We start from the raw sequence: 72,089 nt of genomic DNA, 5'->3' as shown, positions 1-72,089 counted from the left end.
ATCGATGCTAAGAAGGAGAAAAAGGAGATGCAGAGCATTCCTATCGTGTGTGATTATCCGGAAGTATTTCCCGAAGATCTTCCTGGATTGCCGCCTGATCGACAAGTGGAGTTCAGAATAGACTTGTTACCCGGAACGACGCCAATAGCGAAATCACCTTATCGACTAGCACCGACGAAGATGAAAGAGCTGATGATGCAACTTCAGTAGTTATTGGACAAAGGTTTCATAAGACCTAGTTCATCACCCTAGGGAGCTCCAGTGTTATTCGCGAAGAAGAAAGATGGAAGTATGAGAATGTGCATCGATTATAGAGAGCTAAAAAAGGCAAAAATAAAGAATAGATATCCGTTTCCGAGAATTGAGGACCTGTTCGATCAACTACAAGGTTCAAGTTATTTTTCAAAGATCGACCTAAGGTCAGGATATCATCAACTAAAGGTGAAAGAGCAGGATATCGAGAAGACTGCATTCAGAACGCATTATGGACACTACGAGTTCTTGGTTATGTCATTTGGACTAACCAATGCTCTAGAAGCATTCATGGATTTAATGAACATAGTTTGTAACCCGTTCCTTGATAAATCTGTGATAGTGTTCATAGATGACATTCTGATTTATTCAAAAAGCCAAGAAGAGCATGACAGACACTTGCAAGAAGTGTTAGAAGTCGTGAAGAACGAGAAACTATATGCTAAGTTCTCCAAATGTGATTTTTGGATTAGAGAAGTCCAATTATTGGGTCACGTGGTCAACCAAGAAGGTATAATGGTTGATCCGGTAAAGATTGAAGCTATGACAAAGTGGGAGCAACCAAAGAATCCCACAGAGATCCGAAGCTTTTTAGGATTAGCCGGATATTACCGAAGGTTTATCCAAGGCTTTTCTTCGATCGCTAGTCCATTAACAACTTTGACACACAAAGGAGCCGTTTATGCTTGGAATGATAAGCACAGAGAAGCTTTCGAGTTGCTAAAGAAGAAGCTATGTGAGGCACCGATTCTATCTCTACCCGATGGAGTTGAAGACTTTGCTATTTCTAGTGATGTGTCTCGGGTTGGATTGGGTTGTGTTTTGACCCAAAGAGATAAGATGATCGTGTATGCATCTCGACAGCTGAAAGAGCATGAAAAGAACTACCCGAACATTGATTTGGAGTTGGCAGCGGTAGTTTTCGCTCTGAAAATATGGAGGCATTACCTCTATGGCACGAAGTGCAAACTCTTCACTGATCATAAGAGTCTCCAATATCTCTTTAGTCAGAAGGAATTGAATATGAGTCAACGATGCTGTCTAGAATTACTTAAAGACTATGATTGTGAGATACTTTACCATCCCAGTAAAGCTAAAGTTGATGCTGATGCTCTCAGTTGGAAAGTCAATCTTGAAAGAAAAAGGTCAAGAGCGTTGAGAATAGAAGTTGTCTCGACCATTGTGGAAAGTATAAAAAAGCTCAAGAGGAAGTTTCTGAGAAGAATGGCCGAAAGGAGGAACGTTTGGGCAAAACGTTGGTGTTCGGTATAAACAGTCATGGACTGAAGGTGTTCCAAGATCGGATTTGGATACCTAAGACAGGAGGAGTCAGAGAAATTGTGATGGAAGAAGCTCACAAAACTATGTACTCAATGATGGGTTTTGAGCATTCTAACACTTCCTAAGTGTACATGCAACCCTAATAACCTTGGATCTATGTTTGTCTAATTGTCATGCAAAGTAGAATTCCAAGGTTATATTCCTATCTAGCATACATGGGGAACAATTTTAACATAAAGTATAGATAGAATAACTTACCTTGTTGTTGTTTGTGTTCCTTGAAACCTTGTGAGCCTAGCACCCCAAGTGTGATGCCTCAAATGCTTCACACAACACCAAATGCTCTTGGAAGAACTTATGAGAGAACCCACACTTCTTCAAAATCGGCCAAGCCCTCTTATTTCTTAGTGTAGCCGATTTTGGGTGGAGAACATGTTACTTATATAGTGTTGACACATCTAGGGTTAAACCCTAATGTGTCATGACTCTTCATTTCCATGACCCATGGGTTTGTAACTCCCATGGAGCATCCATGGAGCATCCTATGGGTGGAACCCAACTTGATAGTCCATGGAGCCTTTTAGCCCACTATACAAGATATGGATGATTTACATAATCAACCCATATATTTAATTAGTTATCTTTTTGATCACTTAATTAATTCTAAATTAATTCTTGATCAAACTAATCAAATAATATTATTAATATATTAGAACTTATAATATATTAATAATCTCCAAGTGTTATTTCTCTCATTTAGTCTATCCAATTGCATGGTGCCATGCAACCCAAATGGACCATGCCGGGTCGGGTCAAGTAGATACCAGAAATAGTTATGGACTTAGACACCTTATCCAACAGTCTCCTACTTGGATAAGTCTAATAACTATTACTGCAAGTATGACTTCAGGAACCGATCGGCAATCGTAGCTCTTTTCAAGGTTTCTCGAAACTGAGAAGATGATGGTACGCCATTTAAGATAAGTGATCATATAATCCTCTGTTCTAGATATCAGTCGGACAAATACATGGAACAATGTCTTACTTATTGTCCAACAATTTGTTTCCCGATTTCCGATTTGTTTGACAAAGAACTTCATTGAACACATCAATTTAGTTCTGACCGGGCCCGGTACATAGGTCAAAACAAAATCATCGAGGGGCCCATATATCAGCTTCTAATCCAAGAAGGAACAGATAAACTTCGACTCATATGTTTGTTCTACTACTCATTGAATTACACACAAGAGCGCGATTTATAACATCGAGTTACCAATGCGTTTTTCGTACAATCAATGCATAACCAACTTGTAAGTAACAAATCATATCTCTAGGTTTAAAGACTTATATGATATTACCGTCTCAGGATCACTCGAGATAGAATTCCATGAAGTGATTCCAGTGAGCGTGGGTTGAGTCCAATGCTCAGAACTTATGAGCACTCATGATTGTTGTAGCCTTGTCCCAGACCTCTACAACCAAACATGACAGTCTTGATTCATACCTACTTCCGACATATGACCGACTGTGGAGGTTTGAATAATATGTTATACCAAACAAAATTATTCTGGAAGTCAAAACATGCAAAAGAAATATAGTAAACGATCGACAAGAGATAGTAACACTTTACTCATAAATAAAACACTTTTATTCATCATCAAATGTCAATTACACTTTACAAATTTCGAGATTATCTAACTACTAAATCTAATATCATCCTTCAGCCCTATGCTCCGAGCATGCTGGAGATGCTTAACCCGAGTCAGTCCCTTCGTGAGGGGATCTGCCGGATTCTCATCTGATGATACCCTCTTTGCCACGAGGAGTCCTTCTTCGATCCGATGTCTGATGAAATGGTATTTTCTGTCGATGTGTCTGGATCTCCCGTGATCCCTTGGTTCCTTAGCTAAGGCAACAACACTTTCACTATCACAGAAAATTTCCATTGGCTCTTTAATAGCTGGTACAACTCCAAGGTCTCCAATGAAGTTCCTCAGCCATAACGCCTCCTTTGCCGCTTCGCTAGCTGCAATATACTCTGATTCACAAGTAGAATCTGCCACTGTCTCTTGCTTGGAACTCTTCCAAGAAATTGCTCCTCCATTTAGGGTAAAGACCCAGCCCGACTGAGAGCGGAAGTTATCCCTATCAGTCTGGAAGCTAGCATCACTATACCCTACAACTCTCAAGTCATCACTCCCACCGAGGGTAAGGACCCAGTCCTTAGTCCTTCGTAGGTACTTGAGAATATTCTTTACCGCAGTCCAGTGTGCCTTGCCAGGGTTCCCCTGAAACCTGCTAACCATGCTCAAGGCAAAAGCTACATCAGGTCGAGTACACGTCATATCATACATGATCGATCCTACAGCCGAAGCATAAGGTACTCGACTCATTTCTGCTATCTCAGCCTCAGTGCTAGGGCTTTGTGTCTTACTCAATTTGGCATTACTCTGGATGGGTAACTCTCCTTTCTTGGAGTCTTGCATTCTGAATCTCTTCAGAACCTTCTCCAAGTAGGTACTTTGACTAAGTCCAATTAGTCTTTTACTCCGATCTCTCAAGATCCTTATCCCCAAAATATAGGCAGCTTCACCAAGGTCCTTCATAGCGAAACACTTTCCAAGCCAGGACTTTACTTCCTACAGGGTTGGAATGTCATTTCCTATGAGTAGTATGTCATCCACATACAATACCAAAAAGCTAACTATACTCCCACTAGCCTTGACATATACACAAGATTCATCTTCACTCCTAGAAAAGCCAAATTCCTTGACCTTTTCATCAAAGCAAAGATTCCATCTGCGAGGTGCTTGCTTTAATCCATAAATGGATTTCTCAAGCTTACACACTCTATTAGGGTACTTGTTGCTGACAAAACCCTCTGGCTGACTCATGTAAACATCTTCAGCCAACTTCCCATTAAGGAAAGCGGTTTTGACATCCATTTGCCAAATTTCATAGTCATGAAATGCGGCTATGGCTAACAGAACCCGAATAGACTTAATCTTGGCTACCGGAGAAAAGGTCTCATCATAATCCACTCCAGGAATTTGAGAGAAGCCCTTTGCAACCAGTCTAGCCTTATAAGTGTGTACTTTACTATCCATGTCGGTCTTCTTCTTGAAGACCCATTTGCACCCTACAGTCTTTCGACCTGGTACATTCTCAACCAAGTTCCAAACTTGATTGTCATACATGGATTGTATCTCGCTATCCATAGCCTCTTTCCATTTAGCAGACTCGGGGCCTACCATGGCTTCCTCGTAGCTGTTAGGGTCATCGTGACTTACTAGTGTCTCATCACTAATAAGTGTCTCACCTTCTGCAGTAATATGGAATCCATAGTAATGCTCAGGTGCACTCCTAACTCTCGTGGAACGCCTCAGAGGTACAGATTCGTCAATTGGCTCAACAGGAGTTTCCTCCTCAAGTTGAGGGCTAGAGTTTGAAGTTCCTTCACCACTTGACTCTTGAATTTCTTCAAGATCAACTTGCCTCCCACTGTCTCCTTGGCTTATAAACTCTCTTTCTCGAAAGACTCCTCTTCTTGCTACAAAGACCACATTGTCACTAGGTCTGTAGAAGAGGTAACCAAAGGATTGTTGTGGGTAGCCGATGAAAATACACCTCTCGCTTCGGGGTTCGAGCTTATCATGAGTCTCGTGTCTCACGAAAGCCTCGCAACCCCAAATCTTGATGTGGTCTAGTTTAGGTACTTTACCAGTCCACATCTCGTGAGGAGTTTTGGCAACTTTCTTTGTAGGGACTAGATTAAGGATATGGGCGGCAGTCTCTAAGGCATACCCCCAGAATGAGATTGGTAGCGAAGCTCGACTCATCATGGAACGAACCATGTCCAAAAAGGTTCGATTACGCCTCTCAGCCACACCATTCAACTGCGGTGTCCTGGGAGGTGTCAATTGTGAGACAATCCCACATTCCTTTAGATAGTCGAGGAACTCTAAACTAAGATACTCACCACCTCGATCGGATCGAAGCATCTTAATGTTCCTGCCCAATTGATTCTCGACTTCCTGTTTAAATTCCTTAAACTTCTCGAAAGTCTCTGACTTATGCTTGATTAAGTAGACATATCCATATCTACTGTAATCATCAGTAAAAGTCAAATAATAACGATTAGCATCCCTTGTGGCATGTTTGAATGGTCCACACACATCCGTGTGTATAAGGTCCAACAAACCTTCACCCCTTTCACACGAGCCTGTGAAGGGTGACTTTGTCATTTTTCCAAGTAAGCATGATTCGCAACTATCATTAATCGAACCAACTTCATTATCAAACGAAAAGGTGAAACCTTGTTTGTACAATGCATGAAAGGAAATAATATTTCTTGCCATTTCTGGCGAATAACAACATTTATTCAAATCTAAATTTAACCCACTACTTAGCGATAAAGTATAAACTCCAATCTTGGTGACAGGTGTAACTTTCCTATTCCCCATGATTAAGTTTATTCTTCCTTGCTCCACATTCTCACTTCTTCCTAGTCCCTGCAAGTCACAACAAATATGAATACCGCAACCGGTATCAAGGACCCAAGATTTCGAATGGGGTGAGTTATTAGATATGATAGTGTAAATACCTGCATGGTTGGGTTTGACTTTCCCATCCTTCACATCCTGCTGGTACTTTGGGCAGTTCCGCTTCCAATGAGCTTTTTCATGGCAATAGAAGCATTCAGCCTCTTTTGGGTCAGAAGAAGGAGTAATGAAACCTTTCTTGGTTCCACTTGAAGAAGAGCCATCAAGGGTCCGAGCCTTGGTACCCTTCGAAGATCTCTTTCTCTTCCTCCCTCGACTTTGCCCGATTGCCAAGACCGGAGTTGAGTCTGGAGTAGGAGTGATAGCAACCGACTTCCCCTTAAGACCTGTTTCTGTGGTCTTGAGAAGTCCCTGAAGTTTGCTGAGGGTGACCTCTTCCTTGTTCATGTGATATGTCATGCGGAATTGATCATAGCACGATGGTAAGGAGTGCAAAATGATATCTATTGCAAGCTCCTCAGGGAAGTTCACATTGAGCTTCAGCAAACGATCCACATACCTTTGCATTTTCTGCATGTGGCTCGTGACGGACTCTCCGTCCTTCATCATGGTTGTTATCATGGAGCAGATGACTTCGTACCTCTCTTGTTGTGCACTTTGATGGTATCTTTCCATCAAATCTTGGTGCATTTCATAAGGGTAGAAATCTTCATAAGACTTTTGGAGTTCAGCTGTCATGGTGGCCAACATGATGCAAGCCACCTTGGTTGCATCTCTTTCATGAGTATGAAAGTCAGCGATCTCCTGTGGAGTTGCAGTGGACTCGTCAATTTCCTTAAGCTCCTTGTCAAGGACATATTCTTTGTCCTCGTAGCGGGTAATCATCCTGATGTTTCTGATCCATTTATTGAAGTTGGATCCATCAAAGGTGACTTTCCCACACAAACTCATAAGAATAAAGGAGCCATTAGGATTCGAGCCAGAAGCATTATTTGAAGACATCTGAAAGAGAAGAACAAGTTTAGTTTAGATTTAAGAGAGTCCTTAATAAAACACCCAAATGTAATATTAAGGCTAGGATCCAATCACAATATAATATAACTTAGAAGAGGTATGCCGTAATCTAAGCTATACCATATTTGAAAGGTAGGTGAATGACGATTCACCAATTTCCACCACGAAAACCGAAATATTAGATATTTAGTTTTTATTGGTTTTAGAAATTCCTAGATTCTTTGAGATCCAATGAACTTTTCAAAGGCATGTTTCAATCTCGGGAGTGCCCTCCAGGTTTTGTGACTGGGATGCCGAGGATCACAAAACGAGGTGTGAAGTAACCATGCAAATCACTTGGTACCCTTAAAGTTTATCACTCAATCGATGTGCCGGTAAACCACACACGCTCCACCGATACTATAATAGACCTTAAGTCACCCTTTACCTACCTTGTTAAGTCCAAGTTAGTGTGCCGGTTAACCACACACGCTCCACCAACGACTTAGACAAAGTGTAAAGTGTAATTTCATGGATTAGCACCTTATTCACATTTTTCCTAAAGTAACTAAGATTTGGAATTTAATAAACATTTAGTTACTTTATTATATTCATCATACTTTGAATGAGAATTTATAAGTCCTTGTCTTACCCGTTCGGCTAACGACCCTCCACCAGTCAAGCAAGCGGTGGGTGAGAATATACACCCATTAAGTCACCATTTTATAGGCAACAACCTTATACCCACCTTATAGACCGGCTTCGTGAATGAGTCGTACTAGCGGTAAGACGACTTTATTCTTATACATATATATAATTATTAAATCATCATAATATAAGTATAAGGGTTGAATTTTAACTTTTAAAATTCTAGGGGTTGGAACTTAAAGTTTTAACTTAACTTTACTTGTTCCAAAACTTGAGGGCAAGTTTTGTAACTTTCAAAACTTTTCATTTCTTGTAACTTATGAGTTTAATAGAGTAATAAAATGAAGACTCTTCATTTTTCTAACTCTTGTGTTTTCTTAATGGTTTTAACTCAAGTGTGACTCTTGGTTTTCCATAACTTAAGGATAAGTTATGGACTCCATTAAAACACATTATGATCAAGAATTAATCTACCACATAGGTTACAAATAATTCCTATGATCATCTAAAACATCATAAGAACAAGAACATGAATATGAACACAATCAAAAAATTACATTTAAAACTTTGTAATTTTGATAACTAGTTGTTGTAAATGAATTAGCAAAGACATTACACCACCAAAAAAAAAAGTTTTCAATTACCAAAACAGTTTAGGGTAATGTTTCTAATTCATTTCCAGCAACTGAATCGAAATTCTGCACTCAGTCGACCCTACTCGCCGAGTGCATGAACTGACTCGCCGAGTTGGTTGAAGATACTCATGGACTCGACGAGTCCCCCCTATAGACTCGACGAGTCCATTCGCAGACAGCAAGATTTCCGATTCTGTTTTCAACTTTTAAGCACAAATAAGAACAAACAAGCCTAGGCTCTGATACCACTGATGGGTTTTGAGCATTCTAACACTTCCTAAGTGTACATGCAACCCTAATAACCTTGGATCTATGTTTGTCTAATTGTCATGCAAAGTAGAATTCCAAGGTTATATTCCTATCTAGCATACATGGGGAACAATTTTAACATAAAGTATAGATAGAATAACTTACCTTGTTGTTGTTTGTGTTCCTTGAAACCTTGTGAGCCTAGCACCCCAAGTGTGATGCCTCAAATGCTTCACACAACACCAAATGCTCTTGGAAGAACTTATGAGAGAACCCACGCTTCTTCAAAATCGGCCAAGCCCTCTTATTTCTTAGTGTAGCCGATTTTGAGTGGAGAACATGTTACTTATATAGTGTTGACACATCTAGGGTTAAACCCTAATGTGTCATGACTCTTCATTTCCATGACCCATGTGTTTGTAACTCCCACGGAGCATCCATGGAGCATCCTATGGGTGGAACCCAACTTGATAGTCCATGGAGCCTTTTAGCCCACTATACAAGATATGGATGATTTACATAATCAACCCATATATTTAATTAATTATCTTTTTGATCACTTAATTAATTCTAAATTAATTCTTGATCAAACTAATCAAATAATATTATTAATATATTAGAACTTATAATATATTAATAATCTCCAAGTGTTATTTCTCTCATTTAGTCTATCCAATTGCATGGTGCCATGCAACCCAAATGGACCATGCCGGGTCGGGTCAAGTACATACCAGAAATAGTTATGGACTTAGACACCTTATCCAACACTCAATTCATCCTGGAAACACTAAAATGTATAGGGATATGAAACCCTACTACTGGTGGTCGACGATGAAGCTTGATGTTGCGAAGTATGTGGCGGAGTGTGTGACATGTGCGAGAGTCAAGGCACAACATCAGAAACTATACGGGAGTTTAGAACCTTTGGCTGTGCCTATGAACAATTGGGAGGACATCACAATGGATTTCGTCACTAAACTTCCCAGGAGAAAGAATGGTCACGACATGATTTGGGTGGTCGTTGATCGATTCACTAAGAGTGCGCATTTCATAGCAGCCAACGAGAAATGGTCTATGGAGAAGCTTGCGAATTCTTACGTGAAGGAAATTGTGAGGCTTCACGGTGTCCCGCTAACAATTGTGTCGGATCGAGATAGCCGTTTCACCTCAAGGTTTTGGAAAAGTTTACAAGAGGAAATGGGTACCAAGTTGTGTTTAAGTACAACTTACCATCCACAGACTGATGGTCAGAGCAAACGAACGATACAAACACTTGAAGATATGCTAAGAGCATGTACCTTAGAATTCCAAGGTAACTGGGATGAACATTTATCATTGGTAGAATTTTCCTACAATAATAGTTTCCACTCGAGCATTAAGATGACACCATATCAAGCTTTATACGGGCAGAAGTGGCGTACGCCGTCTTGTTGTCTTGAGGCTGGGGAAAAGCAGTTTATGGGACCATAGATAGTCCACCAAACTGCTAAAAAGTTGAAAATAATTAGGGAGAGAATGTTAGCAGCTCAGGATTGTCAAAAGAGCTATGCTGACAAAAAGCGAAGACCGATGATTTTTGAAGTTGGAGATTCGGTTTTGCTTAAAGTCTCACCGTGGAATGGACTTATAAGATTTGGTAAAAGGGGAAAATTAAGTCCAAGGTTTATTGGACCGTTTAAAGTTCTTCATAGAATTGGGAACCAAGCTTATAAGCTCGAATTACCCAAATAACTGAATGGTATTCATAACACTTTTCATGTGTGTTATTTAAGGAAGTTCACGGGACAAGTTCCCAACATTATTCCACTTTCGAAGTTAAGAATTGCTAAAAACAAGAGATTGATCGAAGAACCAGAAGCAATCGTTGACCGAAAGACTAAGAAATTGCATCGTAAGATGGTTGAGTTAGTGCTTGTCCATTGGAAACATGCAAATGGGCCAAATCTCACATGGGAGACGGAGAGTGACATGATGAGTCGCTATTCGCATTTGTTTGTTGATGTGTGATTCCGGGGACAGAATCATCCTAAGGTGGGGAGAATTGTAACGCCCGTGTTTCTGGGCTTGCCATATTTAGCAATGTAATAGTCTAGGTTAACCTTTGTAACCCAATTTGAAATAATAAGAATGTATTATTTGCGAATTACGTGTTTTATACTTATCTGCTTAATTATGTGATTTGATTTAATCAAGAATAAAAATAAGCGTAAAAATGAAATGTTATATAAACCCGATATTGATGCACGGAGATGTAGTGGTTGAGACGAGGTTTCTGAAAATATAAAGAATGCTGAAATCCGAGTTATAACGAAGAAGTTATGACCTGTCGAAGTTGCGCGATAAAACCGGTGTGGCACAGCCTGACGTAAATAGTGAATTTACGAAGGAGTGATATTTAGCCTTAGTGATCAACACGAAAGACGTAGATAATGTTGAACCGAGAGCATGCATAAAAAGAACGCCTAAATCTGACTTCGTACGAGGAAGTTATGATTTTTCGAAGGTTCAGCTTAGCAGTAGACAACCCAAAAGTCGAATTGAGATCGAGCGAGTTTTAGCCAAAAATTTCTAAATGAGAATCGAAGATCTCGTCGATGGTAGTGCAACGACAGAAAGAGGGATGAAAACGGACGTTAGACGAAGAAGTTATGAATTTCTAACGAAGTTTTTCTGTCCAGACCTACTAAAAGTAAATAATAAAAATAAATTCAAAATTAGCCGACGGAATCTAAATGAAAGTTGTAGAGTATGGTTTGACCTACGCGTGGATACAAAGAACATCGGAAACGGTGCTCGTATGCGCAAGTTACGCAATTTAGAAGTTTGACGAGTCATATTACACCGAGCATAATTTGAGTACGCCCAGCGTACTCAGAGGGGGTGCAAGTTTCCTGACCAATACTCGAGTGCCACTAAGTGATGCATGCAGTGACGTTTAGTACGCCCAGTGTAAGGCCTGGTATTCCCAGGGTACTTAAGGTTACGCCCAATGTAATCTCAGACCCAACAACATATAAATAGAACCCGAGATCGGCCATTTTCCTTGCCATTTTTCTTCCTTTCTCTCTAAGTTTTGCATCGTTTTGCGTGCCATTTATATCCCGAAGCTCTGGTATCATTCCCGAGTCCCGAATCAAGTTTCGAAGTCCCGAAGATCCCGAGAAGTAAGATTCCCGAGCCGAAGCTCTGCCCGCGAGGAGCCCGGTTTTTGTGAAGATCTTCCAAATCAACCGAAGAATACTACTTCTACAAGTTGTAGTGCTGCCCGATCATCTTCTTATCAAGTGAGTGTATAGTCCCTTTCAAATACACAGTATTATACAAGGAATCGTTGAATGTATTTAAGAATACAGGTTGTGTGAGGGTATTATTATTACCTTCTAACACATAGATTTATATGACTCTCCTAAAAATTTCTTGTTATGTGTTTACGTATTACTTGCTATTAGGATGGAGTATTGAAAGAGCATGCTATACAGTTTTTTTTTTAATTATGTATAAAACATGTATATTTTTGTCTAATAATATGTTGGGTAGAACATGGGTAGACAGTTGGTGTGAAATGAAATAAATTGATGAGAGGCCTCGTTGTTGGTGTTATTCTAGTCATTCAGCAGAGTATGGATGACGACCACAGACTATTCTAGACAGTCCTGTAGAACGCTAGGAGACTCATAACCTGTAGGTGTTGTGAATGATGTGTTCACCAGTGTACTCTATCCCCCACATGGTTTCCTTTAGGACACTTATTGTTGAGGAAGCCCCTCTACAGTAATGTCCGTCCCAATGAAAATCTTAGATTAGATCCCTAGAGATGAATGTTATTTTAGGGACGTAAAGTGAGGATTACAGGAATGGTTAATCGGGTTATTGTTGATTGTTGAATTAAATATAATCATTTATTGTGGGTTGAAAACCCTATATGCTCACCAGGCCCCAAGCCTGACCCACTCAGTTTATTTGTATTACAGGAAGTGGCGCAAGGGCATAAGATGGATGAATCATCAAGTTGTTTTGTTTACAAGTCTGTATATGTATATATTTGTTGAATGACTTGTAATGTTATCGTTTATGCTTTATGGTCTATATCGGAACATGACATCCCGATTTTTTATTATGAAATGAAATTATATTTCTTTATGAAATGTTTTGATAAAAATGTATTTTATCATGTTTTGTTTTTGAGAACAAATTCCGCATCTCTTTTAAAAGCAAAAGGATTTACTCTAAAAATGTTTAAAAAGCATAAATGAAGCTGCTTTTTTCTGGCCGAGATTTTGGGGATGTCACACATTGTCTAAAGGTTTGTTCGGGAGGTGGATTTGGAGGACCTTGATTCCCTCCATGATTGTCTCCTATGGTAGGAGTAGGGATGAAAGTTTCAGACTCGGGTAAAGGTGAAGATGGTGGTGTGGAATTTTTGAATGTTGGTGAAGCTGCGGTTGAAGGATTTGATGAAGAAGCTCTAGATTGTTGTTGTTTCTTTAAAAGTCTATCTTGCTTCCTTCTTTGCATCGCAGATTTCTCAATCTTCAAATCTACTGGTAAAGGTGTACCTGTGCGAAAAGATCTTGGCATAAACAATTATTACTACCATATCCCCGACAACGATGCCAATTTGTTTGATGGTCAGACCAACAAATAAAGGGATGGAATAATAACAATTTAAACAAGTAATTGCTACTAGGTATACTAAACATAGTATAGAGTAAGCAGGGTCGATCCACAGAGATACGAGATTTAATGCTTGACCATGTTTTAACATACCATGATTACCATTTGTTAAATAGGGGGAAGTTTGTTGACATCTAGTTAGATTTCATAAAATGATAAGTTAAAGACTAAAATTCAGGAGCTAAAAGACATTTCCGATTCCAAATCTGATTTTCATACCGTGTTGTAAGATATACTTTAATTTCAATTTATGTTAAATCTAGGTTGGTACTTAAGATATTAACATGCTCTAACATCTTCAAAGTAACAAAAATGTTTTACACAAAATAAGATCTTTAAGTAAAACTTCAATTAGTTGATAAAATCCAAACATGCTCTTAGATTAAATCACTAATAGACTTTAAGTTCAAACAATTAATACCAACAATGTCCAAATTCTCTCATAAGCTCGAGAATATGAACATCCACTATTTGATTACACTAATTTTGATTCCACTAAAACAAATTAAGTTCTTGTTACCAACAATAAATCATAAAACTGTAACTCCCCGACTCTCAGGTAATAATTTTATGGCTTTAATTTTCATAAATTGTAGGGTCTAGTCAACGAGTTGGATGCACTGACTCATCAAGTAGAAGCAGGTTCGGCCACATGTTTAAGTGACCTACTCGCCGAGTCCAAGATAGGACTCGACGAGTAGGAGCTGGAGGATGAAACCCTAATTTATGGCATTTTGCACCATATTTAAAGGATCCTTAGCCTCCTTTAGCCCCTTACAGCCTCTAGAGAGTCCAACAAACCCTAATTCGTGTGTGTGCTCCATTCTTGTGTGATTTAAGCTTTGGAAGGTGGATCTTAGTGAGAAGATCTTGGAGAGCAAGTGGCTAGAAGCAAGGAACGTGTGGGATCTGAAATATACCTCAATAATCAATTAGCATCTTTTGAAGGTATCAAGATGTTACCTTGACCTCATTTCCTTCTAGATCTCATTTGGCTAAAGATTAGGGCTTTTCTAGCATATTAAGAAGTTATCCTTGGTTATGAGCTAAGATCCGAAGTTGCAACTTCAAATCTGAACTCTCTTTGGTCTCTAAGTCCATAAAGCTTCCAGATTTAGCAAGTATAAACCTCTCCTTAGGTGAAAAACTCCATTACAAGCTTGGTTTTGACATTATAAGTCCTTAGAGCCTTGGATGCACGTAAAGTTTGCAACTTTACGTGATAAACATGCCTTGTGAAGTTGGATATGCAATATGAAATCTTAAAATGGATTAAAAAGCATCTGAATGGAGAATGGACTGAAGGGACTCGGCGAGTTACATGGCCAACTCGACGAGTCCGATGAAGATTGTCATGCAAGGACTTCTGCATGGACTCGATGAGTCAGTGGGGTGACTCGGCGAGTCAACAAGGGTTTTCCCGAAATTTGGACACACATGAACTCGACGAGTTGTAGGGAAACTCGATGAGTTAGTGGGGGGATTTCACGACTACTCGAGTTCTGGAAGGACTCGACGAGTCGGGTCAACATGGACTGTTGACCTTGATCGCTGACTTTAAATTTGACCAAGGGTTGACTAATTGACTTCCGGGGCATTTTGGGAAATTGAAAATTTATGAGTATGGTTCTATGGTAAATATAGGTGATGGAGTTTGTGACAGTGATTCAAGAGTTTGAGCTTAACTTTCGAGTCGATAGTTGCGAGGTGAGTTTTCCTCACTATACTCAAGGGTCTGAGGCACCTAGCCGGCCCTTTTGGATTGTTATCCTGATATGTTATGCTAGTATGATCTGTTAGATCGGTATCTTGGTAGATAAGATGGTACATGTTGTTATGATACGTTAGATCAGTATTCTGGTAGATGGGATGTTATATGCCGCTATGATCCGTTAGATTAGTATCCTGGTAGATGGGATGTTATATGCTGTTATGATATGTTAGATCAGCATCCTGGTAGATGGGAGGTTATATGCTGTCATGATCCGTTAGATCAGTATCCTGGTAGATAGGATGTTATATGTTGCTATGATCCGTTAGATCAGTATCCTGGTAGATAGGATGTTGCTATCTTGTTATGACCTGTTAGATTGGTTTGTTTGCCTATAGACTGTTATGTAATTATCTGTTATATGTGCACCTGTTTGTTTGGCGGTTGAGGCTTATCTGCTTTGTGCGAAAGCCAATATACCTGGGTATTCCAACCTGTTGGTTATGGGCCGTGAGTATTCCATCTTGATGATGATTGGACTCATAGTATGTGGTCATTCCAACCTGTTGGTTGTAGGGATGGGGTATTCCATCCCGAGGATGATTGGACCCGTAGTATGTCGGCATTCCAACTGGATGGTTGAGGGCCTGGGGTATTCCAACCCGATGGTTGACTGGACTGATAGTATGTTGTTTACGATTGTATGTGTATTATTGTGTGTATGCTTTATAAAAATCAGAGTACTTCATTTTATAAAAAGGTTGCGGAATTTGTTCCCAGAAAAACACGATAAATACGTTATTAAAATATTTTCGAAGAAACGTATTTTTATTAATCTTAAAACGTTTGGGATGTCATCGTTAATACAGAAACATAAGCATAAACAGAACTTACAATTATTTACACTAGTGATCTACATCTCTTTAAATCTCTCAGTGTAATGTCACTTCATATTGCCACCTGTGATGTAAATAAACTGAGTGGGTCAGGTTGGGAAACCTGGTGAGTACATAGGGTTTTCAACCCACAATAATATAATTGTTATGTTCAATCATCAAACAATTAACCCAATTATCCATCCCCGTTATCTTCTTTACTCCTAAGAGTCATCTATTCTGCATTCGTTATTCCAAAGTCCCTTACTTCCAGGGTTATAGGACTGGCACTAAATCCATAGCTGCCGATATTCATTCGTAAAGCACTAATTCCATAGCTGCTATATCTTACTTATCGGGTACTAAATTCATAGCTACCAGTGCTCAACAGGTACTAAGTCCATAGCTACCAATTCTACAGGTACTAAATCCATAGCTACCAGTGTCTAACTAATAGGTACTAAGTCCATAGCTACCAATTCCCAACAGGTACTAAATCCATAGCTACCAACGTCTAACAGGTACTAAGTCCATAGCTACCGGTGTTTGTCCCATAGGCACTAAGTCTATAGCTGCCAATGTATACTCACGTCATCTTCTATCTCTCATCATTCATCTACCCATCATCATACCCAACATATTCGTGTATATAAAATACGTATACAGTTTAAATCCTTTAAAACATGTATAAAACGTTCATCCAGCATAGACAACAAGTATTCAGATAATATGCACACATAGCACGTAGTTTATATAAAATACTTCATATCTATGTGTAAGATGAAAGGGACTATGCACTCACCTGATTAGGTGGTGATTCCGAACTCAGACAGCACTTCGTTATCTCAAAACAATTTTCCTCGACAAAACCTAGTATCAATACCACTAGGGTTTAGTTTTTAACGTTAACTACGACTAATTAATAGTCTAGCTATTATTACTATTATATAAGCGTTAAATAACACTCAATATAACTCATAATAATAGCCCAAATAATTATTTTAAGGTCCTAATAATGTTACTATAATTAAATAAAATCTATATTAAATATAGTATAGGCGTAGCTCACTTACAGCGAGTTTTTATTAAAAACCGGGTTTCGCTGGAGCAGCGTTTCCAAGCCGAAAGCTTTTCTTCTCGGAGCCGTCGGGCGCTCCGGGGCTTTCTTCTCGTGCTAGGGAGGTTCTGTAGACTTGGGAGGGGTTTAGGGAGGCTAGAGAGAAGTTAGAGAGAGAAAGAGAGGCTTATGGTGTGAAGAAAATATGAGTTCACCCTTGTATTTATAGGAAGTGTATAGTAAAGTAGTCTCCAAGCTTCGTCCGTAACTTTTGCATACGAGTTCCGTTTTTGTCTGTCATTTTACCGTTGAGCTCCTATTAATGAGATCTTCAACTTTCATTTGGACCTCGTTGGCTAATTCTCATTCTATCTCGGATTTACAAAACTGTATCGAATTCGCCGCGCTCGAAAAGTAGGGACTAAGCTTCGTCCATAACTTTCGCATACGAGCCCCATTTTTGTCTGTCTTTTTACCATTGAGTTCCTATTAATGAGATCTTCAACTCTCATTTAGACCTCGTTGGCTAATTCTCATTCTATCTCGGATTTACAAAACTGTATCGAATTCGCCGCGCTCGAAAAGTAGGGACTAAGCTTCGTCCATATCTTTCGCATACGAGCTCTATTATCGACGTTCTTTATATCCACGCGTTGGTATTTACGAGTACTACAACTTTCATTTAGATCCCGTCGGCTAAAAATCGACCGATCTAAAATTCAGATTTCGGGCTGTGCACTACTATGCTAAATCTTAGAAAAATCATAACTTCCTCATATGAAGTCAAATTTGGGCGTTCTTTTTATCGATGTTCTTAGTTTAACATATTCTACGACTTTCGTTTAGATCGCTAAGGCTAAATCTCGCTCTATCGTAAATTCACTATTTACGCTTCCGAGTATCGTGCCGGTTCCGTCGCGAAACTTCAACGGGTCATAACTTCTTCGTTATAACTCGGATTTCGGTGTTCTTTATATGTACGAAAACCTTGTAACATACTCTACAACTTGGTTAAGATTATTTATTCTAAATAATCTTTTGTCGAAAAGTCGTTTTCGACCCCTATTGCCTCTAATTTGACTAGCCCGGATTTGCGGGCATTACATAATGTTTCCAAAGCACTAAAGGATGACAAAGTATGTGAAAACCGCCCCTTAAAAGTTCTTGTTCGAAGTTTTTTCTGAAATGCCCAATAAACTCATTAAAAATAAAAGTTGGAAAAATCAAGTAAACTGTCGGCAACGTTGCACGCCCTCGAAATGATTCCACAGCCTCATTCCATGACCGTGGAATGGTAAGGCATGGCATTCCACGGTCGTGGAATGCTCAGAATAGGCTTTCACTTCCATTTTTCTCGTTTTCTTCAATCTTGCTCTGATTCTTCTGAAATTTTGCATAGAGCTTCCCTCGAACATCCTAAGCATGCCTAAATCCTGAAATGCCCCTAATACATCTAAAAAATCGGTGAAAAGTATATTGATCCTAAAAAATGTCCTAAAAATGCAAAATGCATACAAAGTTATACTAAAATGCAATGTGATGCTATGAATAAACAAGAAATAGACATATGAAAAGGGTGCAATTTATGCACCTGATAGGTTGTAGTTATGTATACATTTTATTTTTCCTAAAGGAATCATAATAATATTTTTCTTTTTCTTCTTTTACATTGTATCTCGTTGCATGTAAGTTGCAGTTTTGTAAATATTGCATTTTTCCTAAAAAAATCATAAAGTATTTTTCGTTTTCTTCTTTTACATTTTCTTTTGCATCTTAATAAAGAATATATATATATATATATATATATATATATATATATATATATATATATATATATATATATATATATTCTTCTACTTTTTAAATTTTGCATTTATCATCAATTTTGAAAACCTGAAATATATTTTATTTTTCCATTTTGTTTTCGATACAATTTAAGACAATCTAACATTTGAAAAACAGCCGAGTCAGTATGTAAGTCTTAAACCTTAAGATTAGATTTGCTTTTTTTTTTTCATTAAAAATATTAAAGCAATCTAATCAAACATGAACACGACTCCCAAAGCTACTCTTGCAAAACGAAAAATGAAAAGGTTTTCTACATAGAGTAATAATAGTTATAGGTTGGCCTTTCGTACCAGCAATCAGTCTTATGATTTGTAATTGTTCAGTTACAACCAAATACCAAATTCTAGAAAGAGCACGCAAGGAATATAAAATTCCATTGTCTTGAACCTTCCAACACTCTAAAAGGTCTCTTCTACCTATTCCATTCTAAGTACCATGATTGGGGAAATAAGTTTCTAAAAGGTCTCTTCTACCTATTCCATTCTAAGTACCATGATTGGGGAAATAAGTTTCTAACTATACCTATGGATCCTTGAGTGTTAACATTAGTCCCCCGAAAAATGCCTTAGAAGCCTCTCATGGTAAATAGGCCATGAGATGTCCCAATGAAAGGAAAAGTCAAAGACAAAAATATAAAGAAATAATCCTAGCAAGTAACTTAAAAAAATATTATTAAGTTAATTTGTGGCCTTAGGAACTTAAATAAGTAAATCTCGAAGAGTATTCTATACCTAATCCCCTAAAGCCGACTTGTTTAGGATTGATTGGGTTGAAATTTCGTTACATGGGTTCCATCAAAATTCAAGAACTTAATAATAACAAAAAAAAATTATGGATATGTATAGATATTTACAAAAACCTACTATGCGGCCTTTGAAGTCTGGAAAAGTAAAATCGAGGGATTTCTTTAAATCTAACACAATAAGATCGTATGGTCTGGATGTGTTAGTTGGAAGCGGACTTCATAGAAAGTCATGAGCTTTATTTATTGGAAAATATATTTAGATGGTATCTATATATTTATATTTATATTATTCATAGTCTAATTGAATTATGTTCATCGTTATATGTACCCAAGTTACAAAAAAAATGTTTAGTTGCAAAAAGATTCCCTTGGATTTGGACTTAAACTTATGACAATAGGGCTGGTTGTTAACTACTTGGATTGGTGTAAGTGGTGTGAAACACGTAACCAATCTGGGTAAATCTTGGGGAATTTTTAGAAAAAGATTCGTGTTGGTCAACAAGATTCGGTCATTGTTATGATTTGCAAAATGAAAGTGATTGAGCATATTGTTCATCACATACATTTTTCACAAAAGTAAAACCATAATTTGTTTCGATAAGAGTAAACAAGTGTTGTAACTTTTGATTTTGTTAAGTTGTGTTAGGGAGTGACTAAAAGTTCAATTTTCAATGTTATATATTTATGTGAAGCTAATCCAAGTTAACTCAAGGCACAACAATGTATATTCTCGACTATGTGGTATAATAAGGCTGTTTGTGTCGGATCTCGTTGTTTTTTGCATAATGAATTATTTTTCAAAGGTAAGGATTTAAACTTTTGCTCACTTCATTTCTTATCTTTGGTTTGTACTTTTATTTTATTCTTTCTTGGAGACAAAAAAAGGTCTAAGCTTGGGGAGATTAATTTGTTATCTGTGTCAAACCCAACAAATGATAGAGGTACAATATGACTCCAAAAATACTACTAAATTGTACTAAAAGGTAATACAATGCAAGCATGGTTGATCCATAGAGACACGAGACAAATGCTTATACTTGTTTGCGTAAGGTACAAAGTAGTCACAAAAAAGGGTTTTGAATGCAGTGGTTTGAACAAATGATTAAAGAAACAAGTAAATGGCTAATTAACTAAAGTAATCTTTCAAAAAAAAAAAAAACTAAAGTAAATTTAGATCTTATAAGGACACTAACTGTATGATATTTTCTCAATTCTATCTAAGTTGGTACTCCAAAGTGTTAGCAAGCTCTAACACTTCCCATTCACCAAATTGTTAAATTCAAAACAAGCTCTTTAACAGTAACCTAACCTTCTAATTTATGTTTAAACAAGCTCTTAGATAGAAATCAAAAGATTGCGTTGAGTTTGATGTGAATGTTCCCAACAACACTCAATATTCCTCACAAACTCGAGAGCATAAGAGTGTGAATATGATTTACACTAAATTCATTTGATGGAAATGAGTTTAGTGCTTGTTAGTTGGTCTAATTCACAAAACAATTACGGATTTTGCAATTTTGATAACTTGAATGATCTAACCCTAATTCAAATGACCGATAAGAACTATAATTAGAATCAAACATTTGATTGAAACAAAATCAAATTCACCATATATAACTTAAAAACTAATATCAAGTCATATGATTGAAATCACAACCAAGAAGTCAAGACATAAAGTTGGAGAAACTAGAGTTCAAGCCACACATGACTAGAACAAAACCACAAGTCTAGAAATAAAATTAAAGTGCTTACAAAGAGGAAATAAATTGCTCCCAACTGTTAATCAAACTTAGATTGCTCCAAAAAATCATCTCCCTTCCTCCAAAACTCGATAGATGCAATAATGAAGTCCGTAGCCTAATTTTAGAAAAGATCAAAAACTACGACTAAACTAACGACCACGTTTCCACGGCCAATGAAAATTTACACTGTAGAAAATACAACCTGTAGAAACTCACAAAATATGATGCTCAAATTGGTCGAGGCTTCAAAGTACATTGTTGGAGTAGGTCCAAATCCACGGCCTGTGGAAATTCCAGGTTTCCAAAATCCACGGTCGTGGATATCTCTGTGTGAATGCCTTCTTTAATTTTCTACAACTTCCTCATCTATGCTTTGAAAGTCGTGAAATCTTGTCTACATCTTATAGTCACCTCACTTAGCGAGATCCCACCTTTAAAAGTCTCTGAAATATTATAGAACTGTACAAGTAAAATAATAGCGTGAAATGTCCCGAAAGCATATAATATGCATGAGTTTAAACGTAAGTGTAATGCAATGATATGGAATAAAAGTTCAAAATATTTGCATAAAATGCACCTAACACCCATGTTAGTCCCATTTTTTATATCATATTACATCTCTTATAATTTTGTATTTATATCTGATTATTGAGAAGATATAGGTTATGGGGGAAACATAATTCTGCAAGATTAAAAAAAAAAAGTCACCGCTTCATATGTGTTGACAAATGAATGAAAATTTTAACAAAAACCAAACATCGAGAAAAGAAAAAAAAAACGTTGGATTTAGAGTCCTCAATGAATGTTTTTGGAACCTACAGTTGGTCAAATCTCCAAGGTGGTTTGTCATAACAATCAACCCTTTGAGACTTTTACATGTGTTGCATGACTCCTCACAGATGGACACTTATCGTAAAACTGAGCATCTTTCCAGTATATTTGATATACTCTCACTTTAACATGAACGAGAATATATAACTGTTCAACCTACTATATATGCATGTCAAGAACTTAAATATAATATGCACTTCAAGATTTGTTCTTTAATCAATGTTATTCATAATGGTTTCAATACATGAGTAGGTAAGTGTAAACCTTTGAATATAAGAATCAAATATAATGTGGTTCAGTCAACCAAATATACAGTAACTAATTTAGAAAATAAGATTTAAAAACAAAAAAACGGATAGATTTCATAGGAATAAAACAATAAACTGATACATAATTGAACAATATAATCCAACCAACACATTTTTTTTCAATAATTTTATACAAATTTATTCAAACAATCTTAGTTGCAATCTAATTACTATTTAATAAGCATGTTCCTACAAGCAGATGTAGAGTTAAAGATATTCGAAATGTTGTAGTTAAACGAGTCATTAATTATAATTAATAGAAAACATTCATTTCGTAGTCATACACAATGTAAATGTAGGCATGTAGCATGTTTGAAATTAATGACTCAAATACAAATATCACTTTGCTTAAGAACTAACAATAAAAGCTACTATTTCATCTGTTCAACAACTTTTTTGAAATACTTAACGTCAACATTTCAATCATAATAAATACTATAATATTATTATTATTATTGTTATTATTATTATTATTATTATTATTATTATTATTATTTGGAATTTATGTATTTAGTTTAAAAGGGAAACGAAGACAAAGGGTGACAGTTAATCCGTTAAAAAGAAAAATTGTGGTGTCCTACGTATGTCCTACCTTTTCAACTCCAACGAAAACGCGGCTGCTTGTTTGCCAATCCCATGCCTAAAATTAGAAACTCATGGAAACAACGAAATTTCACAACCCCACGCTCGTAAACCCTAATTTTTTTTTTTTTTTCTTTTCTTTCATACACCTCATAACCCTCTTTCACCCTAAATTCGTCGAATATACTCTCACTTCTTGAAATTCTTGACAACAAAGAAGAAAGGGGAAAAGATTTCTCAATCTTTTCAAGAGAAAGCAGTTAGTTTTTTTGTTATTTTTGTTAATGCTAATCTGTCGACCTATCTTTGGTGATCAAGTTACCTAAAGACCTACAGCATTTGGGAATGGATTCGGTTTTGAAGAACGCGAATGAGAAAAAGAGGAGTCTAATCAGTTCCGAGAGTTGGGTCATGAACGATGAGAGAAAAAGAAGGAAGCAAGAACATGAGGTGCTTGAACAGAGCAAGTATGGCGATGGAATGGCATGGTTTAGAGGTTGTTTGATTGGTAAAGGGTGTTTTGGGTCTGTATTCCTTGCGAATTTGAAGAAACCCAAATCGAGATACAGCTCTTACCCACCAATTATGGCTGTGAAATCGGCTGAGGTCTCTGTTTCTTCTTCAATTCAAAACGAGAGAGAGGTTTTGAATAATCTCCGAGGGTGTCGTAATGTGATCAGATGTTTTGGGGAAGAGATTACAACCGGAGAGAATGGACAAATGGTGTACAATTTGCTGCTGGAGTATGGCTCCGGAGGAACCCTAGCTGATCTCATCAAAAAATCCGGTCCAAATGGGTTGCTGGAATCGGATGTCAAACGTCATACTAGGTCAATTCTTCATGGATTACGTCATATACATCATAACGGGTATGTCCACTGCGATTTAAAACCTGAAAATATTCTACTCGTCGGTAGTTCTTCTAATGGTGGTTTCACGGCTAAAATTGGCGATCTGGGGTTAGCAAAAAGGGCAAAACAGAGCAAGAAAAGCAAAGTCGTCTGTTATCAGAGAGGCACCCCGATATATTTTTCACCGGAACTTCAAACCGACGGCGTGCAAGAAGCTCCGTCTGATATCTGGGCATTTGGGTGCATCGTGCTTGAGATGTTCACCGGAAAACCTCCATCGAACTCGAAAATGGGAAACAACAACGAGGAATCACCTTCAATCCCGATCAGTATATCAAGAGAAGGGAGGAGTTTCTTAAAGAGTTGTTTCTCGAGGAAAGCTTGTTTTAGATGGACGGCTGAGATGCTTTTAGCTCATAGTTTTCTGGAAGGAATCGGTGATGATGATGATGAAGACGATGATACAGTTGAAGAGTTGGGTGAGGTTTTGGACATAAATGCCATTTGTTCATCTGTCATTTCTGAAAACGATGATGATGATGATGATGAGATGAGTATGTTGTCGTTTTCTGATGGGTTGAGTTATTTTTCTGAAGATGAACTCCATTGTTGGTCTGAAGAAGATGTTTCTTGTTTTTCTGTAGAAGAAAATGGTACCACTGTACCATTGAATGAAGTACATCAATACCCTATTACTTTCACCATTTCTTCAGGAGTTTAGCTTAGTACGTATATGTTCATGAGATGTTAAGTTATATCATACTTTTTTTCCATAGCCATATTTGAAATACATATTACATTGATTTTTAATTCTAGTTGGTATTATTTGTAGAAATCAGATTCATTCTTTGTGTTAATTTCTACCCTATATAAGTCAGAAATCAGAATTGGAATGTTTTCTTTGTTTCCTTTTTGATAGCTGGTTTTTGTACAATAATGAATCGTCCTTATTAAGCATAGTTCTTTTTAGGTAAAATATGTATCTTATTAGATGATTTGTTGCATGTTTTTGGAGTTTTGGTGTGTAAAACTGGATATGGTTTGTTGATCTGTTATCATATGAACATGTGAAGACAAACTGCATACAGAATCTTTCTAACTTTTTTGGTCATTTGAGACACCAAATATAGCTTTGTTGACATGAGGAACTATATACTCGTTTGGACTCATTTCCATGGTGGTCAAGCATGAGTTCATGGTATCAAGCTTTCCAGGAATTCATTGAGAGTGATAATGACATGCATATTATTTGTATTTCATTATGAATTATTGATTCAAGATGAAAATTTCTGCAATGGTTATGCATCAATGGGATTTATGATCATATCTTTTACAAAAGGTTTGAAGTGAATTTATTTTCGCACTTCTGTTTTTAGATTCTTTTTGGATATGTATCCTTGTTGCAATGAAAATATTACTTTCAAAGTTTGACCGAATAGAATATATTAAATTTTTATAAAAGAAAACATTAGAGCATGGTGACATACATCGTAATTATGATGACATACTTCGGATGCTTGAGTATTTTATCATTAAAAGGGTACGTCAACATGTTTCCTATTTTTGATCGTTTCATCTAAAAAAAACATTTTTATTATTATTATACGAATTTTAATCCTTTAAATCCGTATAAAAGGACAACTTTATCTTCTTTTATAAATTTTATTATAAATTTATTTATTATCACTAATATTAACTTGAGATTTATTTTAAAAACTAGTAAAAATCTTCCACACCATTGGCACGGGTTCTAATAAGTTTTGAAATTTGTGGCTTGGTTTTTATATAAAGGACTTGTGCTTACCTAATGAACTTTTTTTTTATGTTAGTGAAATTTGATATAACTATGATATTTTTATTTTATATTTATATATGAATTTGATGTTTTGTTTGCTACAAAAATGAAATATGCAATTTGTTCAAATCTCCGTCAAATTGACAAATAGAGCCTACAAAATAGAAAGGAAACTTTCTAAAAGATTATTGTTGGTAGTGGGTGCTTTTTTGGCAACTATAACAGTAAACAAAATTTAAACTAAATTATTATAACTGGATATATTTTCTAAAATACGATGTGTGAAAAAGAAAAAAAAAATCATTATTGTAATAGAATGAATTGAAAGTAGAATGTTATAATACCTATGAAAGGATTGTAGCTTCCTTGTTCCGAGAGATGTAATATCTGTACAACATGCAATTAAGGTCGAATTTTCATAGAACCTTGTTTCTGAAACCAACAATATTTGTGATCCGCTTCCGGGACCACACTTCTTTCTGAGGAAGTGTGTTAATGGAATAGAATGTCCTCAACCTCTCTCGCTTAGTCCTGATGATAGTCCGTGGATCATCATTTGGATGAAGATTAGCGAATTTGATGTAGTATTTTCCGAATGGAGAGATTGGAAGATCGATTTGGCTGGAGTCTTGAGAGGGAAGATCGAAGTACATGAATGGCACTATATCTTGATCATGGATGACCCCTTCTCGGAAGAGGGGGGATATGCCCAACATCAAAATTGGATTATCTTTCAAGGCTTGAATCCGGATGCTTTCTTTAAGTGCTTGATCTATCTGCTCTTGGGACCAGCCTTTGTACTTTCTGAAGGTCCTTTCAGGGCTGCTTGGTTCGGAGGCAAAATTATTCCCTCTATCTTGTGGAGGTTTGTTATGTCAGCAATGACTTGTTGTACAGTTTCTGAAATAATAAACTCTAGAGGAGTGATCAGGGGATCTTTTGGGATATCATCCTATTTCCAAGTAAGGAACCTTCATCGATTGGAACAATTCTTGGAGATGGGATTGGAGGCAACATTGATTGGGTAGCTTGGAAGGCATCAATGGTGAGCTTCGTCATTATTTTAGCCATTTCACGGCTTCTTTGGAGTACATTTTCCAAGGATGATGGCCAAGAAACATTTCTTCTTTTGTAAGAACATTTGCTAGATATTGCCTAGGAGCTTGAAGTCCTACAACAGCGTTCATGATTTGATCATCATCATCATCATCATCATCATCATCTTCTTCTTCTTCTTCTTCTTCTTCTTTATTTTTAGGAGGAGGGTCCATGGATTCAACCTAGATCAAATCTTCATCATCGAATTCATCTTGGAGAATAAATTCTGAGGCAGGTTTCCATTGGATTGTTCGACCCCTATGACTAGGTCCTTCTCCCCCTTTTGCTTTGGAAGGCCCAACGTCTGAGGCAAGTATGGCAGTTGCTTAAACTTCTATTAATCTTTTGAATATTATCTGAAAACTCATGTTAATTTGTTTAGAGAGAGCATCATATGCTTCAGTGTTGGGGGCTTAGGCTTTGAGATGATCGAATAGAGATCTCAAGATGGAGAGCATTTCATCGAACTTATTGTTCGGAACATCGAAACTGTTCCAACAAGCTCGGAGCAGTTTGATCAGGACCTATTGCATTATTAAGTTTAGTTCATCCTTCTTCTTGATCCCATTCTACAACTGTTGGATCTGTTTCTCATGTCGCACATGAGTTTGTTTGATCAACTCATTGGTTGTGTTGATCATGTCATTGTGGATCTTCATCATGGTAGTGGTGGTGGAGATATGGTAATCAAGACTGTCATTCTACTTTTGTTCAACTTCCTCCAACGTGTGCTTGAATCTGAGAAAGATGAGTTGATCTGCTCTTTCAAATTCTGAGGGGCTAGCTTGTTTAATCTCGGAAAGAGATTTAAGAATGACATCTAGTTTGGAGTCAAGGCTGGAGACTTTCTGATCAAGCTTTGAGTCTAGTTGAGCCACGACTTTATCAAGAGAGTCAACCTTGGAGATAGCAGTTGCCACATTGTCTCGAAGTTCTAGGAGGGCAAACAGATCAGCAATGTTCTCATCCGAGGAGCCGGTGTCCATGGTGGAACTCTCAAACTTATCATCATTATCATCACCACTTTTATCTTCATGTGGTTCGGAAGGAGAGGGATTTATCTCAGATTGATTGCCCTGAGGGTGGTTTGTTTATGTTTCATCCCGTTGAGTGTCTTTAAGGATCTCTTCGTCTTCATGTTCTAAGGAGGATGACAAAAGGCTGAAGTTGTAAACCGACTTTGAAGAGGATGGTTTCTACAGAGATTTAAAAGCTGAAGAGATGGGAAGGGAACCAGCTAAAGCATTATCGTCATCAAATATAAATTATGTTGAATGTTCTTCATCGGAAGGTGGCTAAAAGGCTTCTACATGTGGAGACTTCGGAAGGGAATCCTCCAAAATGATGGTTGAATCGTGAGCTTCTCATGTGGCAGCGATCTAGGCTGGATCTGAAGAGGTAAACTCTTAGTCTTTTTCTTCATCAGTTGGAGATATGAATGGCAGGTTGCTCTGAATGTCCCTTATATGCATGGAGATGAGAGTGGACCCCACTTGAGCTCTTATCAGCTCCAGGTGACTAGTATCTGCCCTGTCAACAAAATCAATCCATTGATCATCAACACTACCTGGTCTTCCTTTACGTGCACCAGGTATCAGACCAGTTGTGGATCTGGAAGTCGGAGGGACAAATCTAGCTTCCAAAAGCTTGGAATCCAAGGCAAGGGCCCCAGATTATGCATGTCTAAAAGAAAAAGGGATATTCGAAGATACATGTGGGTTTGTTCCAGGGGCTTCAATGAACTTTGTTCAACACCCGCACCATCTTTTTGGAAAGATGGGGGTGGATTATGTGTAGACACCTTGTGAGTGTATGCCTTTTATTTTGAAACTGCAAAGGGTACTTCGGAAGAGTGGCCAGGTGGGGTTATCGGATATCTAGAGTCAGACGGAATATCAATGTGTGATTCCTTTCAAGTGGAACCACTGAATTTGGTTCTCTTTTTAGCCGAAGCTTTGGAAGGGCGTGTTTTTTTGCCATATTTTTCTTTTTACCACCAGTGAAGATTGGTTTGTTTACATCCGAGGGCTGTTGTTCATCCGAGACCGGGGCAGACTGTGTTGGGTTATACACAATCGAGGTCTCTAAATGATGTTTAAGAAAAAGAGAATCGGATGGAAGTGTTGCCAACATATGTTGTGGCAAACAACGAATATGCCCGAAAGAAGTCTGGTTAGGAAACCTATAGGTCCTAATGGACTTGAATGAAAGAAATACCTCTTTTGGTTTGGTGTTGATGGGAATTGGCTCTCTTCTTTCCTTGTAGAGTTGTTGGAGTGTCAGAGCTTAGAATCTCAAACTCATTATCTCATTCGACTTTTTTTTACAACAAACTTCTGAAAGTCTTGCCATAGAACTTCGGTGAAGTCAACAACGTTGCTTCTCCCTGAATAGATGTTATACACCACATACAGCCAGTCCTTGCTTATGGTGTCTGTTCCACCATTTTTACTTGTTAAACCTCGAAGGATGAGGTGCATCAACACAGTTTAAATTTCGGGAACCGCCGATTTCTTGAATTTCTTCACCTTGAACTCACCATTTTGCCCAATTTCATTGAGAAATGTCTAAAACTCTTCAGAAGTAGGTTCTTTCACTTGAAAACCCTTTGGGTTTTCTGGGATGTCAACAACATTTGAGAAACGTTTGCTTAGTTATAAGGACGATCCTATCCCCTGTGATTTTGGTCTTAAGAACACCGTCATGGATTTTGATTCTTTCAAAAGTTGTGTGAAGGATACATAATGGAATTTAAGGGTTTGGGGTTTGGTAAGTGGAACAACGACAAGTTTATGGGAGATGAATTCGATCATCACTCGAATGGATTCATCGTAATCCATAGGATCGAGTGAGAACTGTTTGGTAGTTTCTCTTAGGATTGGTTCAACGGATGAAGCGGAGGCTGAACCCTTTGATGATTTCTTCTTTGTGGCGGGTTTTAAGATTTTAGGAAAATTTTGAGTGGAAGCCATTGTTGAAGGTTTGAATGCTCGAAGAACTGTTGCAGAGAGGAATTTAGAGAAGATGATGAATAAAGCGTAAAAGATGAACAGTTGGCATTTGAAAACGTTTTATAGGTTGGATTTTCGAGTTAGGCTAGAGAAAAGGTAATGATGACACCCGATGAAAATATGGGTCGTATTTAACGTGTTGCCAAAATTGGTATTCTTAAAAACTGCAAGAGCGAAAAATGGGACGTTCGTTCGTTCCAAAAAAGAAAACCGCCGTTTTAGTTTAAGTTGATATGCACTTTATCGAGACATGTGCAAAAGCACACTTTTGAGGATTAAATAATAATCACCAAGAAAAATTACCGTTAATGCAATTGAGACAAGCATTTCTGAATTAAGAAACTTTAATGAAAACCTTTGAACTCCTTTTTACAACTCATGATCTCGAAATAAGGAAATTCCAAGATGATATGTCATAAGATACTTCGAAAAGAATATGAACACATCATTAGTACATGATATAGAGGTCAAGATGGAACAATCTTAGACTAAATCTTAGAGGTAAAATGCGTGAAGATCTTAGAGGGCAATTTCAAACAGATTGAGGTTCGGAGACATGAAGGATCAGAGCTCGGACAAGGGTAAGAGATGAACGCACATTACTATTTCGGATTTGAATTCCGAGGTGAGCTTCATAACACTTCATTTGACCTAAATTTCAAAGAGAGATCAACACAAACACATCAATGTAACTATATTGGCCAGGATCTCCGAGAGATAAAGAGAGTTGTACAACTAAAAAATAGAAGATGTTAGACAAAAATACATGTAAAATGATCCTATATTTTCCAAGAGGAAATGATTCCGAGATGAAAAGATTTTGACTTTGGAATTATTTCACTTTTGGATGTTTCCATCAGAGAGTACAAACCTCTTTGAAGAATTGAGGATCAGGCATCATTATACCCATTTTGTTCAGAAACCCATTAAATTTGGTTTCGTCAATGCCTTATTAAAGACATCAACAATTTCATCGTCAGATGGAACAAAAATAAGTTCAATGGTTCCTTTTAAAACACAATCTTTAATGAAATGGTACCGAATATCGATGTGCTTCGTCATGGAGTACTGAATTGGATTGTGAGAAATCACAATGACACTTTGAAAATCAAAATATATTGGATTTTGTTGAAATTGATAACCATAATCCAAAAGTTGACATTTCATCTAAAGAACTTGCGAAGTGCAACTAGCAGCAACAATGTATTCTGCTGTAACTATTGAGAGAGCAATGCATTTTTTCTTCTTAGATGACTAGCTAACCAATCTTCCACACAAAAATTAACAACCTCTTGAGGTGATTTTTTTAATCCAGTTGAAGACCTCCATAGTTTGAATCAAAGTATGCCTGAATAAGGAAACTTTCATTTGACGGATACTAAATTCCGAGCTCTTTGTTCCTTTGAGATATCAGAATATTTGCTTGACCGCCAAAAGATGAGACATCTTCGGATTGACGTAAAATCTGGCACATAGGCATGTTGAGAACATGATGTTCGTACGACTTGTTGTAAGGTAGAGTATCGATCCAATCATTTCCCTGTACGTCTTTTGATCAACAACAACACCTGATGGGTCCGAGAAGATCTTGTGTCCAAAACCCATAGGAACCTCTGCAAAGGCATAGGTGTCCATTAAATATTTTTTCAGAAGCTAAGAAATGTATTTATCTTGGTGAATAAAGTTTCCTCTGTTTGTTTTCTTGATTTGGAGTCCGGAGAAGAAACTTAATTCATCATTCATGCTTATTTGGAATCGAATAATCATTTACTTGGCAAAATCAACAACCATTGTTGAATTTGTGGATCCAAAAATGATGTCGTCAACATAAATTTGGACTAACATAAGATTGTTTCCATCTGATCTCTGGAAAGGGGAGGATCGAGAATTCTTCTTTGAAAACTAGAACACTTAAATGGACACATATGCCTCTGCAAAGGTTCCTATGGACATAAACAACTAGCATTAGAAGCCAGATTTCCTTCGTTGTCTATTTGTTGCGGAATCCTGCAGATGGCACCACTAGATGTGCCACCGGGTCCGCCTTCCATTGATTAGGCTAGTAGTGTCTGCTCTATTCCTTTATTGGAAAAACAAACAACTAGTAATCCAATGTCTGGAAGAAATCCCAGGCCAACTCTTCGATGATAAAGTCATTAGATACTTCGAAAGATTAGTAATTGATACTTATTAGATAGATTAGAGTGAGTTTGTGTAAATTGTGTACCATGAGGAGGAATCCGATTACCTATTTATAGTTGGTAGGAAAAGGAGTCGATCTCTTCCGCTCTCGAGCAAGTTTTCCAACTTGTCGCATATATGATTATATGCCCAAAGATACTCATCGATGTACTTCATCTTAAATACAAGGATCTATCAGTCACTTATCACCACACAACCTGTCTTTTTGAGTTCCCATGTTCTTTAGAGATTTATGGTGACATCATGTCGTACCTGAATCGTTACTCCTCAAGGTTTGGTACCTGAGCATGGTTCTATTCTAAACATGGTTCGGTACTAAACATGGTTTGGAAATAAATATGGTGCGACACTTCTTAGGGTATAGACGTGGTGATTAAACCTATACCCTATTACGACGCAAAACCGATTTTAGTTTTTTTTTTCATTTTTACATACATTTTCTGCTCTTACCTCTACACATTTGGGTGGACGGAGTTGAAACATTTTTATGGTGGGGTTATGGATCCAAAAAGAGGCGGTACTGCCAAATGGGAGAGTTCGTAGGGTGCCTAAACCATCAAAGATACTCTCTTTGTGTGTGTGTGTATGTGTATGTAAATGTTTGTGTGTACGTGTGTATAGCCATTTGATGAAATGTCAAATTTCATTTTCTTTAACCATTTTTACCTATTATAAATATAGCCATCTACCACTTCAAAAATCTTACATTATCTTCAATTTCATTCCATAATCCTTCCATTCTATTCCAGTTCTCTTCAAGTTTATTCCCACCATATCCAACTACATTTTAAATGGATTCTCGTGGCATCCAAAAAACCGGTTCAAGCCAAAGACGCAACGATACAAGTTCTCAAAATTTTTTGTATTCCATTCAGGAATCCCAAATCCCAAACTACCGCCAAAATCAATAAAACCTACCCCTGATGAAACAAACATACAACCAGTATTGTCTTCATCAAGAATACATCAGTTAATATAATTCGGATCCTCGGGTTTCAAAAGCTATTCTGAAAACTGAATTCCAATATCCCCTCTCGAAGTATCGAAATTGTGTGATGCTCAATACCTAGAATCCTAAGTATCTAGCAATAAACTTGCTAACAAACTTGAAACCATTGTCGAGACCTCACAAGATTATACCAAACAAGATAAGGAATACAACAATAAACAATGGTGGGAGGCTTTTTGGGAGCGAGTTCTAGATCATTTTAAATTGCATCTTGGAGGTTTGGATCGTACAAGGCACCATATGAACTCAAAATGAAAGGATCTTCAAAAAAAATTAACGAATTCAATTTCATCTTCAATCGAAAGATGAATAGTCTGGCTAGTGGAAAATTGGAGGTCGGTATTTTAAAGCCGACACAAAGCGAGTACTGATTGCATTATATAATGAAAGATTTTATGCATGTTGCTACTTGGGATATTTTAACATTCCACGAGAAATGATTGCATATAAAAGGGCAATGACGATACCCCTCCTCCTTCATCCAAAAGGAATATATATATATATATATATATAATTCCAATGCCTACACAACCTCTTTTGATACACAATTTCCACTCAGATTCAACAACAACCTGGGTTAATTCACCGCCATGGAGGCAACGTAAAGGGAAGAAATTGGCATCCACATCCTCACAGACTCCTAAAGTAGTAGATCTCATCCACACAATCATCAACATCCACATTATAACCAAAGAATAGGCAGATGATAGAAAACGATATTGAGAAGAAAACTTGTGCATCATGCCAGATACCTAGGAAATGAAAGTTACACTATTAGATGAGGAAATACGTTCAAAAAAGGTAAAAAAAAAAAAAAAAGGAAAATGATATGTAGTACTTTCTTAATCCACATGAACATTTAACCAGAGGTTTGTTGGTAACCTAATTAGTCTCAAATACTCTTAATCATGCTTTTACAGGTCTTAGGGACCCCATTGGTCAGAACCATAAAATTCATTCAAAAATATAATAGAGCATCTCACAAACCAGTAAATGACCATGTAAGGATATGCATGGCTATTTACGTGACTGCCTAAAAAGAGAACTTACACAATTGACCACTTTTCTCATGTGTTACGTATCTAACACATGGGAAGTGAGTTTTTATGATTTAGGATAATATAATGTGTTAAAAAGATTCCAATCACAATATACATTTCCTAATAACTATCGAATTTGAACATACCTCAGAGGTTTTCCTTGATGGAATTAATGAAGAATACCAACCGATTTAAACCCATTGAGTCATTGAAAGTAATATTGTAATTTTGATTATTTATGCATCAAATAATCCAAGGCATTTTTCTAGTCGCCCAACCCAACATCATAAGTGCAATTGATGTATTGTTTTATTTTGGGTACAAATTCCTTAACTTTTGTAAGTAACTTTGGCTTACAAAATATTAACCCTTGTTTATATGTTACAATGTAATAAAAATAGTTTTAATGAAATAAACATATAAACAAACTACATAATTTTATTTTATTGTCTTTATGCCAAAAAAAATCATTTATATAAAACATTTTCTTACACTATTTGATAGCATATTAAGAAAACATTGGTTTTCATTTTCCTTTTGATGGGCCTGGAAGGGGAGGGGTCATGTCAAGTATCAGCTTGGGATAATGTCTTTTCAAGATTATTCTGGATGTACAACTCAATTCCAATAGTTATATTTCATTTCAGTTGGAAAATGTGGTTATATGTATGGGGAATTATAAGAAATTAAGGAGTAATAACTCATAGCATGGGAGGAAACTTTACGCAAAGTTCTATTACCATTAATGGATTACTCCGTGATTTCTTATGGGTATAAGCATCCCAAGTAATTCAATTTTATGGTTCTTCATTATCTGCATATGGTATTTTTTTTCCTAGGTACTCAATATTTTAATGTTTTTATTAATTGGACATGGTGTTTGGCAAGAACTTATTGAATCCATCATCATAAAAATTAAAAATTGCTTTTGCTACCCAGCTAAGAGCCTTAAGCATTGTACAAGGATGTGTTGTAGGAGCAACCCATTACCTTAAAAAATCCCTTTCTTCTTTGGGATCTTTTGCTTGAATTAACCTTCTTCACCACACTTAAAGCAAACTTCCTTCTTGGTCGTGTATTCATTAGCATAGTGGTCAGTCTTCCCACACTTGAAGTAGGTCACTTCTTCAATGCAACCCAAAAGTGTTTCCTTCTGCACTTGTCACACCACTTTGTCTCGTTACCCCCAAAGTTGTTGTCTTTAGACTTCAAGAATCAACTCTTATTATTGTATTTTGAGAATCCTTCACTCTTCACCTTGTGGCCAACTTTAGTTATGCAGACATTTCTTCCCTTGATCATGTCTTCAACATATTTGGCAACCCAGATGGCTGCCTCAAGAATAGGTACCTGATGTACTGGCACTGAGTACTCCCATGGTAGTATCTTCACATACTTATCGATTTTTGTTAGATCGTCGAGCACAAGGTGTAAGGTGATCTCGTTCTTATCTGTGAAGGGATTGGAATACTCATCAATGTACATGTTTCCCTTCTTCAGTGTCAGAAACTTGTTCTCCGGTTCTAGCATGTTTTGGGCCGAGCAGAACTTATGCTTGAAATGTACCATGAACTCTGTCCATGTCATTTGTAGTTCCCAAATGTGTTCCACTAACAAACAGCCCCGCCCCTAAATTATCGCACAGTATAAGTAGTCTACAACTTTCCTTTGCAACCACATGTTATGAAGGCTAGCTCCATCTCATAAATCCAATACATAACTCCAATCGAATCTTATTTCCTATTAAAAATCAACGATTTTCAAGTTGGAAAGTCCTTGTACTTGTGTTCGTTCCTATCGATTCCTCCCTATGGGTGGTTCCTCCTAGCTACTGGTTGTTCAGCTTGATCTTCATTCCTATTATAGCTTCTATCTTCAGATTGACCTTCATTCAACAATCGGTGCAATAACTTCTCTCTTATTCCCTTGGAGAAATTGTCCAGTCTCCTTTATTTGCTCAACTAGAATTGTTTGAATCATAGCTTAAGCTCCTGCCATTGTGATTGGTTTAGCTGTTGGTACGACTTCTGGTGCACGCTCAATCACACGTCAAGGTTCAGGTTGTTGATTTCCGTTATCATTTCCCAGTCCGCTACATGTTGTCACCATGATGTCCTGCACTTTAGAACAATCGTTCAGTGTATCAAAATATTGAGTATATTATGATAAGGAAGGTTTTAGTCTATTTAGACGTATAATCCTCCTTATCAATCCGAAAAGTTATATGCCGATTCTAATACATTAATTATACGTTTAGAATCCTAAACACATAAAATTTCCAAATCAAGGTCAACAATAGACTTTAGATCCATTCAAGTAATACCACTCTAGGTTGGAAACCTAAAGCATGCTATAATACAAATCATTTAACAAATAACAACAAATTATGCATTTATCCTAAAGTAAGCTAGTGTTTGCGTCAATTCAGGTATACTATCTAAAGTATTTTAGACATACACTTCACGATCATCACTTAGCATTGTAAGTTTAAGTCTATAATTTTCCAAAAAATTCCTAGTTTACTTCAACTAAAGCTCTGATACCAACCGTGACATCCCCAATTTTAAGGCTAGGTAAAAACTTTTTTATGTTAATTTAAAATAGGGTATTCTTTTATTAGTGCATAATTTGTCCTGAAATTTTATTAATGTGAGATAATATCAATATCAAATCATTTTCAAAGAAACGGTTTCATTAATATTTAAAAGCTTGGGATGTCATAATCGATATAGAAACATAAGCATAAACTGGTCTTTATAGGTCTTACAACAATATATTTCGTAGCCTAAATCTCTCGAAAGATTCAAATATCAATATCCTTGAACCTTCATATTATTACTTGTGATATGAAGAAATTGAATAGGCCAAGCTTGGGACCTTGGTGAGTACATAGGTTTTTCAACTCACAATAATTTAATTAAAGTCTCTTATATATATCTTGTAAAAAACCAAACAAATAACATGATTACCAATTCCCATTATTCTCGTTCTTTGATCCTAAATTGATGATCTCAAGGGACCTATCCTAAAGGATCACTAGAAGTAACAGTAGACAATACAACTTTGGGGATTCCGTAACAATATATGTCCATAAGGAAACTATATGGGGGATAGAGTACTCAAATGAACACACGCACCATACTCTATATTGTATGATTAATTAACACCTACAGATTGTGAGACTGCTAGTGCTCTACTGAACTATCTAGAAGAGTCTGTGGTCATCATCAATACTTTGATAGATGAATGCTCTCAATAGTACAATAGTACAATGTTGGGCATGGTCTTTCACCATTATTTTATCTCTGATATGGTCTCTCGCCATTATTTTATCTCTGACATGGTCTCTCACCACCATTTTATCTCTTTCTCAGGCCTTTTCTACCCAATATTTTATAACTACGGTAAAATAAATATGAGTAAACCACGTCATTTATTTAATCGAACACAAATATCAGGAATACAGATAATAAACACATATAGCAGTTAATTATCTAATACTTTGTATTTATGTGTAAGATGAAAATAACTATGCACTCACTTGTTAGAAGTGGATGACTTGCGATTAGGGCAGCGCTTCGCCTAATACTTTAGTTTTTCCTTTCAAAAGACCTAGATATGCATATCACTAAATCTTAGTTTTATATCTCTCGCGAATATAATAACGATACTCTAGATTCCTCATTAATCCAAATGTCTCCATCAAGATCTATCAAATAAGGAACAAACCAAGTAAGATCATATCGTAGGTATGGTCCATTTGGTATAAAGAGTATACTGTTTGAAAATCCCAATTTAAACACCTTACTAGATCTAGCATCGACATCACTCTTCTAAGTAGATCAATTAGTATTATGATTCAGAATGACTAACAAATCATGTTTATAGATTCATAACAACGATAATGAACTTAAACATAAGTTACACTTATAACGTAAGAAATGTAGCTTAACTTACAAAGTTTCTAGAAAAAAAAAACAGAAAGTTGCGGGCAAAACTCTGACCAGAAAGCTTCTATTTGTTGAACTCCCCGACGAATCAGAGCCCTGCTAAAATAATTCTAAAATTTAGTGAAAATCAGACTCGAGAAGGATTGAAATTTTAAGAGAGAAAGGAGTTGAATGTGTGATAAAAATGGTTGAAATTTGAATCTATATATAGGGGTTTTTGCTAGGTGCACCACTCCGATATAAGGGCGCATCACGCCCTCTTGCTACGTCGATCCTCCAGGTTTGTGTCACGTGTCTAAGAATCATATATTTCTCATACTAGCTCCATTTTCGACGTTTTTTTTATATCCACACATAGCTATCGACGATTACTACAACTTTCATTTAAACTTCGTCAGCTAATTCTCACTTTAGTTTTAAAGTTATATTATTATAGATTTAGACTGTTAAAGTCCGTACGAAAATCATAACTCTTTCATACGAACTTCATTCTCGACTGTCTTTATATGGACAAATTCGTACTTTCGAGATTTTCAACTCTTGTTTAGATTGTTTTGGTTAACAACCAACGGATTTTAATTTTGATTTCTGTGTCCACACTATTACGCTGAAATTTTAAAAAATCATAATTTCCTCATATGAAATTAGAGTCGGTCGTTCTTTATATGCATGTTTTTCACTTTTACAACCACGGTTTTCGTTTAAATTACTTAGGCTAATAACTAGCCTTTAAAATTCACATTTTACGACGCACTACGCCGTACAAGGTTGAATGTGAAACTTCGACGAATCATAACTTTTTTATACGAAGTCAGATTTAAGCGTTCCTTATATCCCCAAATCGTCATCACAGGTACTACAACTTTTAACAAGATTATTTATCCTAAATAATCTTTTATTTGTAAACGTTATTTAACGCAATTTGTTAAATTTTATAATAATGTTATTTATTGCTCGTAACACATTCGAGGATAATGATCATATTCAAGGATCTTAATTATAAATAATTATCACATATTATATTTTAATATCTAACCAAAAAGGAGGTGGCAAAAACTCATAGGTAAGTTTGAAAATGTAGTACATCAAGTCATTTTCCCTTCATATTCGGTAAGATTTCAATGGGGTCAAGCTTTGGGGTTGTCCGGTAAGTCAGGCGAAGCTTTTATGCGGCCTTCTGCGCAAGGTTTTTGGCAACAAGCTTATTGATCTATCAAGAACCTTCATTTCATTACAATCTCAATCTTTCTTTTGGATATCTTACAGAATAAAAACGGTAGTTGATTAAATTAGACGAATTGGTGTCCTCTTCATAATTTTTTATTTTATTTTCTTCTTGTCATTTAATAGCTTGTTGCTATTTCTCTCCTTTTTTTGTTAATAATATTTACCGCCGTTCAAAAAAAAAAAAAAAAAAAAAAAAAAATCCTTCAGGCTTCAACCTACAATTGCTTACATGTTTCCCGTTAAAAACAATATTAATCTACAGTTCAGTATGCATAATACAATTTTAAAATTATCACATTATGCATCATAGATCTTTCTTTAAACTATAGTTGCAATAATAAATGCCATATGCTCATATCGTGATCTCTATATTAAAAAATATATATATTATAACTAATAATTTTGATTCATGATTGCAAAACGTATGCTTTAGATACCTGAGTTTAACAAATTATACACAAAATCATTGAAATCATCTCTAGTTTTTTCACATCAAAACTCCAAGAACATGCAAAGTAGTCATCTAATCTAATAAGATACATATTTAACGTGTAACAGAGGATGCTTTATAAGGACGAATCTTTATCATAAACTCATAAAGTAACAAGCTTTGTTTAAATGACAAAAGGAAACAAACACAAGATCCCGATTCCCACATCTTGATGCAGTTATCAAACAACACAAAGAATAAATCAATTTTCCACCAAATATACGATCCAAAAGGAAATTAAGCTTAGTGTAATCTATATCTCAATTATGGCTATGGAACAAAAGTATGATATAACTTAACATCTGATCATGAACATTACATACTAAGCTACACCCCTGAAGAAATGGTGAAAGTAATAGGGTATTGATGTACTTCATTCAATGGTACAGTGGTACCATTTTCTTCTACAGAAAAACAAGAAACATCTTCTTCAGACCAACAATGGAGTTCATCTTCAGAAAAATAACTCAACCCATCAGAAAACGACAACATACTCATCTCATCATCATCATCATCAACATCATCATTTTCAGAAATGATAGATGAACAAATGGCATTTATGTCCAAAACCTCACCCAACTCTTCAACTTTATCATCATCTTCTTCTTCATCATCACCGACTCCTTCCAGAAAAGGATGAGCTAAAAGCATCTCAGCCGTCCATCTAAAACAAGCTTTCCTCGAGAGACAACTCTTCAAAAAACTTCTCCCTTCTCTTGATATACTGATCGGAATTGAAGGTGATTCCTCGTTGTTGTTTTCCGTTTTCGAGTTCCATGGAGGTTTTCCGGTGAACATCTCCAGCACGATGCACCCAAATGCCCAGATATCAGACGGAGCTTCTTGGACGCCGTCGGTTTGAAGTTCCGGTGAAAAATATATCGGGGTGCCTCTCTGATAACGGACAAGTTTGCTTTTCTTGCTCTGTTTAGCCTTTTTTGCTAAACCCAGATCGCCAATTTTAGCCATGAAACCACCATTAGAAGAACTACCGACGAGTAGAATATTTTCAGGTTTTAAATCGCAGTGGACATACCCGTTATGATGTATATGACGTAATCCATGAAGAATTGACCTAGTATGACGTTTGACATCCGATTCCAGCAACCCATTTGGACCGGATTTTTTGATGAGATCAGCTAGGGTTCCTCCGGAGCCATACTCCAGCAGCAAATTGTACACCATTTGTCCATTCTCTCCGGTTGTAATCTCTTCCCCAAAACATCTGATCACATTACGACACCCTCGGAGATTATTCACAACCTCTCTCTCGTTTTGAATTGAAGAAGAAACAGAGACCTCAGCCGATTTCACAGCCATAATTGGTGGGTAAGAGCTGTATCTCGATTTGGGTTTCTTCAAATTCGCAAGGAATACAGAACCAAAACACCCTTTACCAATCAAACAACCTCTAAACCATGCCATTCCATCGCCATACTTGCTCTGTTCAAGCACCTCATGTTCTTGCTTCCTTCTCTTTCCCTCATCGTTCACGACCCAACTCTCGGAACTGATTAAACTCCTCTTTTTCTCATTCCCTTTCTTCAAAACCGAATCCATTCCCAAATGCTGTAGGTAACTTGATTACGAAAGATAGGTCGACAGATTAGAATTAACAAAAAGAAAAAAGAAAAAATTGACTACTTTCTCCTGAAAAGATCGATCAATCTTTTCCCCTTTCTTCTTGGTTTTCAAGAATTTCAAGAAGTGAGAGTATATTCGATGAATTTAGGGTAAAAGAGGGTTATAAGGTGAATGAAAGAAAAACAAATTTAGGGTTTACGAGCGTGGGGTTGTGAAATTCCGTTGTTTCCATGGAGTTTCTAATTTTAGGCATGTGGGGGGGATTGGCAAAGAAGCAGCCGCGTTTTCGTTGGAGTTGAAAAGGTAGGACATACATAACACAGGACACCAGTATTCCCTTTTCTTTTTAACGGAATAACTGTCGCCCTTTGTCTTCGTTTTCTTTTCAAGTACATATAGAATCGTTACTATTTTTGTTACATCATCCATAAATGGTTTTCATATAATATCTAACTTGTGACATGTCGAAGCTCGTATTCTCAAGATACGTCACATGTTTTTAACATTAAATAATTATACATATATAATGTATCGGTCCAATAATGAGTTTTGCATGCATTTCTTTTATGGTTAGTTCTTAATCGAATTGATATATGTACTTGAAGCATTAATGTCACACAAGCCACATTTGCAACATGTATGCCTACGAAATGAATGTTTATGAATGAATCATTAACTACATTACTCCGGATTTATGCCAACTTACAATCCATGTGCTTGTGAGAACATGCTACTTAAAGAGTAAGATTGCAACAAGTTGCAAATGTTAGAATACATTTTTTTTAAAGCTAAATTATTATTAAGGTATCTTTAATGTATAAGTCTTTGTAAAGACTTATTGTATTTGCCCACTAGATTTTTCACTAACAATTTTATATAAAAGATTTATAAAACCTTTTACCCAAATACACATAAATTTGTATAAAACTTTTTTATCTCCTGAGAATGACTTATAAAATAAAAAACTTTTGTTTAAAAAGCTTTTTGATAGGAGGCCATAACTCTTTAAATGATTTATTCAAAAGGTAAAAAAAAATTCAAAGAGCTTTCATTGAAGATATTCTTAGAAGCTCTAGCAATGTGCAAGAGGAAAGACTAAGAAATTACAATGGGATACTCATAATCGGGTTTTCCAACCAAGAGCTCCGATCAATACTAAATTTATGGTTCATGGTAGCAAATCCCTTTAGGGCCAGGGGCCATGGCCACCCTCATTTTCGGTGTTATATTTGTCATATGCTTAGATAATATATGAGTTTAAGTGTGTAGCCAATATGAATCTTGATAGAAAAAAGTAAAAAGACATTAAATAATAAATATATCAAGATTTGAAGTTTAAACAACTTTATATGAGAAAAAACACTATTAATAATCTTCATTTAAAACAAATTCCTAACAAATCTAATCACCATAAGACTTCATCATATCATTATGATATTTAGACTCTTTTAATTTAAAGAAAATATGTAAATGATAATCATATTTAGTATCTATCAAAGCTTTCATAATAGCCAAAAAAAATTGAAAATACAAATATCAAATTTCAAAAGTTGAGAAACCATAAATGCTCATAGAAATAATGCTGGTAATAGGCATAATACGCCCCTCTCTATCGATTTTCGCATCATAAACTGCCGCTCTCCATTGTCTTAGATTACATGCCAATAGTTGCTAACCATTACATTCGGGACCTGTCTTAGCTTTATCCTCTTATTTAATATTTTTTTTATTCTCACTAAACTTGTTTATACTTTCTCTTTCTCTCTCGACATAATTTTTTTTTATTGTGATTATTATAGTGTAGCATGTTGGGGTTAAAGATTTGATCAAAATGGCGGAGAGAGACTTCCTCTAGGTGAGAGAATGGCCATAGTGAGAGTGTGTTCTCATGGTGAGAGAATAGCAGGAGAGAGAATATTCAATTGACAAAATAACTTTAAGTTTGTAATGTGATCCGACATTTGGCAAAGGGACCAAGCATTTCACTAATATGCTCCAGACATCAACCAAATGCACTCAAACTGTGCTAAATGTGATCCGACATTTGGCAAAGTGACCAAGCATTTAAAGAATACGTCGGAGCATTTCACTAATGTGCTCCAGACATCAACCAAATGCACTCAAACTGTGCCAAATGTGCTCCTCACCTTGTAAATGTGTTGTTTGGTTCTAAATGCGCTCCAAGTACTGTAGAATGCACTTTAGGCTTGGTGAATGCGCTCTACCTTAAAGGATGCGTCCAAGTTACTAACGAATTGTAACGTCCCAAATTTTCAACCAATTTTTTTAAATAATGAGTTTAAGCAATCTAAAACTGTAACACCCAGTTCATGTATTATTTACATTTTGGTACCTTATGTATTGAATTACTGCTTTTGGACCTTGTAATTAGTGGGTTTGGAGGAAGGAGGGACCATTTCTGCTAATTTTGGATTTTGGAGGCAGATCCCGAACGCAGGGAGTACCCCTGAGGAACGTGTTTCATTCCCGAGTTGAATGTGAACCCTAATTTTTAGGGTGTGGGACCTATATAAAAAAGCATTATGACTCAAGCCCTAGTCTCCTTACCAGCCTCTCAACCTTAGAAACCTTATATAGCCTCTCATTCCTATTCTTATGTGTTTTTCTCCTTGTGAAGTTCATTGTGGTGTTTAGAAGCTTAGAGGGAGAAAGAAGAAGCTAGTGAAGAAGAACTTGAGTATTTTGAGCTTAAGGATCCAAGATAGCATCACCTTTTGGCACTCATTTGAGGTAAAAAGATTTCAACATGCCTCATGAATGTTTAGATCTATGTTAATGCAGTTTTGGACCTTTTAGGTCCCAAGAAAGGATATTTATGAGTCCAATCCGTTTCCGAACTTAGGTTTACCACCCTTGATGCTATTTGTGTCCCAATAACAGTAAAGATTTAGATCTTTGAGGTCTTAATGGGTTCATGCAAGAATTATGGCCATCTTTATGGAAGTGGATTGCTATTTCTTGGGATTGGGACTTTTGGGGACATGCAAAGTCACAAAGTCCGTGACTCTATGATTCTAGAAGTCCTAAATAGCTTGCATATGTGTTTGGTTAGCATGGCTTAAGCATTAAGTCCTTAATGGCCGGCTTTTTGGAAACTGTACGTTAACACCCTACGTAAGGCTTGGGAACGCGCTACATTCCCACTAGGACTCGCGATTTGAACCAAGGAGGAACGCCCAACATTCGTCATAGGAGTGGGTGTTGACACCAGTCCTGCTTCAGCCAAACTCGGACAATGGGCCTTCTTGTGGCCCATCTTATTGTAATAAAAACAAATCAGATCTGATCCCTGGGTGGTGGTAGAAGTACAATCCCTGCTATAATGACCTGTCTGACTGCACTTGAAGCAACCAGAACCACCATCCATGCACGGTCCCTCGTGCGCGTTTCCGCATTTACGACATCATCTAAGGACCTGATGGCCTCTCGATCTAGATATCGATACCATGGGCCTCTTGTCCGAACACTCTGATATATGAATCTCATCCGACTTCTACTTTCTCTCTATCTCCATGTCAATCTCCCTCTCCCTAGCTCAAGCTATCATATCCTCCAGCGTTCGCAGCTGGATCGGCTAAAAACTGTCGAATGTTGCTCCTCAGCATCTCATGGTATCATGATTTCTTCATTCCCAATCCACCAAATATTACAGAACCGTAAGTGCGATCTCCCTAAACACTATTGTGATCTCAGCCACCATCTTCGTAGTCTGGCTGAGATCCTGAAACTCTCGTGTCAACTGTTTCACCTAAATTATCGGTGCAAACTCAGCTTGGAACCTGGTCGAGAAATCATCCCATGACATCACATCAACAACATCATCCCCTAATGCACGTCTTACCTCCTCCTACCAGTCTTGTGCCATGTCCTTCAAAAGGCAAGACACTAGTCTGACCTTGTCCCCCTCGGGACAACGAGTGGTGTGGAAGGCATTAGCAACATCTGCTAACCACCGTTGACTCTTTATGGGGTCCTTCTCCCCATGATAGTCTAGTGCTCCACATGCCCGGAACTCCCTAAATGCCAAAGAGCATGCTCCCACTAGTACCATTATCTCAGAACGAAACGAGCTTAATCGTTCATCCAAAACCTCCCGAATACCCTCCTTGACCATGCCAAAGATCACAAGAATATGATCAAGAATGCATCGAGTAATCTCAGACGAGATTAACTCCCTAATCAGCTAATCGACCTGTCCAACTCCATATCCTAAGCCTGAACCCTCACCAGCACTGAAACTGCCAATAGGTCTGCCCCTCAGTGTCACCATACTGAAAATAGACCATATAAACCATCAGAATACACATCAAAGTTTATATATATATATATATATATATATATATATATATATATATCGAGGAATCACAAACTCCTCAAACTTCCTGATCTCATCGCATCTCTCCTTGAATCGAGTACGGATCCTCTGCTTCTAGTGGTACGGGCCCGTACTACCTTCCACATCTATTCATACTTTCATCAAGAATTGCTTTGACTCAACCAAGTTACTCTATATCCATATAACCTTCTCTCACAAATAAGGATCCTAGCATTAGATCTCATCCTAGGTTTTCCTAGGGCAAACTCCATACCACTCTCCACCATCAGTTGCAAAAGGAACTCCCGCTAACTCCCTCTAAAATGATCACAAATACAATTACATATCACTAAAACTATATAAGTCTTCGAATAGGTCTCACACTACAATGGTTGGACTCAAACAAGAGTTGTGCGATAGAGTTAAAATCTAACCTTCTAAAATTATTTAGTTCCCATAATATGTAACTTAGCATATTCGCTTACTAGTTAGCTGAAGCTATTTAGAGCTCCTAAGAGCACAAAGCAAGCAACATTCAAGCATCAAGTAATCGAAACCAAGCATAACCTAATCAGACTATCCTATCGCTGACTGATCATCACTAGCATGCAAGTCTACAAGCACATACAATAGGCATACAAATACATCTCTCCTAGCATTCTATCAAGCAAAAACTGAGCAGATCCCTAACCCTAACTAGCATGCGACTCACAGATTCACATATCAAATCATATCAGGTAACATGTATGGGTAATTTGCGAAAACTTACTTGAGCTCGTCTGATTGCATGCACCATACCCTTTCTTATTTTAGAAAAAACATTTTTCTTAAAAATATATTTATTTTTGAAAAACCATACTAAATCCTCAGTTTAAATTTAGACACACCCGAGAGAGTGCCCAAATCCCTAAAACCAAGGCTCTAATACCAACTTGTAACGTCCTAAAAATATGATCCAAAAATTTCATTTTTAATTTAAATAAAATGGTATTCCAAAAAAATTATCCATACAACCCAAATGAAAATAAGTATATCAACATTATAACAATCCGGGTGATATCTCAAAAGCGCAATCCATGTAGTGTGTGCGATGTAGTCATCCCGAGCTCTTCCCCTTGGAACCAAAAGTACCTGAAACATAAACTGAAAACTGAAAGTACGAAGCTTACTAAGTTACCCAAAATACCCCATACCATACATAATAAATCGCATATTGGGTCCCCGCCCTACATCGGGCTCCATCTAGCATCGAGTATCGCTCGGTATATAGATCTGTTATTCTTAGGCCCTGCCTGTCATCGGGCCCTGCCCACTATCCACATACAATACTTATCACTTAATCATTCTAACACATACAATGATCATAAACAATAGCATACGATTCAATCATCGGGCCTCGCCCGGCATCAAACCCCGCCCGCTATACATAGCAGCACATAACACATGCAAGGGTCACACAAACTCCTGGCATCCTAACATAAACAACAAGGGTTGGCATTGGTGCCTTAGACTCACTTATTTGGTGACTTTTCATTCCACATAAAGATCCAACTTCAAAATATAACAACTTACTTTTAACAAATGGACATAAACTCTTGAATGGATGAATCTAAACCATAAAGGTGACAACTTTATGCATCTAGAACCTCAGAAACACCAAGAGTGGCAATTCAAAGCTCCTAGAGTGGTATCAAACCATTAGATCTCATTCTTGGGGACAAAACTCACAAATGATAGATCTAAGCCACTAATGAGCAAGTTCATAGCTTTTTACCTCAAACAAGCTAGAAATGAAGCAAATAAACGAGATCCACAAGCTCTTCTTAGATCCACCACCTTGCACCAAGCTTCTACTTCTTGAATATGAACCAAACAACACCAAAATGAACACAATTAGCTCAAAACACAAAGGAGAGGCTTATGGTTTCATTCTTGATCCTATAGGGATGATGGAGGCTGAGAAATGAGGGTTTCATGGTCCATAATGATGTTTATATAGTGCCCAACCCCAAAAATTAAGGTTTCTAAATGACTCACGTACAGTAAGTCCCTAAACTCGGATCTTGCAAGGTATCAATGCAATTGTTTGAGTTAATGCGGAATCTTAATCAAAAGATGATACAAAACAATTTATTGAGAACACGTTTCAAAGAATACATACAATTCTATTGATTAATTGTAGAGTACATTCAATTATACTTCAGCTGTGAATTGCCTCAAACTCTCTAAAAACGTGTTCACGCATTCTAACCTAGAACAGCTATACACTGACCATATTTATACTATACCAATAGCCTAAATCCCAAACATAACAAGCCCACCGAAAACACACTAAGCCCACTAGTGATTTCGGTCCAAAACCGAGAACACATAATACATATAAAAACAAAGCATAAACCAAAAAATATAGCCCAACAATCTCCCCCTTGGTTTATCGCTTTTAGTTCTCTTCATGGCTTCTCAATGATTATTTGAAAGTTTGACAAAGTACGGATATCATGCTCACCAAACTTCAACAAGCCTTTAGGATCAACAATGTGATACAGGTTTTTCTTCAGCTTGATCACCGATGACGCAATAGCCTCAACATAACCCAGAATTGCATTGAATCCAAAGTGCCATCTGGTAAACGTTTGGGAAGTGGAATCCTTTTAGCTTGCTTTGTGGGCGACCACATGACATTTACCATGGTTTTGTTAGTGCGAGGATCAATGATACCTTGGCCTTTTTGGTAAACGATGAAGTAGTCTTCAAGCCTTTAAACTTGTTTTTAGCTTTAATCTCAAGAAAATTCTTAAAAGACCAGGCCATGGGATTGTTGGTTGGATTGTGGAAAGGTGCATGGATGAGTTCAGAAAGATCAACTTTTTCCAAGACAAGAAGTTGACTTTCTTCTCATAATATTCAATTTGTTCGCTTTTCCGCTTCACAACCCACATTTTCTTTTTCAGCATCAAATCCCCACTTCATAATGCTAGAGGGATCCCCATATTTATCTATGACTTTCTTTCCAGTTTCCCTGATAAACACCTTATGGTGATAACGTGGAGCATTTTGGTCTGAATGCTTCATCACTAACATATTCCCTTTTATCTGCTCGACCCTGATTTGCTTCTCTCTTCTTTCTTGAGAATAAGTAGGACTAGAAGATAGAAATGAATCAATATTAGCATCTAGGGTAGGTCTTACAACCCTTTCACTTGTAGGGTGAGAAGTTGGATCGGCAGCACCTGAACAAGAAGCAGAAATCTTTTATCCTTCAACACTTAAAGGTTGAAATTCATCACCAAACTTTTGATGTAGCGTTGTTTTAGGCCAAAGAATAAAGCAGTAAGACCACCAAGATTTGCTTGAAGTTTTGAAATCTTTGCATCTTTAATGGAGTTCTCCTTTTCAAGCTCACTGATTCGAATGTCCTGCTTTCTAATAATAAAATCTTTTTTAGCTGAGTTTTGTTCCAAAACAAAAACTTTGTGCTGAAGCAGGGCAACATCCATGAATTCAGACTCAGGCAACTTGCTTTTGCCTATTGAAATGTCCAATTCGGGGGCTTCAAAGGAGCTTCCAGAAGCTTGAGGCCCTTCTGAAGGTAAGACTTCTTGTTCAACAATAGGGCTTTCAATATACTAATCCATCGGAGTGGACTCAGGTAACAAGCTTGGTATCTTTTGTATCAATGGAAAAGACTCAGTGAATGGGCTTTCAATGTTTTGATCCATAGGACTAGGCTTAATCGATGTTGATACATTTTTAACAGGGTCTATGATAAGCACTCCAGGTCTTGGATCTCTTCTTTTTCTTTTCCTCGGGAGTAGGGCGTGGGAGATATCTTCTAGATCACTTCCAAATGGAGGTTCAATATCAACATGATCTATTTGGGGAGGCTTCCTCATAGTGTGCTAAAGTTCTGAAATAAGTGCATCCATCTTTTCAGGGGTAGATGAGGAAGATTGTACCAATATATCACTTTATCTCTCAGACACAATAGGAGGTGTGACAATAGCATCCTCTTCTGTGAATGAAATATTTGCTGAATAAAATTTTCATATTCATTCTCTGATAATTCCTTTTCTTGATCCTCTTCTTATTCATCATGATCAAAAATTTCAACCTCTTCAAAGGCAAATTGAAATTTTGGTTTAAGTGCCACATGTTCCTCGACAACCTCAACGTTAAGGAACTAGCAGCAGGAGTGTTTTCAACTTCAGCAAACTTTCCAAACTTAACCAACTCTTTTAATCCTTGATAGGGGACTTTGGAAGCTTTTCTTGATTGCTTCATGAGCCCAAAGGTGTTGGGACCCAAGGCTTTCATATCCAAAGTAGCAGACGACCTCTCAATTTGGGGATATTTTTCATTCAGGATCATCTGAAGGAATCTGGGGTACATTAAAAATATATCCTTTTTCTTTCTGTAACGACCCAAATTTTAAAGAAAATTTTCACTTTTAATTAATAAAACATAATTGTAATAAACATGAAATCCCAACACAATTGTTTTCAAATCAACAATTCATTACAACTTATTCAAATCATCAGAGTGTACCCAATTCCTATCAGTGAAAGATAAAGATAGAGTGCACGCCACGCCATCACGCCTTGCCCCTGCCCTTGGGCTCAAATGTACCTGAAACAAATCAACAACCGGTAAGCGATATGCTTAGTGAGTTCCCCAGAGCATACCACACATACACATATCCTGTTAGCTAATTAAAGCTACACAAATATCACATAAGCCATGCATACATAAAACCTGTATTAGTGCCATAGGCTACCCCACATGGTCTTTACCTAGGACCATCATGGGCTCCCCCACATGGTCTGACATCCAATGTCATGGGCTACCCCACATGGTCTTTACCTAGGACTGCCATGGGCTACTCCACATGGTCTTACATCCAATGCCACGAGCTCCTTCCGAGGTCTTTATGAAAAACACACAATCACATATCATATCAAGTCACAAAAAGACTATCACATATATCATCATTACATAATGGGACGGCCTTGGTGCCTTATACCCATAGGTATGGTGAGAAGACTCACCTCTGTCTGTTGAATACAATAGCTGCTATTTTGACAGTCTGAAACCTTCCAAGTTGAATGATAATATTAATCAATGTTAGAACTTTAGTTAACCAAGGGAACCCAACTCCCCAAACCCTTCCATAAGGCCCAAATGTCCATCCTTTGCTAATAGGCCCAAAGCCTAAGTCTAAAGTCCTTAATGGGCTTCTTGGCCCAATAGAGGCCCAACACTAATTCCATGGCCCGTAACAATTACATGACTCCTAATTCTCAGCTTACACCAGGCCTAATAATAAAATGAGGCCCAAATAGCCTAAAGGCCCAAAACAGGTTCGGCCCATCTACATTGCGTACGCTCAACGTACCATCCTGGTACATACAACGTACTGGGACATGGGACTACGCTCCACGTACATTGGGTTACACCCAACGCACCCTTATTTTAAGCACTTTCCCCATTAAGTGCTTAATAATCAAGTCCTTTACGTCCAAAAGCCAGATCTAAGTCTGTAAAGATGTACTAAGGCATAAAGTTGGCAACTTTATGCCTTTGAATGACTCATTCACACCTAACTTCTCCATTAAGACCTTTCCAAGGTCTTTAACTCATGCACGAGGCCAAATCTCTCTTCAAGCTTCCATTTTTAAGGTACTAAAGGGCCAAAGGGCCTCAGATCTGTCTATCCCTTCTCCTGGAGTTGCTTAACTCACAAATGAGATCCAAAACCATCCGAAAAAGGACCAAACAAGAAACCCTAACTAGATCTAGAGATTAAGATGGAAAGGTGCAAGCTTTATACCTCTAGAAGCTTTGCAAGAAGTGTATTAGGCAGGATCTTGAAGCATCAACTCGTCCTAAGCTTGCACAACCTCTTCTCCTTCTTGAAAGAACTCTAAAATGCCCACTAAACTCCTTTTCTTAAGCTTAAAACCCTCACACACACTATCACTACTGAAAGTAGATGAAAAGAGGCACAAGAGGCTGATAGGGTTGGTTCAAGAGGATTAAAGATGATTAAATAGGGGAACAAGTTTGGGATTTAGGGTTTTGGCTCACTGATGCGTACACCCGGTGTACCCTTACGTATGCACAGCGTACGTGAGGCTTCTTCGGGATCTATCATGTAGAGTACGCTAAGCGTACTCATAGGTACGCCCAACATATTCGAGGGACGAATTATGCTCATAAGTAAATTCTTGAGGGTTTCAAGACGTACCAGGTTTTTGGGTGTTACACATTCCCTTAAGGTTACTCTTCATATCTTCAAGAACGAATTTTAAGAAATTGTAATCCTAGTCCATAGCCAGAGCGACAATGGTTGAGGTTACAGTCTGACTAATTTCATCAGAGCCCCCCCCCCCCCCCTCCTTCTAGAAATGCAAATGACAAAAGAATGTGCCAGGAACTTCCAGTAAGGTGGCAGTAACTTCTTGGTGGTGGGAGGATAGGTTCCTTCATAACACATCTTTTCAATAACTTCCTTGACTTGATCAGCAAGGTACTCAATTGGGAATGCAGAAGCATAACCAATTTCAAGTACCTCTCGGATAACTTACTCGGAAATAATTACTTGTGTTCCTTTCACATTCGATTCAACAGTACCAGCTCCATCTGCTCCCTGCTTGTTGATCGAAGAATTTTTCTAGAACTCAGTGATCCGATCTCTATAGATGATTGGATTAGCATGAAGGGCTTGAGAAATCCAGCAATTGTTCAAACCCACCATCATGGATTTGAATTCTTGATGAGCCGCAGGTGGGTACATGAGATATCCCACAATCTTGTGAGAGTCTACAAATTTTAGTTGCTCTGCCATTTATTTGCACCAAACTAGCCAATTAAGAATTAATTTTAAATTAATTAAATTGAGGTTGAAATTTTATTTCAATTAAAGTCAAAGTTTTAGTCATTTTCGGTTAAAGTGAAGATTTTAGTCGATTTCGGTCAAGGCTCATCGATTTCGGTGAAAACACATGTTGACTAGATGATTTCGATCAATGCTTGGTGATTTTGGTCGAGAACTCTGTTTTAGGTCAAACCTTCATCTGATTTCGGTCTAATCCAGGTTGAACCGGAAACCCGAAATCCCATCGGAACCTGTTCCAAATCAGATTTTGAAAAACCTTCAAACAATCCACTCAAAACCTGCAAATCTATGAAATCGAGTACATCAAAAACAACATTAATGACATTGCCATAATCGAAAATAAAAATTATACTAGATTCACCGAACAATTTTCAACAAGAATAAAGATTGGGTAGGTTTTGCAGAAAAACTCAAAAAAGAGAAAGGAAAAGAACGTTGATGGTGATGATGATGGTTGTTTGGGCTTTTTCGGTAGAAAACCCTAATCTGTTGAAAACTTAGTATATATATGACCAAGAAACTCAAATGGACCACTTAATCCGATTTCGGACCATAAAATAACCCAAATTTTCATAAGAAGAATTTCCTTCAATTTTACGTTTCGAAAACCAAAACGAAAATTAAAATCAAACACATTTTTACATATATATTTTTAAGAGTAAATTACACGAATGGTCCCTATGGTTTAGGGTAATTTGCGTGTTTGGTCCCTAACTTATTTTTTTAACTCGGAAGGTCCCTACAGTTTGTTTTTGTTACGCGCTTGGTCCCTGTCTTACCTAAAAAGACTATTTTGCCCATGATTTTTTAATTGATTTAAATAAACACACCCTCCACCCCCTCACCTTACCTTATATACCCAACCATTTTTCCCTATTTAAATAATAGTCTTTTTAGGTAAGATAGGGATCAAACGCGCAATAAAAACAAACAGTAGGGACCAAGCGTGTAACAAAAACAAACAGTGGGGACTTTCTTAATTAAAAAAATTAGGGACCAAGCTCGCAAATTACCCAAACCATAGGGACTATTTGTGTAATTTACTATATTTTTAATTATTTTTTTATTTTTTATTTTTTTTATTTTATTATTTATCCTCCTAAATTTGTGCATACCAAAGAAAATATGTACAAATTTAAATATGCATAAATTTAAATAAAAACAAAAAAAATGTAATTCAAACAAAAACTTTTGGGACCAAATGTTATTGAGCAAATTAATGAGGTTTATCAGCACACACGTTCATGAAAAACTCTGGTCAATCATTGATATTGTGATCCACTTAAACACAAAGTATTTTTTTTCAAGACAGATTACGAGTGACAATATATAGCTACTATATTCCTGGATAGACCATTTTGTTAGACAACGACCAATGATATTGTTGTCCACTTAAATTTAGCCAGTAAAATCTACCAGTCAGCCTTTAGTTATAGGTGTAGTTAATGTTAGTACACTAAAACATGTTCCCCACTTCATAGTATACCCCAGTAATCAAGGAAATTTCCTCAGAATCCTTTACTTTAGGTGAGTAGATAATCATTGTAGAATGTATATGTTGTGTCCCAGGTCGGATCTACCGATCACGCAGAGAGAACAACATATGACTAACATAGAGAGTAGAATATTTGTAGTAGACGGTATAATGACTTAAAAGTAGTGAATATTATCTGAGTGTATATGTTGTGTCCCAGGTCAGATCTTCCGATCACGCAAAGGAGACAACATATGGCTGACTAAGAAAGAAAGAATAACGATTTTAAACAGACCCAATTTATCAGAACCCCTCAGTCACCCCCGATCAATACCAAAATTAAGGACACAAGTCCATATGTCAATGAAGTGTTGAGCCACAGATGTAGATGATAGTTAGCTTCAATTTATGTCAGGTACCTCCTTGTCTTATTTACTGTTAAATCTATCCAAATGTCGTATTTTCAGTCCAAATGAGATTTTCTAAGTTCAATTGATTCTGCAATGTCTAATCCATTCATGTTAGTCCTTTATGTCTACCAACACATTGAACACAGAGTTTATGCAATTCAACTTTAGTACTTTACACGTATTTCGTTTTCCCTTTATCACTAACTCATATCACTTCCCAAAAGATTGTCATAAAAAAACTTTTCTAAAAATGAAATAAAATGAAAGAAAATAAGAAATACTAAATAAAAAGAAAAGAAATTTTCAGTCTTCAAAATGCATCATCTTAAGAAATCCCATAAGCACGAGCTTGGTTTTAAGAAAAATTAGGTTTTTGAATAATCGAAAATCAATATTATTATCACAGAAAAGAGAAGAGTTAGAAAATTCAAATCGTATTTCATCTATTGAAGAAATCCCCATTTGTGATCTTTCCTTTTCCTTTACTGCAAAGGACACATGTTCTCCATGAAAATTCTGAATGTCATGCATAAGAGAGATATCCCCTATCATGTGCCTAGAACAACCACTATCAACATATCGAAGTCTGATGATATTCCTCTGTAGCTGTTCTAGCATAGAGTACGGGATCAATTGGTCTTAGGAACCCAGTCCATTTTGAAACTGGGTTGGTCTTCACCATCTATGCACGGTACACATTCCCAAGTCATATCCTGTTTATCAAGCACAGAAAATGAAGAGATGTTAGAATTTTTAGGTGATTGGGAGTTGAAACTTTTAGTACCTATCTGTAATCAGGTTTAACCATTTTCCTATTTAGTCGGAAGTATGTTTCAGTACTTGTTTTGGAGATTGAAACCGATTGCTGAGATGACTCCGACCTTACAGATCTTGTTCTGACTGAACTATTTTCCAAATTAGACTTCTTGTCTGACATGCCCCATTTGGCCTTGAGAGTTTGATTTTTGCCCTTTTTAGCATTCCAATCACCATTGTTTGAACGTGGCCTCAAAGGATTTCTTATGGAAGGTCTCCCCCTTGGCACGTTCTGCTAACCTTGTTTATAGTAGGTAACATATGAATGATATGGCAATTTATAGCAATATGACTGGGAGTTCCACAGTTGAAACATGTTTGTTTTATCAAATAAATAAGATTGTGACTTGGTCCTTGTCCAAATGAAGGTTGTTTCAAAGAACTTCCACAAGTATAAGCACATTTATTAAACTATTTAACAAATTTTTGTGGTTTGAATTTTTCAACAATGGGATTATTATTATCACAAGTTTTTGAAGCCTTTTCAGCAAAACCAGAATTATTATTGTTCTGCTCGAACCCATCTTGCAGCGTTACTTTATCTGTAACGCCCGTAGATCCGGGCTAGTCAATTTAGAGGCAACAAGTGTCGAAAATGACTTTTCTATAAATGATTATTTAGAATAAATAATCTTAAGCAAGTTGTAGAATATGTCTCAAGGTTTTCTTACATATAAAGAACGTCAAAATCCGAGTTATAACGAAGAAGTTATGACCTGTTGAAGTTTCGCGACGGAACCGGCACAATACCAGGAAGCGTAAATAGTGAATTTACGATAGAACGAGATTTCGCCTTAGTAATATAAACAAAAGTCGTAGAATATGTTAAACTAATAACAAAGATAAAAAGAACGCCCAAATCTGACTTCGTATGAAGAAGTTATGATTTTTCGAAGTTTCGGATTAGCAGTGTACAACCTAAAATTCGAATGTTAGATCGGGTGATTTTTAGCCGACACGACCTAAAAGAGAATCGAAGATCTCGTTAAGAGTAGCGTAACGAGAAAAATATGGATGATAACGGACGTCGGATGAAGAAGTTATGAGGATTTAACGGACCAATCCTGTCACGGTCTGTAAATAATATAAAATTTAAAATCGAGTCTAAATTAGCCGACGAAATCTAAACGAAAGTTGTAGAGTACGTTCCCACCTTCACGTGGATATAAAGAATGTCAAAAATGAAGTTCGTATGAGAAAGTTACGAATTTTTAAAGATTTCAGTCGAATTTACGAAGCCTGGTGAGGAGCTGGTGACGTGGCAGCATCTGGGGCGCCCATTGCTGATGAAGAAACGCGCTTCGGATCATGCCACGTAGCCTTCGCTTTACGCCCCGCGTACCCTCGTGTCTTATCCATCCGAAGAAGGTGCAAGCCAACTGTGCGAAGCTGGCAATCCTATCCGAGACTACGCCCAACGTAGCCTCCCTACGCCCAGCGTAAAGACCGAAGTCTAGCACTATAAATAAAGGTGCAAAGTGCTCCGATTTCTCACACCATTTCTCCCATATTTCTCTCACTAGTTTATCTCTCTAGCCTACCCTAACCCCCTAAAAGCCTAGGTAAACCCCCTAGCACCCTAAGGAAGCCCCGAGGCTCCCGGAGTCTCGAGAAAAAGGGGTCTTTCGGTTTCGAAACGCTGCTCCAAATAAAGTTCCAGTATTCGATAAAATTCGTTGTAAGTGTGCTACGCTTACGCAACTTTGAATATAGCTTTCAAATAATTATAGGAATGTTATTAGGTCCTTAAAATAATTATTTGGGTTATTATTATGAATTATATTGCGTGTTATTTAACACTTATATGATAATAATAATAGTCAGACTATTAATTTGCCGCGGTTATCGTTAGACTAAACCCTAGTGGTGTTGATACTAGGTTTTATCGAAGGAAATTGTTTTGAGAGTATCGAAGCGCTGTTCGAGTACTAAGTCACCACCTTTCAGGTGAGTGCATAGTCCCTTTCATCTTAAACATAAATATGAAGTATTTTATATAAACTACATGTTGTGCGTGCATATTATCTGAATACTTGCTGTCTATGTTGTATGAACATTTTATACATGTTTTAAATGATTTAAACTATATACGTATGTTATATATACGAATATGTTGGGTATGAAATGGGTAGATGAATGATGAGAGATAAAAGATGATGTGAGTAAACATTGGCAGCTATAAACTTAGTGCCTAATAAACATCGACAACTATGGACTTAGTGCCTATTGGACAAACACGGGTAGCTATGAATTTAGTACCTGTTAGGAATTGGTAGCTATGGACTTAGTACCTATTAGATAAACACAAGTAGCTATGGATTTAGTACCTGATGAATAGACTATAGCAACTATGGAATTAGTGCTTTATGAACGAACATTGGCAGTTATGGATTTAGTGCCAGTCCTATAACCCTGGAAGTAAGGGACTTCGGAATAAACGAATGAAGGATAGATGACTCTTAGGATAAATCCTTAAGAGTAAAGAAGATAAGGGGGATGGGTAATTGGGTTGATTGTTTGATTGTTTAAACATAATAATTATATTATTGTGGGTTGAAAACCCTATGTACTCACCAGGTTTCCCAACCTGACCGACTCAGTTTATTTATATCACAGGTGTTGATATGAAGTCACATTACACTGAGAGATTTAAAGAGATGTAGATCACTAGTGTAAATAAATGTAAGTTCTATTTATGCTTATGTTTATGTATTAACGATGGCATCCCAAACGTTTTGAAATGAATAAAATACGTTTCTTCGAAAATGTTTTAATAACGTATTTATCGTGTTTTTCTGGGAACAAATTCCGCAACATTTTTATGAAAACAAGTACTCTGATTTTTATAAAGCATAAACAAAAATCAGTCTTTTCTGGCCGTGAAAATGGAAATGTCACAGTTGGTATCAGAGCATTAGTTTAAGCGAACTAGGAATATGGATTTATTTGTAGACTTAAATTTAGAATGCTAAGCGATGATTGTGAGGTGTGAGCACTAGCTTATTTTAGGAATTATGGCTAAAATGATTTTCTGTGCTAAATGCTTTATGCCTTATATGCTGTTATTTATTCGGATCTATGGTCTGTTGCCGACCGGATCTGGAAACCTTACGTGTTTAGGATTCTAAACATACGACTACGATATTAGAACTAGCATGTAAACGTTTCAGAGTGATAAGGATGATTTAAACGTCAATCCTAAGTAAAGGTATAGATTCACCCTATTCGTTGTATAGATCAAGATGGTAAGGACCCATAGCGGAAACGTGAATGCAAATGAGAATAGGAACCAACCCCCAGTAGTTCAGCAAATACCTGTTGTAGAAGAAGTTGCACCTGAGCCAGTCACCATGGCTGGAGTTCAAGCCATGGTTCGGGCTATGCTAACTGAACAAAGGGAAGAAATGAGGTGGATTTCGAATAGGTACGAACCCACTATGCCCACTAAGCAACCCGAACTGATTCCAGAGCAATCGGAGGAAGGGAACTACAGCCGCCAAGTGAGTCAAGTAGGGACTCAAGGTGAACAAAGGGATGGCCCGGAGAGGAGAAACGACAAGGATGGGAGAATGTACAAGCATTTCTTGAGTGCGAAACCACCAAGTCTCTCAGGAAGCCCAAAGCCTGTTGAGATTATGGATTGGATCTCCAAGATGGAGATGGTGTTTGAGAGTTGCGACTGTAGCGAGAAACAGAAAACCATCTTCGCTGTAAGACAACTAAAAACTGAAGTCTTGAGCTGGTGGAAGCTATTGGAAGATACGATGCCACGAGGAGAAGCCTTAAGGATGTCATGGGAAGAGTTCTTGGAACAGTTGAAAATTCAGTACTGCTCGGAGATAGATCTGATAGACCTAAACAACGAGTTTCAGAACCTGAAGAAAAGGAATATGAGTGTTAATGAGTATGTCACCGCACTCACTGAGAGGATGAAGCTATTCCCCTACTTGGTGCCTACTGAACTCTCCAAGATTGATAGGTTAGCTAACGGATTATCCACAGACTTTGGCCCAATGGTTAAAATGGCAACTACCTTGAAAACAGCTGTTAGGGCAGCTAAGAACGTAGAGGCCCAAATAAGAGAGAAGGGTCTAGAAAAAGATAAGGTAGGAGAGAAGCAGGAGTTTGAAGGTCCTTCAAGGTCCAACAAGGAAAGAAAATTCTCAAAGCTTGGAGGAGGAGATGGAGGTTAAGCGAGATGGTGTGATAAATGCAAGAAGAAGCATTGTGGGAAGTGTAACGAAGAAGTGACTTGTTACAAGTGTGGAAGGACTGGTCACTATTCCAAGGATTGCACACATAATGATAAAGTATGATACGGGTGTGGAGGCAAGGGGCACATGTCCAGAGACTGCCCAAGGAAAAATAAAGCAGCAAGACCAGAAACGCCACCAAGGCCAAGGGCATTCCACATGATCCTCGAAAAAGTAGAAAACCATGCGAGGAATCAAGGATGAGGACTTCATATCCGAAGATCAAGTTATGCAGTATCCATAGTGTCGTATGATGTAGCCTATTAGAGGCATAGTCTAGGGTGAACTTGAACACCTATGTAATAGTTTCAAGAAATAATAGAACCTTCGTTTTGTTATCTGATGTGTTAAACTGTTATGTGATTTTCTTGTATGGTGACTTGGAAAAAAACTGCGAGACAATACTTGGGACAAGTATGAGTAGGTGTGAAAGGTAGTAGATGCATATACTACCGGAAGCACAGGCCTCACGCTTAGATCAGGGAAATTCACAAGGTTACCAAGAAGCTAGTAATTGATATCGTTTTATTCAAGTATGTTGTTACCATCATTTCGGTAATGACAAAAAAGATTGTTGATATTCCGACCCGAGTGGTCATATTGAATTGAGTCCGACTACGATGAGAATGTTACATGGTTCAGAGAACCAAGTTCGATGTAGCACCGACTTAAGCCAGAAGAATTAATCAAAGCAATCAGTAGAAGTATCGGGATGGTTACCAGAGATGCTACCTTTTAAGATGTAATTAGAACATGAAGGAAGGTATAGACTGTTCCGGAATTTGACTCTAAATGACCTAAGTCCAAGCAATGCATCACACGATGATAGGTCATTAGAATATGATGCATCGTTCCATTAAATTCGTATCAACTGAGGATTGACATTGTGACTTGAAGGTCATAATTTGGAGTCTAACGTGAGATAGAGAGCGGATACAAGATCGAGCACCGCCTGTAGTCAAGGAGTCTAAGAGTTAGATACTCGTTCGAAGAACCATCGAAGTTATAACTTATGATGAATAGATAATGAATGGATTCATCATGTGATCCCTGTTTCGTTGATGATTCCGGGACGTAATCATCCAAAGGGGGAGATAATTGTAACGCCGGTAGATCCGGGCTAGTCAATTTAGAGGCAATAAGTGTTGAAAACGACTTTTCTACAAATGATTATTTATAATAAATAATCTTAACCAAGTTGTAGAATATGTCTCAAGGTTTCCGTAAATATAAAGAACGCCGAAATCCGAGTTATAACGAAGAAGTTATGACCTGTTGAAGTTTCGCGACGGAACCGGCACAATACCGGGAAGCGTAAATAGTGAATTTACGATAGAAAGAGATTTAGCCTTAGTGATATAAACAAAAGTCGTAGAATATGTTAAACTAAGAACAAAGATAAAAAGAACGCCCAAAACTGACTTCGTATGAAGAAGTTATGATTTTTAGAAATTTCGGATTAGCGGTGTACAGCCTAAAATTCGAATGTTAGATCGTGTGATTTTTAGCCGACACAACCTAAAAGAGAATCGAAGATCTCGTTAAGAGTAGCATAACGAGAAAAATATGGATGATAACGGACGTCGGATGAAGAAGTTATGAGGATTTAACGGACCAATCCTGTCACGGCCTGTTAATAATATAAAATTTAAAATCGAGTCTAAATTAGCCGACGAAGTCTAAACGAAAGTTGTAGAGTACGTTCCCACCTTCGCGTGGATATAAAGAATGTCAAAAACGGAGTTCGTATGAGAATGTTACGAATTTTTAAAGATTTCAGTCGAATTTGCAAAGCCTGGTGAGGAGCTGGTGACATGGCAACATTTGGGCCGCCCATTGCTGATGAAGAAACGCGCTTCAGATCATGCCACGTACCCTTCGCTTTACGCCCTGCATTCGAGGAGAGTACGCCCCGCGTACCCTCGTGTCTTATCCATCCGAAGAAGGTGCGAGCCAGCTGTACGAAGCTGGAAATCCTATCCGAGACTATGCCCAGCGTAGCCTCCGTACGCCCAACGTAAAGACCGAAGTCTGGCACTATAAATAGAGGTGCGAAGTGCTCCGATTTCTCACACCATTTCTCCCATCTTTCTCTCACTAGTTTATCTCTCTAGCCTACCCTAACCCCCTAAAAGCCTAGGTAAACCCCCTAGCACCCTAAGGAAGCCCCGAGGCTCCCGGAGTCCCGAGAAAAAGGGGTCTTTCAGTTTCGAAACGCTACTCAAAATAAAGTTCTGGTTTTTGATAAAATTCGTTGTAAGTGTGCTACGCTTACGCAACTTTTAATATAGCTTTAAAATAATTATAGGAATGTTATTAGATCCTTAAAATAATTATTTGGGCTATTATTATGAATTATATTGAGTGTTATTTAACACTTATATGATAATAATAATAGTCAGACTATAAATTTGTCGCGGTTATCGTTAGACTAAACCCTAGTGGTGTTGATACTAGGTTTTATCGAAGGAAATTGTTTTGAGAGTATCGAAGCGTTGTTCGAGCACTAAGTCATCACCTTTCAGGTGAGTGCATAGTCCCTTTCATCTTACACATAAATATGAAGTATTTTACATAAACTACGTGTTGTGTGTGCATATTAGTTGAATACTTGCTATCTATGTTGTATGAACGTTTTATACATGTTTTAAATGATTTAAACTATATACGTATGTTATATATACGAATATGTTGGGTATGACATGGGTAGATGAATGATGAGAGATAAAAGATGATGTGAGTAAACATTGGCAGCTATAGACTTAGTGCCTAATAAACATTGGCAACTATGGACTTAGTGCCTATTGGACAAACACCGGTAGCTATGGATTTAGTACCTGTTAGGAATTCGTAGCTATGGACTTAGTACCTATTAGATAAACCATGGTAGCTATGGATTTAGTACCTGATGAATAGACTATAGCAGCTATGGAATTAGTGCTTTATGAACGAACATTGGCAATTATGGATTTAGTGCCAGTCCTATAACCCTGGAAGTAAGGGACTTCGGAATAAACAAATGCAGGATATATGACTCTTAGGATAAATCCTTAAGAGTAAAGAAGATAAGGGGGATGGGTAATTGGGTTGATTGTTTGATTGTTTAAACATAATAATTATATTATTGTGGGTTGAAAACCCTATGTACTCACCAGGTTTCCCAACCTGACCGACTCAGTTTATTTATATCACAGGTGTTGATATGAAGTCACATTACACTGAGAGATTTAAAGAGATGTAGATCACTAGTGTAAATAAATGTAAGTTCTGTTTATGCTTATGTTTTTGTATTAACGATGACATCCCAAACGTTTTGAAATGAATAAAATACGTTTCTTCGAAAATGTTTTAATAACGTATTTATCGTGTTTTTCTGGGAACAAACTCCGCAACATTTTTATGAAAAGAAGTACTCTGATTTTTATAAAGCATAAAAAAAAATTGGTCTTTTCTGGTCGTGAAAATGGGGATATCACAGCAGAGTATAGTTATCATTGAAAGGAGGTGGAACATTATAATACCCTAGACCCGTACCCTGTTTATCTTTCCACTTTAACTGGTTTCTTTCATAGGCTCAATTTTCTCACTTGACACATCAAATTTCTTAAAATTAGATTCAGCATCCTTAAATTTAGTCTTTAATGCATCAAGTTCAGTAGTTAAGTTGGCAATTTTCTCCTTGGCTAAACGATAGTGAACACATTTGGTGTTGTATTCTTCTTTAATCCTGCTTAAATCTTTTGTTTGTATTTCTAGTTTTTCTTTAAGTGGTTTATTTAATTTCTTGATTTCATATATTTTATTTTTAAGGTCAAAAACCTCTCTAACTAATAAGTCATTTTGTTCACGTTATTTATTTATTTTGTCTTCACAGGATTGAAAACATGAGGTTTCACTTACCTTCTTGGTGATTAAAGAACTCATTATTCATCAAAAAAATCTGACCGAAAACAAAAAAATAAATGCTCTCTTACTGAAAACACCAATAGTCAACACCCTATTGACCGAGAACCTTGAAGGTCAAATTGCTTGACCGAAATCCCTAAAAGCCAAAAGATTGACCCAAATCGGCTAGCCAAAAACTATATATCTTGGACGAGAACTCTTCCAGGCCGAGAAACCTATACCTTTGTACCGAAAACACCAAGTAGCCGCCAAGAACTCTGAGACCTAGCTAAAAACGAGATTTTTGATCGAGATTCCTAATTGAGTGAATCCCAAAATTTGGTAAATTACCAAAAACAATCTTCTAACGTAATATCTTCCGAAAATTAGTGAAAAACACTAAGAAGATGATGAACACGAAGAACAACAAATTGCTTTTTCCTTTTGACAGAAAAATACCACAAATAATTAATGTTTCGAAAAGCAATTGATACCAAAAACAGCCATAAGGCATTTTAACGGCTGTGACACAACTTGTAAGTCCCTAAACTCCGATCTTGCAAGGTATCAATGTAATTGTTTGAGTTAATGCAGAATCTTAATCAAACAATGATACGAAACAATATATCAAGAACACGTTTCAAATGAACACACACAATTCTATTGATCAATCGTCGAGTACATTTAGTTATACTTCAGCTGTGAATTGCCTCAAACTCTCAAAAAACGTATTCACGCATTTTAACCTAGAACAACTATACACATACCATATTTATACTAGACCAATAACCTAAAGCCCAAACATAACAAGCCCACCGAAAACACACTAAGTCCACTAGTGATTTTGGTCCAAAACCGAGAACACATAATACATAAAAAACAAAGCAAAAACCAAAAAATATAGTCCCACGTACACCCCGCGTACATACATGTACACCCAACGTACGTGTCCGGAATCTCGATATCGCCTCACTGAGTATGCTAAGCGTACCTTTTGGTACCCCCCACATACTCGTTTTATAGTTTGTACGCTAAGCATACCATGTGATACACCCCGCGTACAACTCAATGGCCAAAAATGCAACATTAATAGCAATAACAGCAATGAAGAAACTTACCAGGATTCAAGTGTTCCATTAATAGTATATATTTATGGGAAAATTTTAATACTTTTATTGAGATTGCTCAAGCCATGGGATATGCTACGAAAGGGGTGTCAGGATGACCTACATAATTTTCTTAATTGAATGGGAGGAGATGATTTGTTAACATGAATTTTCTTTCAGTAAATGTTCAAGGATTAGGAGATAAGGCGAAGAAAACTTGGGTGAACGAACTTTTTAATAAAAATGGAATTAATTTTTTAGCTTTGTAAGAAATGAAGATGCTTCATGCGGAAGAGTTTGTGGTTAGTTCAATTTGGGGAAATTCTTTTTTTAGTTGCTTTTAGCTCATCTTCTGGAAGATCTGACATAATTTTGTGTTTTCGGGATAAGTCCATGTTTTTAAAATATAGAGATACCTCAATTGATTATTTTATTGTAGTTGAAGGGAAGTGGGTGGCTTCTAATACTAATCTTTTAGTTGTGTCTGTGTATGCTCCCTAAGAGTTGGTTGTTAAAAGATTGTTATGGGCTGACCTTTTGACACTTATTAATAGCTGGAATGGTGAGGTGATGTTGATGGGAGATTTTAACAAAGTTCGATATGAAAGTGACAGATTTGGTTCAATCTTTCATAGGAATTTAGCTAATATTTTTAACGATTTTATTTTCCATGCGGGTTTAGCGGACATTCCTTTAGGCGGTTATTCTTTCACTTAGTCGGATAGAAGTGTAGGGAAAATGAGTAAACCAGATAGATTTCTTATTTCAAATAATCACTTGTCTCTCTTCATAAATCTTTCGGGATTGATTCTTGATCGACATATTTTAGATCATAGGTTGAGTCTCTTGAAAGAAGTTTGTGTTGACTATGGTCCTATACCTTTTCGGCTTTTTCATTTATGGTTTTCCAGATTCGATGGGCTATTGAAGGTGATGAAAATAGTTAATATTTTCATGTTGTTATTAATAAAAAGAGAAGACAACAAAGTATTCGTGGAAATTTAGTTGATGGAGAGTGGATTGATACTCCAGATCGAGTTAAGAGAGAGTGTTTTTCTCATTTTGTTGAGCAGTTTAACGCCCCTTCTTGGTCTCGTCCTTCTTTGAATGAGGTGTTCCCTCATTTGTTGTCTGATGAGCAAGCTTCGGTTCTAGAGGTGGATGTTACTTGTGAAGAAATTAAAAGGGTTGTATGGGATTGCTGTAACATCCGGATTTCCAGATACATTATTTATTTATTATTTTAGAGATTTTGAGAGAGACTCAGCGAGTTGATGCTTAGACTCGCCAAGTAGAGTCGCGAATTTTCATCTGGGTTAATGACCGGACTCGTCGAGTCGACTAGTGGACTCGGTGAGTCCGCGCTATTTAATGAAACCCTAATTTCCGGAGTTTGAGACCTATTTAAAGGACCTTATGGCCTTCATTTACGGCTACCAGTTGATAGAGAGAGACCCCAGAGTGTGTGAGCGTTTTGAGAGAGAAAGGAAGCCATTTTTGATCCTTGTGTGGGTGATTTTGCAAGAAGAAGGTGACCAAGGAAAGAGGAAGCTAAAGAGGGAGCTAATATGTGAATTTCAGAGCTTAAGGACTTCATCTTGAGGTATATATTCGATCCTTCTTCAGTTTTGGGTGTTAATCCTTGAGAGTTGGGGTTTCTAGCCCATTTAGAGTATGATTGTTAGTGCAGTTGGTCCCTTCTTGTGTTGGGGCTTCGAATCTAGATCCAAAGAGGTCCAGAGATCTAAGCCCCTTAATCTTTATGGGGTGTCTTTGGGTTATATGAGCTTATGGTGGCATATTGAGGCCATTTCTTCAAATAGAGCCATAGGGTCTTTGCATGGGCATCAAGATCCAAACTTTATGTGTTTATTATGATCAAGGAGGGTAGATCTATGGGTTAGAGGAATAGATTTGACCTCAGAAGGTCATTTCTGTATAAGCATGGCATGAACTCGCCGAGTCCCAAGAACATACTCGACGAGTAGGGCTAGGGTTTCCCGTAAGTCACTCAGTGAGTAACTTGTTGAGTTGGGGGAATGAATCGGTGACTCAGAAGGGGATAGAGGATTGCAGGTGGAACTCGCCGAGTTCATAATTGAACTCGACGAGTTGAGTCGGGATGGCCCCGCGATTCATGCCAGGTGTAACCCGACGAGCAGGGGGAAGGCTCGACGTGTCATGAGAGGCTAGAGAGATAGTGGACATGTGTAGACTCGTCGAGTCGCCCAAGTGCACTCGACGAGTCAGGTCAAAGTTTAACCGTTGACTTTGTTGACTTTTAGGGATTGGTCAACAATAGGGTCTTTGAGTCAAGAGAGGGGTAGAATGGTCTTTTACCCATATGAGGGTGCTAAGAGAGGATTTGTTCTAGTCTCGAGAGTTATATTTATGAGCGTATTTTACTTTATGTGATTAGGCGGAGGCTAGACTATACTACTACCGAGTCAGGGGTTTACCGAGACATCTGAGGTGAGTCTTCTCACTATACTTTACCTTGAGTGGTAATTAGAGTTATGTGAGAGAGTTATTGTATGCTAATTATGTGATGTGTTGCACTACATTTTTTCTATGTGATTTATGCCGTGTGTATATCAGAGTTAGAACTGGAAGGTTCATAGAGCCAGGACCAGAGGGTCCACATAGTTAGGGCCCAAGGGCCCATAGAGTTATAGCATTGAGTGGCTAGTATGTGTTATGTGTGGTATTTTAGGGAACTCACTAAGCTTTATGCTTACAGTGTTATGTGTTATGTGTTTCAAGTACCAGTGATGATCGCGGGAAGGTGCCGACATGATCTGTACACACACCCGCAGAGTTTATTATGATTTGATCTTGGGAAATGTTTTGTGAACAATGATATGATAGAATAAGATTTTATTAATGAATGTGTTTGGAAAATGTGTTTTAAAAATGTGAAATTTTGTTTTAATTTTTACGGTGTTACAAGTTGGTATCAGAGCCTTGGTTTGATGGATTTGGATGCATCTTCGGGTGTATCTAAACTCAAACTGAGGATTTGGGAAAAGGTTATGATAACATAACAATTTAAAAAAAAAAAAGAGTTTTGAGAAAAATAGAGTAGATCCGTGTGTACAATCAGCCAACGCCCGAACGGTGATTTCCCAAAATACGCTTGTAATAAGTGTTACGAGATATATTATGTTATGTTATATGATGAGCTATATTATGCATGCTAGAGTAGACTATGTATCCTTATTAGGACTAGAGTGGCCTGATATATGATGCCTTAGTCTAGGAGCTTTGCTGCTAGGGATGCTTGAAAGTGTTTAAATAGCAGCGAGGAGCTTATGAGAGATCAGTTAATCAGTAGCATATGATTTAAGAGAGTAGAGTGCTTGGAATTTGGGACTTTGGGAGGAGGACTTGGGATGAATGCTGACGCGATGTGGTCGGTAGTATTGGGCCCGTACTACCGAAGGCACCGGGTCAGTGCGCAGCCCAAGTAAGAATCCTTAGGGTACCAGAGATCAAGTAGGATTGGGATATCAAGTGTGTGTACACCCGAGTGAGTTTCTGATATCTTGTGTTGTATTTCAGAGAGGCATCATGGTAGGGACACGCCATAGACCAGGGACTAGTGGAGGGGGTGTGAGCGACGAGGAGCTCCGCCAGATGATTCATGATGAGCTGGTTGTTGCCATCCGTGTTGAGATTCTAGAGATGTTTGAGTCTATCAAGACCACCCTGATAGAGACATTTGACGAGAGATACGCTGCTCTTTCTGATGTTGTTGTTGTTGCGGCCACGACAGGTGTAGCTGCGGCTAGATCGTAGGGTGGTGATGCGTTGCTGTTCCGGGAGTTCAACAAAACAAAATCACCAGAGTTTGATGGGACCCAGGACCTAATTGCAACGATGAGGTGGATTTCAGACATCGAGGGGTGTTTCTTCACCTGCTCACCTCCAGAGCATTTGAGAGTCCGGTTTGCGTTGAACCAGCTTCGCTTGGGAGCAAAGGACTGGTGGAAGTTTGTGACGGTGCATTATTCGCCTGCTGAGCTTGCTGCAGTGACTTGGGAGAGGTTCACTGCTATGTTCCGAGATGAGTACGTTCCCCAGGTGGAGAGGGAGCATTTGGCCCAGGAGTTTCTGACCCTCAAGCAGGGTACTGAGTCTATCACAGTGATTACGAGGATGTTCCATGAGCAGGCGATGTTTTTCCCAGAGCATGTATCCTCCCAGCAGGCACGTATGAGCCGATATTTGAGCATTTTAAGGAGCTATATACGGGATTTTGTGGCGAACTCGACATACCGAACATTTCCTAAGCTTCAGGAAAATGCCCGGAAGATGGAGAGAGACCTAGGCTAGGGAGGAGGCTGAGTCTCAGGGGAGGGATCGACGACCGACGCAATCTCAGCCGGCAGCCAAGCAGGCTAAGCCCGCTGATTCGAGATCTAGGAGTCAGAAGGGCCGCACTTGTGGAAAGTGCGGCAAGAGCTATGATGGGGTGTGCAGAGCGGGGTCTTGCTACAAATGTGACAAGGAGGGGTATATGGCAAAGGATTTCCCCAAGGGGTTTGCAGTATGTTTTCACTGCAACCAGACCGGACACCTGAAGGCAGAGTGTCCACAGTTGCGAGGGACAGCTCAGGGAGCATCTCAGGGATCTACCCCTGCTGCAGTGAGAGCTACACACAATCGGCTCGTAAAGGCCGACGCACCGAAGGCACGAGGGAGAGCCTTCCAGTTGATTGTGGAAGAGGTCCGTGCAGCGCCTAATTTTGTGGCACGTATGTATTCTTTCATGTATCTACTTTTATGTTGAGATATTGTGCTTATATTTTGATATGCGTAAGTACTTTTCTTGTGAGTTCTGTACCTACCTTGGTGTTATTTGACTCGGGGGCAAGTCGGACTTTTGTATCCTTGGCTTTTAGTCAGCACATCAGTATTAGTCGAGAGGCATTGAGTCGACCCCTGAGAGTTTCCATAGCTGACGAGAGAGCAGTGTATGCCACCGAGGTGATCCGAGGGTGTGTACTCGAGATTTTCGGCGTTGAGTTTCCGATTGATTTAGTTCCTATTACGATGGGAGATGTTTGTGTCATCGTGGGCATGGACTGGTTGAGCAAATTTGGAGCGGTTATCGACTGCGAGAGACAGCTGGTGACCATACGAGACCCTAGTGGGGGATTTCTTACGATGTACGGCGAGGGTACACATTCTGGGTCGGCATTTTGTTCAGTCGCTAAGCGAGACAAAGTCTACAGCAGGGATGTAAGAGATTTGTAGCATATGTGATGGATACGAGGGTTGAGTCCAAGAGACCGAGGTCAGTTAATGAGGTTCAGATAGTGCGTGAGTTCCCGGATGTATTTCCGAAGGAGTTACCGGGTGTGCCTCCCGAGAGGCAGGTTGAGTTCAATATCAATTTGGTTCCGGGGGCTGCGCCTTGTGCCAAGGCGCCCTATCGCCTTGCGCCTCCAGAGATGCAGGAGTATTCCTCACAGCTTCAGGAGCTGCTGGGGAAGGGGTTTATTCGGCCGAGCAGTTCGTCGTAGGGAGCACCTATCCTTTTTGTTAAGAAAAAGGATGGCTCACACCAGATGTGCATTGATTACAGGGAATTGAACAAGCTGACGGTCAAGAACCGTTACCCGTTGCGGAGGATCGACGATTTGTTCGATCGGTTACAAGGAGCATCTTTGTTCTCCAAGATCGATTTGAGGTCTGGATATCATCAGGTAAGGGTGAAAAATGAGGACATCTATAAGAGAGCGTTCAAGACTCGTTACGGGCATTACGAGTTCGTGGTGATGCCTTTCTGGCTCACCAATGCACCGACCTCCTTCGAGACACTTCGCCAGAGACTATGCGAAGCCCCGGTGTTAGCCCTTCCGGAGGGGATGGAGGACTTCATGGTGTATTGTGACACATCAATATCAGGGTTAGGGGCGGTGCTTATGCGGAGGGGGCATGTGATAGCATACGCATCGAGGCAGCTGAAGCCTCATAAGATGAGGTATCCCACCCACGATCTGGAGTTGGGGGGAGTGGCGTTCGCCCTCAAGATCGGGCGTCACTATCTGTATGGGGTTCGGTGTACCATATACACAGACCACAAGAGCCTGAAGTATTTAATGAATCAGCCCAATCTGAACATGCGACAGAGGAGATGGTTGGATGTGGTGAAGGATTACGATTGTGAGATCCTGTACCACCTGGGCAAGGCTAACGTTGTAGCCGATGCCCAGAGTCGTAGGGCAGAGGGCGCCCTGATACAGGATGTTTGTATGAGGCTGATAGAGATGACCCCAGTATTTGACGCCATTCGAGGTGCCCATGTTGAGGTCGTGAGACCAGAGAACCGTAAGAGGGAGCGGTTTATCGGGCAGTTATCGGAGTTTGTCACCAATAGTCGAGGACTTATGACCTTTCAGGGACAGATTTGGGTGTCGTTTATGGGTGGAACGTGCACCATCTTGATGGAGGAGGCGCATAGATTGAAGTTTTCTATCCATCCTGGGGCCACTAAGATGTATTTGGACCTGAAGAAAGAGTATTGGTGGCCCTATGTGAAGAGGGATGTTGCATGGTTTGTTGAGAGGTGCTTGACCTGTCGCAGGGTTAAGGCCAAGCACCAGCGTCCACATGGTAAGTTGTAGCCGTTAGAGATTCTCGAGGGGAAATGGGAACAGATTACCATGGATTTCATCACCATATTGCCAAGGACTGCAAGGGGTGTCGATGCAATTTGGGTGATTGTGGACAGGTTGACTAAGAGCGCTCACTTCCTTGCTATTAGCGAGAGCTCTTCTGCGGAGAGGCTGACAGAGTTGTACGTGAGAGAGGTGGTATCGCGGAATGGAGTACCGGTCTTGATTGTTTCAAATCGAGATGTGCGTTTCACTTCCACGTGTATTGGACTTCAGAGGAAGTTGGTACATGTCACCCACAAACTGATGGGCAAAGCAAGCGGACAATTCAAACGCTCGAGGACATGCTTCGAGCATGTGTATTGGACTTCAGAGGAAGTTGGTACATGTACTTACCCTTGGTTGTGTTTTCCTATAACGAAGCATATCTTCTCCTGTTTGGATTGTTCTCTCCGTCTGACCATATGTCTGGGGATGATAATCGGTGCTGAGAGCAACTCGAGATCCTAATTCGCGTTGCATACTCGCCCAAAAGTGAGAAATGAAGCGAGTATCGCGATCGGAAATGATCTTTAGTGGCACACCATGTCTTGCAACAATTTCATCCAATTATACTTGTGCGTATTTCTCCATTGCAGCCGTTTCATGCATGGCGAGAAAATGTGCACTCTTAGTCAAGCGGTCAATGATTACCAAAATGCTATCATGCTATCTAGCAGTCTTTGGCAATTTGGTAATAAAATCCATGGACAGCTCTTCCCACTTCCATACAGGAACACTAAGACTTTATGGGGTTCCATAAGGTTTTTGGTGCTCTGTTTTGACTTGTAAGCATACTAAGCTTTCTTGTACATATCTTCCAATGTCTCTCTTTAATCCAGGCCACCAATAATCAGCTCTTACATCATAGTACATTTTACTTGTATCAGGATGTATTGATAGGTTAGACTTATGAGCTTCATCTAAAATCTTCTGTCTTAATCCACCAATCTTTGGAATCCATAGCCGATTCTTAAATACTTTTAATCCTCGTGGATCATCAAGTAAAACATCAGCATAATGTACTATTCCTTCCTTCTTCACATTTTCTGGCTTTAAGGC

The 72,089-nt window shown here is 37.9% G+C and overlaps 2 protein-coding genes across 2 annotated transcripts; one reads left to right on the top strand and one right to left on the bottom strand.

The window, feature by feature from the left end:
- Positions 1-22,989: 22,989 nt before the first annotated feature.
- LOC145042665 (mitogen-activated protein kinase kinase kinase 20-like) lies at positions 22,990-24,594 on the top strand. The gene has a single exon (XM_078991125.1). The coding sequence runs from the start codon at positions 23,279-23,281 to the stop codon at positions 24,503-24,505; it is 1,227 nt and encodes a 408-aa protein (XP_078847251.1). The 5' UTR covers positions 22,990-23,278; the 3' UTR covers positions 24,506-24,594.
- Positions 24,595-39,678: 15,084 nt separating this feature from the next.
- Positions 39,679-41,514, bottom strand: LOC145042664 (mitogen-activated protein kinase kinase kinase 20-like). Its single transcript, XM_078991124.1, has one exon. It carries the CDS (start codon positions 41,164-41,166, stop codon positions 39,934-39,936), a length of 1,233 nt encoding a protein of 410 aa, XP_078847250.1. The 5' UTR covers positions 41,167-41,514; the 3' UTR covers positions 39,679-39,933.
- Positions 41,515-72,089: the final 30,575 nt, after the last annotated feature.

The sequence above is a fragment of the Lactuca saligna genome, chromosome 4 (assembly GCF_052625555.1).
Source record: "Lactuca saligna cultivar CGN05327 chromosome 4, ASM5262555v1, whole genome shotgun sequence".
In the NCBI taxonomy this organism is placed as follows: domain Eukaryota; kingdom Viridiplantae; phylum Streptophyta; class Magnoliopsida; order Asterales; family Asteraceae; genus Lactuca; species Lactuca saligna.
The sequence above is the reverse complement of the archived record's forward strand: the minus strand, read 5'-3'. Positions and strand labels throughout refer to the sequence as shown.

Coding starts and splice junctions, on each gene's coding strand:
- LOC145042664 (XM_078991124.1), bottom strand. CDS start 41,166: ATGGATTCGGTTTTGAAGAAAGGGAATGAGAAAAAGAGGAGTTTAATC.
- LOC145042665 (XM_078991125.1), top strand. CDS start 23,279: ATGGATTCGGTTTTGAAGAACGCGAATGAGAAAAAGAGGAGTCTAATC.